Source organism: Triticum aestivum, chromosome 1A (assembly GCF_018294505.1).
Source record: "Triticum aestivum cultivar Chinese Spring chromosome 1A, IWGSC CS RefSeq v2.1, whole genome shotgun sequence".
Taxonomy (NCBI): domain Eukaryota; kingdom Viridiplantae; phylum Streptophyta; class Magnoliopsida; order Poales; family Poaceae; genus Triticum; species Triticum aestivum.
Genome location: NC_057794.1, coordinates 310,475,760 through 310,546,860, shown reverse-complemented (window position 1 = coordinate 310,546,860; position 71,101 = coordinate 310,475,760). Strand labels below are relative to the sequence as shown.

General features: G+C 48.3%; 4 protein-coding genes and 2 long non-coding RNA genes across 7 annotated transcripts in view; 4 read left to right on the top strand and 2 right to left on the bottom strand.

Annotated features, from left to right (window-relative positions):
* Window positions 1-35,844: 35,844 nt before the first annotated feature.
* LOC123047740 (glutamyl-tRNA reductase 1, chloroplastic) lies at window positions 35,845-39,710 on the top strand. The gene is made up of 3 exons (XM_044471242.1): window positions 35,845-36,459; window positions 37,918-38,159; window positions 38,284-39,710. The coding sequence occupies exons 1-3, from the start codon at window positions 36,237-36,239 to the stop codon at window positions 39,415-39,417; spliced, it is 1,599 nt and encodes a 532-aa protein (XP_044327177.1). The 5' UTR covers window positions 35,845-36,236; the 3' UTR covers window positions 39,418-39,710.
* Window positions 39,711-40,775: 1,065 nt separating this feature from the next.
* Window positions 40,776-41,521, top strand: LOC123122320 (CLAVATA3/ESR (CLE)-related protein 14). The gene has a single exon (XM_044542535.1). It carries the CDS (start codon window positions 40,898-40,900, stop codon window positions 41,174-41,176), a length of 279 nt encoding a protein of 92 aa, XP_044398470.1. The 5' UTR covers window positions 40,776-40,897; the 3' UTR covers window positions 41,177-41,521.
* Window positions 41,522-45,755: 4,234 nt separating this feature from the next.
* On the top strand, window positions 45,756-47,426 carry LOC123122248 (cytochrome P450 71A1-like). The gene is made up of 2 exons (XM_044542445.1): window positions 45,756-46,700; window positions 46,812-47,426. Exons 1-2 carry the CDS (start codon window positions 45,756-45,758, stop codon window positions 47,424-47,426), a joined length of 1,560 nt encoding a protein of 519 aa, XP_044398380.1.
* Window positions 47,427-55,772: 8,346 nt separating this feature from the next.
* Window positions 55,773-57,636, bottom strand: LOC123122189 (uncharacterized). The gene is made up of 2 exons (XR_006460104.1): window positions 57,003-57,636; window positions 55,773-56,167 (listed from the first exon to the last, which is right to left on the bottom strand). It is a non-coding gene; the product is annotated as an uncharacterized lncRNA (long non-coding RNA).
* Window positions 57,637-57,833: 197 nt separating this feature from the next.
* Window positions 57,834-60,944, top strand: LOC123047729 (uncharacterized). Its single transcript, XR_006423107.1, has 2 exons — window positions 57,834-58,345; window positions 60,513-60,944. It is a non-coding gene; the product is annotated as an uncharacterized lncRNA (long non-coding RNA).
* Window positions 60,945-64,139: 3,195 nt separating this feature from the next.
* LOC123047703 (uncharacterized) overlaps window positions 64,140-71,101 on the bottom strand; it is a 9,429-nt gene continuing 2,467 nt past the window's right edge. The window contains exon 2 of one of the 2 annotated variants that reach the window (XM_044471241.1): window positions 64,140-64,520. In XM_044471241.1, coding sequence (XP_044327176.1) covers window positions 64,514-64,520 — 7 coding nt within the window. In that variant the 3' untranslated portion in view covers window positions 64,140-64,513. The remainder of the gene's footprint in view (window positions 64,521-71,101) is intronic. The other variant, XM_044471240.1, reaches the window with a different exon arrangement.

Sequence of the window (71,101 nt, the reverse complement as noted above, 5' to 3'; positions counted from 1 at the left end):
GTTGTTGGAGCGCGACCGCCTGGCGGAGGAGCAGCGTATCGCCGATTTGCGCCGCCAGCGGGACATGGAGCAGCAGCGCACCGACGCTCTGAGTCGTGAGCAGAGCGCCCGCAACTGGGCCGACTACGTGGAGGCCGGCGCCCGACAAATAGCCCTGGAGGCTATCGGGCATGCACGTGTTCGCGACGCCGATTTTTACTACCAGCTCGTCAAGTGGGTTTCCCGCTTGGAAGCCGAAGCTTCGGTGGACCACGCCGGCATGGAAAGGGCCAACGCGCGCGAGCAACGCGCCCTATCGCACCTCTGGTAAGTCCAAGGCGAGGCGGAGGACGCCGGTGCCGGCGTTTAGAATGGACAGCAGATGGCAGACGGCATCGTCTAGTTAGCTAAGAGTAAGTTAGTACTTGTACGCTACTAGAGTGTTAGTGGGAGTAGATAGTTAACTTGGCTATGATGGTTGTCAACGTGGAAGTTCAGTACTCTATATGTGGATCAGACCTGTTACTTTGCTCTGAATGTTGAACTTTCTGTTCGAACGTATGGAATGGGCTGTTATTTTTTTAAATGGGTTGTATTTGTCCTCCATGGTTTAGAGGCTGACTTGTGGGCCTAGCAAGTTGACGCATACACAATCAGGAGATGATTGTACGTGGAGAGGATGACAGCAGGGACCCGCGAAGGTCATGGCAGTACACAAGCAAGTGCCTCCTTATTTCAAGCCAATAAAAAAATGGCTCCTCCTAGTGGATTTCTGACATCTGGGTCCCATGCCATTGTCAACATAGTCAATAAATGAGAGAATTGCACAACGAGCGGCTGACACCAGGGACCCAGCAGCTCGCCCAGTTATTTTTGTTTTGGCTTAATTTGATAAATGCCACTCCAAATCTGGTGTATCCGAGAAATGCCACTGCAATTTCCAAACTTTGAAAAATGCCATTTCTAGTGGCATTTTTCGAAGTCTGGAATGGCGTTTTTCAAAGTTTGCCAACTGCAGTGGCGTTTTTCAAAGTTTGCAAAAATTGCAGTGGCATTTTTCAAAGTTTGGAAATTGAAGTGGCATTTTTATGAGTCGCCATAATTGGAGTGGCATTTATCTAATTTGTTTTTGAGACAGAAGCAGGGTGTCAACTGGGTTGTGCGGGACACTCTGGCCTGTGTAGACAGCCTTTTCTTTTATGTTTACCACAGACCAGCCCAGTAATTTTTTTTTCTTTCTGAAAATGGCTAGCCCAGTTCTTTTGTGATTTGTCAAGTAAGTCGCTCTATCAGGCCTGTTGGGCTGCAAATCTTTCAAGACGAGGAGAGCTTCATTCGGCTGGCCGAGAAAATGGCCTATTAGTAATGAGAAATGGGATGTACATTTTTAAAACACATCAAACCAGCAATTATTTTCAAATATCTTTTTTTCATTTCGAGATTTTAAATTGCATTGATTTTAATGCGTGGACAATTTATTGGATTTTATATTGATATACATTTATTTTTAAAATCAGTCTGAATGTGACTCAAAATTTCGGGATTAAAAACAGTTCAGACCGCACCGACATATGCAAAATTTTGTATAATTTTTTAACCGTGGCCACAATATGGGCTGTAATGCTAACATAAAGAATATGGGCTCCAAAAAAACCCGTAAGAATTAGCAAATGGGCTGTAAATTATTTGAAATAATGGCAGATGGGCTGCATGCTGTTTTCCACAGATTTGAGGCTTTCCACAGATGGCCTCTATATTGTTGGATGTCCATCCAACGGCCATCGTGCTTCTTCAATCTCTGCTCTTCCTGCTCCAGCCGCTCAAACAAGCGCCGGCGGGACTGCCTGCTCCCTCCTCCCCGCGGTCGGCTGTGCTGCCGCACAGGCCTCACTGCCCCACCGTACTCTCGTCGCTGGCCTAGCCATCCCTCTACTCACCCACACCTGCTGTTATTCTCCGGCGACGGCAGACGAACCAGTAAACCCTCGTACAGTTGTACTCCCATCTGCGTGGGAAACAAAAACAACGGCTGAGTCTTCCATGCCTCCGTGTTGTTCCCTTCCTAGGCCTCGCCGTCGTCCACCGCCCTGATGCTCTCGGCGTGGCGTGGTCAGCGTGGTCAACAACCGACATGCATCTGAAGTGGACTGTACGTGGAGAGGCTGACAACTGGGTCCACGGCCGCATGCAAGGAAATGTGAAAGGATCGAGAAGATGTGTCTAGAGGGGGTGATTAGACACTAAGTGCTAAAAGTTGCAGTTTTTAATTTCTTTAAGTTGAAGTGGAGTTTAGGCACAAGTTTAACAAACACAATACATATCACGCAAGCATGCAAAGAGTATATGAGCAGTGGAAAGTAAAGCATGCAACTTGCAAGAATGTAAGGGGAAGGGTTTGGAGAATTCAAACGCAGTTGGAGACACAGATGTTTTTTGTCATGGTTTCGATATGTGGTGCTATCGTACATCCACATTGATGGATACTTCAACCCATGGAGGGTAACGGTTGCGCGAGTCCATGGAGGGCTCCACCCACGAAGGGTCCACGAAGAAGCAACCTTGTCTATCCCATCATGGCCATCGCCCACGAAGGACTTGCCTCACTAGCGGTAGATCTTCACGAAGTAGGCGATCTCCTTGCCCTTACAAACTCCTTGGTTCAACTCCACAATCTTTGTCGGAGGCTCCCAAGTGACACCTAGCCAATCTACGAGACACCACTCTCCAAGAAGTAACAAATGGTGTGTTCATGATGAACTCCTTGCTCTTGTGCTTCAAATGATAGTCTCCCCAACACTCAACTCTCTCCACAGGATATGGATTTGGTGGAAAGAAGATTTGAGTGGAAAGCAACTTGGGGAAGGCTAGAGATCAAGATTCATATGGTGGGAATGGAATATCTTGGCCTCAACACATGAGCAGGTGGTTCTCTCTCAGAAAATGTGTATTGGAAGTGTAGGTATGTTCTGATGGCTCTCTCCACGAATGAAGAGTGGGTGGAGGGGTATATATAGCCTCCACACAAAATCTAACCGTTACACACAATTTGCCAATCTCAGTGAGACCGAATTGAGAAACTCGGTCAGACCGATTTAGCAAACCTAGTGACTGTTAGGGTTTTTGGTGGGACCGACTAGATCAACTCGGCGGGACCGATGTTCTAGGGTTAGGGTAAAACCAAAACTCGGTTAGACCGATTACTCAAACTCGGTGGGACCGATTTGGGTAATAAGTGAAACAGAGAGTTGGTCAAGCAAACTCGGTGGGGCCGATTGCATATCTCAGTGGGACCGAAAATATTGCAATAGGTAACAGAGAGTTTGCAAGCCCATCTCGGTGAGACCGAGATCCCATCGGTAAGACCGAACTGATTAGGGTTTCTGGCAATGGCTATGTCAACTGAACTCGGTGGCTTCGGATAGAAAGAATCGGTGGGGCCGAGTTTGACTTTTGGTTTAGGACATATCTGAAAGTGAGAAAGTGGTTGAGGGCTTTGGAGCATATCATTAAGCACTTTGAGCAAGCAAGCCATTAAGCAACACCTCATCCCTTCTTAATAGTATTGGCTTTCCTATAGACTCAATGTGATCTTGGATCACTAAAATAGAAAATGTGGAGTCTTGAGCTTGGAGCTTGAGCCAATCCTTTGTCCTTAGCATTTTGAAGGGGTTCCACATCCTCTAGTCCATGCAACTTCATTGTTGAACTTATCTGAAACATACTAGGTAAAAGTGTTAGTCCAACAAGAGATATGTTGTCATTAATTACCAAAACCACCTAGGGAGCACTTGTGCTTTCAAAATGCCTCCTTATTACGCGCAAAATAATGATTTCCTCCACCTGACATCTGGGACCCACCGAAACAGCCTCTGTATTTCGCGAAAAAAATGTTACCGCCGCTGACAGCTCAGACCCACCAGCTATATCTTCGCACGCAAGGAAGTGCCTCCTTATTACGCACAAAAAAATGAATAATCCCCCTCCTAGCTGGGACCCAGTATAGTGGGCCTACTAAGTTGATGGGGACGAAGGGCTTTGTCAACTTAGTCAATATGCAAGATTCTAGCTCGACTGACCGTATGATGTCCATCCAACGGCCGTAGTGCTTCTTCAACCTCTGGTCTTCTTGCTCCAGCCGCCCAAAGCAGCGCCGGTCGTGCCGCCTGCTCCTGCCTCCCGTGGCCGGCTGTGCTGCCGCGGAGGCCTCACCGCCCCCATACTACTCCCACCGCTCGCCAGGCCATCCCTCCACTCCACTCACCCACACCCCTGTTATTCTGCGGCAACGGCAGCGCAGCCGAACCAGTGAACCCTCGTACTCCTCTCCGTGTGGGCATCCACTGCCGCATCTTCCCTGGCTCCACCTCGTCCCCTTCCTAGGCCTCGCTGTCGTCCACCGCCGTGGTGCTGTCGGCGCGGCGTGGTCAATGTGGTCAACGATCGAATTCCATCGGAAGAATACTGTACATGGAGAGGCTGACAGCTGGGTCCACGGCAGCCACAAGGAAGTGCCTCCTTATTACGCGGAAAATAATTATTCCTCCACCTGACAGCAGGGACCCACCGGACGCCCACCAGTATATCACAAAAAAATGTTTGCCCCTGACTGCTGGGACCCACCCGACGAGCCACCGTATTTCGCGAAAAAAAAACGTTCCCCCTGCTGTCAGCTCGCACCCACCGGAAGTGCCTCCTTATTACGCACAAAAAAATGAATACCCCCTGCTAGCTGGGACTCACCTTGGTGGGAGGCTGACTTGTTGGCCTACTAAGTTGACGGGGACGGAGGGCTTTGTCAACTTAGTCAATATGCACGATTCTAGCTCCAGTGACCGTACGATGTCCATCCAACGGCCGTAGTGCTTCTTCAACCTCTAGTCTTCTTGCTCTAGCCACCCAAACCAGCGCCAGTCATGCCTCGTGCTCCTGCCTCCCGTGGCCGGCTGCGATGCGGCGGAGGCCTCACCGCCCCCTACTACTCCCACTGCTGGCCAGGCCATCCCTCTACTCACCCACACCCCTTGTTATTCTACGGCGACGGCAGCCTCACACCGCAGCGAACCAGTGAACCCTCGTACTCCTCTACGCGTGGGCATCCACTGCCGCGTCTTCCCCGGCTCCACGTCGTCCCCTTCCTAGGCCTCGCCGTCGTCCACCGCCCTGGGGCTCTTGGTGCGGTGTGGTCAACGTGGTCAAGGAACGGCTTCCATCGGACGTGGACTGTACATGGAGAGGCTGACAGCTGGGTCCACGGCCGCAGCAAGGAAGTGCCTCCTTATTACGTGCAAAATAATTATTCCTCCACCTGATAGCGGGGACCCACCGGACGGGCCACTGTATTTCGCAAAAAAAAACATTTTCCCCTGACTGCTGGGACCCGCCAGCTACATCTTCGCACGCAAGGAAGTGCCTGACAGTCAGGACCCACCTAGTCGAAGCGTACGTAACGTTGTCATTCTAGTCGCGAACGTGTACGTACATATATACTGGTGGATGTAGAGGCACGCACGTGTCGTAGTAGAGGCGCGCACGTAACATGTACACATACGTACAATGGCCAGGGTGCAAGAAAGAAAATACGGCCACGTATGTGTACATACGGGCGGGGTCTCGAACGCCTACTCGCGCATACGTACGGCCAGGGCTCGTGTACATGGCTGGGTCGGAACGGAGAAACATCGTCGTTGTCGTGTTCATGGAAAGGCAACGGAATGCATCGTGTTCATCGGGAGGGCTTGGACAGAACAGGCGATGGAAACAAGGCCTGACTTACCACAGAACGGAGGAAACGGCCTTGTGTTCGACCGGCCACGTTCGAAACGGGATCCTGTTGATCTGGAGGGGTCTGGTGTACCGCAAAACGGAGGAAACGGACCTCCTACGGTCGAAACGGGGATCCTACTCATCGGGAGGGGTGTGGCTTACCGCAAAACGGAGGAAACGGACTTGTGTTGGAGCGCTACGGTCGAAACGGGGGTCCTATTCATCGGGAGGGGTGTGGCGTACGCAAAACGGGACTCCATAGGATACTGTTCATCTCCACCGTCGACCCCCTCCAGCCTCCACGAGCTACTGTTCATCCATCATCAACCTCCTCCAGCCTCCACCTGCGACTGTTCATCCACGGGCTCCTGTTCATCCAGCCTCCACCGCGCGCTACTCCACCGGCTACTGTTCAACCAGCCCTCTCCACGGGCTCCTGTTCAACCACCCCTCCACGGGCTACTGTTCATCCTGCCCTCCACCATCTACTGTTCATCCTGCCCTCCACGGGGTCCTGTTCATCCAGCCCCAACCGGCTCGATCGATCGGGGTCCTGTTCATCCAGAGGCAACACCACGGGGTCCTGTACATCCACCCCCACCGGGAACTGTTCATCCAACCCCCCCCCCCCCCCCGCAATGCTCACTGTTCATCCAGAGGCAGCATCGATCGGCTTCAGTTAGCAGCAGTAGCGAAGAAATCGCTCGATCGGGTTCAGTAACGCGTAGCCTGCAGTGCAATCGCTCGCGTTCAGTTAGAGCCAACGCCTCGCACACACGCGCGTACGTGTACGAGAGAAGCGCGCATCGCTCGGCCCCCGACCTCCCACCCTAACCGGGAACTCCCTGAAATTTTCCTCCCCCTCGCTTCTACCACGGTTTTTTCCGTCATGGACAGCCCAAAGAATGTCATGCAGCTACGTCTCCGGCCCGCCCAGGACGAAAAGCCCATTTTCTATCATGATTTTTTGTCATAGAAGTAGGAGCCCACCACATGTTGGAAATATGCCCTAGAGGCAATAATAAAATGGTTATTATTATATTTCCTTATCCATGATAATTGTCTATTGTTCATGCTATAATTGTGTTATCTGGAAATCGTAATACATGTGTGAATATATAGACCACAACATGTCCCTAGTAAGCCTCTAGTTGACTAGCTCGTTGATCAATAGATGGTTACGGTTTCCTGACCATGGACATTGGATGTCATTGATAACGGGATCACATCATTAGGAGAATGATGTGATGGACAAGACCCAATCCTAAGCATAGCACAAGATCGTGTAGTTCGTTTGCTAGAGCTTTTCTAAGTGTCAAGTATCATTTCCTTAGACCATGAGATTGTGCAACTCCCGGATACCGTAGGAGTGCTTTGGGTGTGCCAAACGTCACAACATAACTGGGTGACTATAAAGGTACACTACAGGTATCTCCGAAAGTGTGTTGGGTTGGCATGAATCGAGACTGGGATTTGTCACTCCGTATGACGGAGAGGTATCTCTGGGCCCACTCGGTAATGCATCATCATAATGAGCTCAGTGTGACTAAATAGTTGGTCACGGGGTGATGTGTTACGGAATGAGTAAAGTGACTTGCCGGTAACGAGATTGAACAAGGTATTGGGATACCGACGATCGAATCTCGGGCAAGTAACGTACCGAAAGACAAAGGGAATTGGATACAAGATTGATTGAATCCTTGACATCGTGGTTCATCCAATGAGATCATCGTGGAACATGTGGGAGACAACATGGGTATCCAGATCCCGCTGTTGGTTATTGACCGGAGAGTCATCTCGGTCATGTCTGCATGTCTCCCGAACCCGTAGGGTCTACACACTTAAGGTTCAGTGACGCTAGGGTTGTAGAGATATTAGTATGAGGTAACCCGAAAGTTGTTCAGAGTCCCGAATGAGATCTCGGACGTCACTAGGAGTTCCAGAATGGTCCGGAGGTGAAGATTTATGTATAGGAAGTCCGGTTTCGGCCATCGGGAAGGTTTCGGGGGTAATCGGTATTGTACCGGGACCACCGGAAGGGTCCCGGGGGTCCATCGGGTGGGGCCACCTATCCCGGAGGGCCCCATGGGCTGAAGTGGGAGGGGAACCAGCCCCTGGTGGGCTGGTGCGCCCCCCCCCCCCCCATGGGCCTCCCCCTACGCCTAGGGTTGGAAACCCTAGGGTGGGGGCGCCCCACTTGGCTTGGGGGGCAACTCCCCCTTGGTCGCCGCCCCCCTTGGAGATCCCATCTCCTAGGGCCGGTGCCCCCTCAGGGGCCCTATATATAGTGGGGGTAGGGAGGGAAGCCGCACCAAGTCCCTGGCCCCTCCCTCTCCCCTCGTAACACCTCTCTTTCTCTCGTTGGAGCTTGGCGAAGCCCTGCCGAGATCACCGCTGCTTCCACCACCACGCCGTCATGCTCCTGGATCTCCATCAACCTCTCTTTCCCCTTGCTGGATCAAGAAGGAGGATACGTCTTCCCAACCGTACGTGTGTTGAACGTGGAGGTGTTGTCCGTTCGGCACTTGGTCATCGGTGATTTGGATCATGAGTACGACTCCATCAACCCCGTTCTCTTGAACGCTTCCGCTCGCGATCTACAAGGGTATGTAGATGCCCTCCCCTTTCCCTCGTTGCTAGATGACTCCATAGATTGATCTTGGTGATGCGTAGAAAATTTTAAAATTCTGCTACGTTCCCCAACAGTGGCATCATGAGCTAGGTCTATGCGTAGTTTCTATGCACGAGTAGAACACAAGTTGTTGTGGGCATTGATTTTGTCAATTCACTTGCCGTTACTAGTCTTATCTTGATTCAGCGGCATCGTGGGATGAAGCGGCCCGGACCGACCTTACACGTACGCTTACGTGAGACTGGTTCCACCGACTGACATGCACTAGTTGCATAAGGTGGCTGGTGGGTGTCTATCTCTCCCACTTTAGTCGGATCGGATTCGATAGATGAAAAGGGTCCTTATGAAGGGTAAATAGAAATTGGCATATCACGCTGTGGTTTTGGCATAGGTAAGAAACGTTCTTGCTAGAAACCTATAGCAGCCAGGCAAAAACTTGCAACAACAATTAGAGGACGTCTAACTTGTTTTTGCAGCATGTGCTATGTGATGTGATATGGCCAAAAGGATGTGATGAATGATATATGTGATGTATGAGATTGATCATGTTCTTGTAATAGGAATCACGACTTGCATGTCGATGAGTATGACAACCGGCAGGAGCCATAGGAGTTGTCTTAATTTATTTATGACCTGCGTGTCAACATAAACGTCATGTAATTACTTTACTTTATTGCTAAACCGTTAGACATAGTAGTAGAAGTAATAGATGACGAGACAACTTCATGAAGACACGATGATGGAGATCATGGTGTCATGCCGGTGACGATGATGATCATGGCGCCCCGAAGATGGAGATCAAAAGGAGCAAATGATATTGGCCATATCATGTCACTATTTGATTGCATGTGATGTTTATCATGTTTTTGCTTCTTATTTGCTTAGAACGACGGTAGTAAATAAGATGATCCCTCACAATAATTTCAAGAAAGTGTTCCCCCTAACTGTGCACCGTGCTAAGGTCCGTTGTTCCGAAGCACCACGTGATGATCGGGTGTGATAGGTTCTAACGTTCGCATACAACGGGTGTAAGCCAGATTTACACACGCAATACACTTAGGTTGACTTGACGAGCCTAGCATGTACAGACATGGCCTCGGAACACGGAAGACCGAAAGGTCGAACATGAGTCGTATAGAAGATATGATCAACATGAAGATGTTCACCGATGATGACTAGTCCATCTCACGTGATGATCAGACACGGCCTAGTTGAATCGGATCATGTATCACTTAGATGACTAGAGGGATGTCTATCTGAGTGGGATTTCATTGAATAATTTGATTAGATGAACTTAATTATCATGAACTTAGTCTAAAATCTTTACAATATGTCTTGTAGATCAAATGGCCCACGCTAATGTTGTCCTCAACTTCAACGCGTTCCTAGAGAAAACCAAGCTGAAAGACGATGGTAGCAACTATACGGACTGGGTCCGGAACTTGAGGATCATCCTCATAGCTGCCAAGAAAGCATATGTCCTTGAAGCACTGCTAGGTGAAGCACCACCCCAGCAAACCAAGACGTTATGAACGCTTGGCAGTCCCGTGTTGATGATTACTCCCTGGTTCAGTGCGGCATGCTTTACAGCTTAGAACCAGGGCTCCAGAAGTGTTTTGAGCAACACGGAGCATATGAGATGTTCCAAGAGCTGAAAATGGTTTTCCAAGCTCATGCCCGGGTCGAGAGATATGAAGTCTCCGACAAGTTCTACAGTTGTAAGATGGAGGAGAATAGTTCCGTCAGCGAGCAGATACTCAAAATTTCTGGGTTACACAACCGCTTGTCTCAGCTGGGAGTTAATCTCCCGGATGATGCGGTCGTTGACAGAATCCTTCAGTCGCTCCCACCTAGCTACAAGAGCTTTGTGATGAACTTCAATATGCAGGGGATGGAAAAGACCATTCCTGAGGTATATTCGATGCTGAAATCAGCGGAGGTGGAAATCAAAAAGGAACATCAAGTGTTGATGGTGAATAAAACCACTAAGTGCAAGAAAGGCAAGGGTAAAAAGAACTTCAAGAAGGACGGCAAGGGAGTTTCCGCGCTCGGTAAGAAAGCTGCCGGGAAGAAGCCAAAGAATGGACCCAAGCCCGAGACTGAGTGTTGTTATTGCAAGGGAAGTGGTCACTAGAAGCGGAACTGCCCCAAGTACTTAGCGGACAAGAAGGCCGGCAACACCAAAGGTATATGTGATACACATGTTATTGATGTGTACCTTACCAGTACTCGTAGTAGCTCCTGGGTATTTGATACCGGTGCGGTTGCTCATATTTGTAACTCAAAACAGGAGTTGCGGAATAAGCAGAGACTGGCGAAGGACGAGGTGACGATACGCTTCAGGAATGGTTCCAAGGTCGATGTGATCGCCGTCGGCACGCTACCTCTACATTTACCTACGGGATTAGTTTTAAACCTCAATAATTGTTATTTAGTGCCAGCTTTGAGCATGAACATTGTATCAGGATCTCGTTTAATACGAGATGGATACTCATTTAAATCCGAGAATAATGGTTGTTCTATTTATATGAGAGATATGTTTTATGGTCATGCCCCGCTGGTCAATGGTTTATTCTTATTTAATCTCGAACGTAATGTTACACATATTCATAGTGTGAATACCAAAAGATGTAAGGTTGATAATGATAGTCCCACATACTTGTGGCACTGCCGCCTTGGTCACATTGGTGTCAAACGCATGAAGAAACTCCATGCAGATGGACTTTTGGAGTCTCTTGATTATGAATCATTTGACACGTGCGAACCATGCCTCATGGGCAAAATGACCAAGACTCCGTTCTCCGGAACAATGGAGCGAGCAACCAACTTGTTGGAAATCATACATACTGATGTGTGCGGTCCAATGAGTGTTGAGGCTCGCGGTGGCTATCGTTATGTTCTCACCCTCACTGATGACTTGAGTAGATATGGGTATGTCTACTTAATGAAACACAAGTCTGAGACCTTTGAAAAGTTCAAGGAATTTCAGAGTGAGGTTGAGAATCAACGTGACAGGAAAATCAAGTTCTTGCGATCAGATCGTGGGGGAGAATACTTGAGTCACGAATTTGGCACGCACTTAAGGAAATGTGGAATAGTTTCACAACTCACGCCGCCTGGAACACCTCAGCGTAATGGTGTGTCCGAACGTCGTAATCGCACTCTATTGGATATGGTGCGATCTATGATGTCTCTTACCGATCTACCGCTGTCATTTTGGGGCTATGCTTTAGAGACTGCCGCATTCACTTTAAATAGGGCTCCATCGAAATCCGTTGAGACGACACCGTATGAATTATGGTTTGGGAAGAAACCTAAGCTGTCGTTTCTAAAAGTTTGGGGATGCGATGCTTATGTGAAGAAACTTCAACCTGAAAAGCTCGAACCCAAATCGGAAAAATGCGTCTTCATAGGATACCCTAAAGAAACTATTGGGTATACCTTCTACCTCAGATCCGAAGGCAAGATCTTTGTTGCCAAGAATGGATCCTTTCTAGAGAAAGAGTTTCTCTCGAAAGAAGTAAGTGGGAGGAAAGTAGAACTTGATGAAGTATTGCCTCTTGAACCGGAGAGTGGCGCAGCTCAAGAAAATGTTCCTGAGGTGCCTGCACCGACTAGAGAGGAAGTTAATGATGATGATCATGAAACTTCAGATCAAGTTGCTACTGAACTTCGTAGGTCCACAAGGACACGTTCCGCACCAGAGTGGTACGGCAACCCTGTCCTGGAAATCATGTTGTTAGACAATGGTGAACCTTCGAACTATGAAGAAGCGATGGCGGGCCCAGATTCTGACAAATGGCTGGAAGCCATGAAATCCGAGATAGGATCCATGTATGAAAACGAAGTATGGACTTTGACTGACTTGCCCGATGATCGGCGAGCCATAGAAAATAAATGGATCTTTAAGAAGAAGACAGACGCGGATGGTAATGTGACCATCTATAAAGCTCGGCTTGTCGCTAAGGGTTATCGACAAGTTCAAGGGGTTGACTACGATGAGACTTTCTCACCCGTAGCGAAGCTGAAGTCCGTCCGAATCATGTTAGCAATCGCCGCATTCTATGATTATGAGATATGGCAAATGGACGTCAAAACGGCATTCCTTAATGGTTTCCTTAAGGAAGAATTGTATATGATGCAACCGGAAGGTTTTGTCGATCCTAAGAATGCTGACAAGGTGTGCAAGCTCCAACGCTCGATCTATGGGCTGGTGCAAGCATCTCGGAGTTGGAACATTCGTTTTGATGAGATGATCAAAGCGTTTGGGTTTACGCAGACTTATGGAGAATCCTACGTTTACAAGAAAGTGAGTGGGAGCTCTGTAGCATTTCTCATATTGTATGTGTATGACATACTATTGATGGGAAATGATATAGAATTCTTGGAAAGCATAAAGGCCTACTTGAACAAGTGTTTTTCAATGAAGGATCTTGGAGAAGCTGCTTACATATTAGGCATCAAGATCTATAGAGATAGATCGAGACGCCTCATTGGTCTTTCACAGAGTATGTACCTTGACAAGATAATGAAGAAGTTCAATATGGATCGGCCAAAGAAGGGGTTCTTGCCTGTGTTGCAAGGTACGAGATTGAGCACGGCTCAATGCTCGACCACGGCAGAAGATAGAGAAAAGATGAGTGTCGTCCCCTATGCCTCGGCCATAGGGTCTATCATGTATGCTATGCTGTGTACCAGACCTGATGTAAACCTTGACGTAAGTTCGGTAGGAAGGTACCAAAGTAATCCCGGCATGGAACACTGGACAGCGGTCAAGAATATCCTGAAGTACCTGAAAAGGACTAAGGATATGTTTCTTATTTATGGAGGTGACAAAGAGCTCGTCGTAAAGGGTTATGTCGATGCTAGCTTCGACACAGATCTGGATGACTCCAAATCACAAACCGGATACGTGTATATTTTCAATGGTGGGGCAGTCAGCTGGTGCAGTTGCAAGCAAAGCGTCGTGGCAGGATCTACATGGCAGCCTCGGAGGCAGCACAAGAAGAAATCTGGGTGAAGGAGTTCATTACTGACCTAGGAGTTATTCCAAATGCGTCGGGCCCGATGACTCTCTTCTGTGATAGCACTGGAGCTATTGCCCTTGCCAAGGAGCCTAGGTTTCACAGGAAGACCAGGCATATCAAGCGTCGCTTCAACTCCATTCGTGAAAATGTTCAAAATGGAGACATATATATTTGTAAAGTGCATACGGACCTGAATGTCGCAGATCCGTTGACTAAACCTCTCCCTCGAGCAAAACATGATCAACACCAGAACTCTATGGGTGTTCGATTCACCGCAATGTAACTAGATTATTGACTCTAGTGCAAGTGGGAGACTATTGGAAATATGCCCTAGAGGCAATAATAAAATGGTTATTATTATATTTCCTTGTCCATGATAATTGTCTATTGTTCATGCTATAATTGTGTTATCCGGAAATCGTAATACATGTGTGAATATATAGACCACAGCATGTCCCTAGTAAGGCTCTAGTTGACTAGCTCGTTGATCAATAGATGGTTACGGTTTCCTGACCATGGACATTGGATGTCATTGATAACGGGATCACATCATTAGGAGAATGATGTGATGGACAAGACCCAATCCTAAGCATAGCACAAGATCATGTAGTTCGTTTGCTAGAGCTTTTCTAAGTGTCAAGTACCATTTCCTTAGACCATGATATTGTGCAACTCCCGGATACCGTAGGAGTGCTTTGGGTGTGCCAAACGTCACAACGTAACTAGGTGGCTATAAAGGTACACTACAGGTATCTCCGAAAGTGTTTGTTGGGTTGGCATGAATCGAGACTGGGATTTGTCACTCCGTATGACGGAGAGGTATCTCTGGGCCCACTCGGTAATGCATCATCATAATGAGCTCAGTGTGACTAAATAGTTGGTCATGGGATGATGTGTTATGGAACGAGTAAAGTGACTTGCCGGTAACGAGATTGAACAAGGTATTGGGATACCGAAGATCGAATCTCGGGCAAGTAACGTACCGAATGACAAAGGGAATTGGATACGGGATTGATTGAATCCTTGACATCGTGGTTCATCCGATGAGATCATCGTGGAACATGTGGGAGACAACATGGGTATCCAGATCCTGCTGTTGGTTATTGACCGGAGAGTCGTCTCGGTCATGTCTGCATGTCTCCCGAACCCGTAGGGTCTACACACTTAAGGTTCGGTGATGCTAGGGTTGTAGATATATTAGTATGCGGTAACCCAAAAGTTGTTCGGAGTCCCGGATGAGATCCCGGACATCACGAGGAGTTCCAGAATGGTTCGGAGGTGAAGATTTATATATAGAAAGTCCAGTTTCGGCCATCGGGAAGGTTTCGGAGGTAATCGGTATTGTACCGGGACCACCGAAAGGGTCCCGGGGGTCCACCGGGTGGGGCCACCTATCTCAGAGGGCCCCATGGGCTGAAGTGGGAGGGGAACCAGCCCCTGGTGGGCTGGTGTGCCCCCCCCATGGGCCTCCCCCTGCGCCTAGGGTTGGAAACCCTAGGGGTGGGGGGCGCCCCACTTGGCTTGGGGGGCAAGTTCCCCTTGGCCCCCCCCCCCTTGGAGATCCCATTTCCTAGGGCCGGTGCCCCCCTAGGGGCCCTATATATAGTGGGCGGGAGGGAGGGCAGCCGCACCAAGTCCCTGGCCCCTCCCTCTCCCCTCGTAACACCTCTCTCTCTTTCTCGTTGGAGCTTGGCGAAGCCCTGCCGAGATCACCGCTGCTTCCACCACCACGCCGTCGTGCTACTGGATCTCCATCAACCTCTCCTTCCCCTTGCTGGATCAAGAAGGAGGAGACGTCTTCCCAACCGTACGTGTGTTGAACGTGGAGGTGCCATCCGTTCGGCACTTGGTCATCGGCGATTTGGATCACGACGAGTACGACTCCATCAACCCCGTTCTCTTGAACGCTTGCGCTCGCGATCTACAAGGGTATGTAGATGCACTCCCCTTTCCCTCGTTGCTAGATGACTCCATAGATTGATCTTGGTGATGCGTAGAAAATTTTAAAATTCTGCTACGTTCCCCAACACCACATCTATGATGATACTGAGTTTTGTCACAATTATCGTCATAGAAGTGTCATATGTATGACAGAAAAAAATTTCGTTCGGCCCAAAATGTCACGGATGTGTCTTTTTTTGTAGTGATAGCTAGCTTGTGGTCCATAGTACGGCTCAACTGACATCGGATACACACATACTTTCACTTTTACTTGTTTCCTTTTCAGGTCTCAATCCCACAGGCCCCATGTGATGGTCTGGTCATCGGTCCTCTTTAAGGATAAACACACCAAGACGGCGAGAAACGCGGACATATGGGGGACTTTTTAGGTGATTCCGTTAACGATAACTCCACCTATTTTTCAGGGCCCACATGCAGCTCTCCCTTGGTTTCGGCATGTCAAATAGCATGTTGTTTATCGCACTACCTGTATCAATGCGCCTTGACGTACTAATTGAATTACAATGAGAACAGTTTGCGGCTGGAGCTTTAGGACCCCAGCCTTTTACCTTTGCACCTTTTTTGTTTTCTTTCTCTTTTTTATCTCATCTCCCCTGTGGATAACCTTATCAAATAGCACTTGTACACTTTGGTGCATTTCATGTTCGCCAGGGGCTTCATAGCACCCCACACTATGGCAACAAAAGTCTGAACACTTTTTATAAGTACAGTTCGGCACCCCGAATTTAGCATTATATGCATTGGCTCTGAATCATGTCTTTGGTCAATAGTTGGGTTGCCCGGCTCCTGTGCTTGCTACCTTACGTTCCGCTACATTGGCTAAGGTAGTAAATGGAGAACTACTGCGATTGTGCCTTGGTTTATCCAAAGGAGCACCTCAGTAGAGAAAGCCAAAAACTGACTGTCATGACGCGGCGAGAGCCGGTCAGCTGTTCGGAAGTTACAAATTGTTGGAGATTTCTTCCGCATTACGCGAAGGATTTGTACTTCCCGACACTACAAGGAAAAAGCCAATTAGTAGCACGGGTTAAAAGCTAGTAGTAGCACGGGTGCCTGCGCTACTACTATGGCGCTACAGCTAACTAGTAGTAGTAGCGCGGTGCATCCCGCGCTACTAGTACGTGTGTTAGTAGTAGCGCTGGTTCGACACGCGCTACTACTAAGTATCTGTAGCGCATGTCTGTGACACACGCTACTACTATTAATTTGAAAAACCAAAAAAATTCTTGACCCCCGTGCGTGCTGTCAATCGTGCAGGGAGATCTCGGCCATGACGCATGCCTCGTGGAAGCCATCGAGGGCGGCCGCGGAGGCCAGCCCGGCGTGGGCCGGGAGCTAGAGGACCTGGATCTTGGCATCGTGCATGGGGAGCAGCACCTCGCGGCGGCCGTCGCCGTTGAGTTCGGCGACGAGGGGCGGTGGGAGGCGGTCCACTTCGTGCTTGATCAGGAACCCGTGTCCGACAGGTGGTACCACGCCTCCCAGAATGAGAAGTCGCCCTCGTGCTGCCGAAGGAGGAGGGGGATGGGTCAACTAGGGTTCCAGATCAAATCGGGGAGGGAGGGAGGAGGAGGAGGGCTGACCTGGAGCGAGAAGAAGACAGTGAAGATGATGACCCACAAGTCCTTTCGATAAGTAAGAGTGTCGAACCCAACAAGGAGCAGAAGGAAGTGATAAGCGGTTTCCAGCAAGGTATTCTCTGCAAGCACTGAAATTATAGGTAATAGACAATTTTGTGATAAGATAATTTGTAACGAGCAACAAGTAACAAAAGTAAATAAAGTGCAGCAAGGTGGCCCAATCCTTTTTGTAGCAAAGGACAAGCCTGGACAAACTCTTATATAGAGAAAAGCGCTCCCGAGGACACACGGGAATATCGTCAAGCTAGTTTTCATCACGTTCATATGATTCGCGTTCGGTACCTTGATAATTTGGTATGTGGGTGGACCGGTGCTTGGGTACTGTCCTTACTTGGAAAAGCATTCCACTTATGATTAACCTCTATTGCAAGCATCCGCAACTACAACAAAAGTATTAAGGTAAACCTAACCATAGCATGAAACATATGGATCCAAATCAGCCCCTTACGAAGCAACACATAAACTAGGGTTTAAGCTTCTGTCACTCTAGCAACCCATCATCTACTTATTACTTCCCGATGCCTTCCTCTAGGCCCAAATAATGGTGAAGTGTCATGTAGTCGACATTCACATAACACCACTAGAGGAGAGACAACATACATCTCATCAAAATATCGAACGAATACCAAATTCACATGACTACTAATAGCAAGACTTCTCCCATGTCCTCAGGAACAAACGTAACTACTCACAAAGCATATTCATGTTCATAATCAGAGGGGTATTAATGTGCATATAGGATCTGAACATATGATCTTCCACCAAGTAAACCAACTAGCATCAACTACAAGGCGTAATCAACACTACTAGCAACCCACAGGTACCAATCCCAGACTTAGAGACAAGAATTGGATACAAGAGATGAACTAGGGTTTGAGAGGAGATGGTGCTGGTGAAGATGTTGATGGAGATTGGCCCCCTCCCGATGAGAGGAGCGTTGGTGATGATTTCCCCCTCCCGGAGGGAAGTGTCCCCGGCAGAACAGCTCCGCCGGAGCCCTAGATTGGTTCTGCCAAGGTTCCGCCTCGTGGTGGTGGAGTCTCATACCGAAAGCTTGCTTATGATTTTTTCCTCAATGAAAGACTCCATATAGCAGAAGATGGGCATCAGAGGGCCACCAGGGGCCCCACAAGGCAGGGGGACGCGCCCAAGGGGGTAGGGCGCGCCCCCCACCCTCGTGGCTGGTGAGTGGCCCCCTCTGGTACTTCTTGTGCTCAGTATTTTTTACATATTCTGAAAATAACTTCCGTGAAGTTTCAGGACTTTTGGAGCTATGCAGAATAGGTCTCTAAAATTTGCTCCTTTTCCAGCCCAGAATCCCAGCTGTCGGCATTCTCCCTCTTTATGTAAACCTTGTAAAATAAGAGAGAATAGGCATAAGTATTGTGACATAATGTGTAATAACATCCCATAATGCAATAAATATCGATATAAAAGCATGATGCAAAATGGATGTATCAGAAGGCGGCAAGGAGGAGGATGTCGAGGTCGCGCTTCCGCATCTTGGCGGCGGCGAGGATCTTAGGCGACCGCCCACCGGAGGGATCTCGGAGAGGGAGGGGGAAAGAAACCAGAGTGTACCAGCGGCGGCCACCGCTGGAGTACGAGGGAGAGAGGAGGAAAGTGAGAGAGGGGGAAAGTGAGGGAGAGAGGAGGGATTCGGCCGAGGATATGGGGATTTCACATACCTCGTACTTATTAGTAGCGAGGGGTATACAATCGTGCTACTACTATCAACTTAGTAGTAGCGCGGGTTTGTACCCCTTGCTACTACTATGGCATGTCCCGGGAGGGCACGGTAGAAACCGCTTAATAGTAGCGCGGGTTAAAACCCGCGCTTCTAGTATCAACTTAGTACTAGCAAGGGGTAAAAACCCGCGCTCCTAGTAAGTAGCAGTAGCGAGGGTTATAAACCCTCGCTACTAGTAAGATTCTGCCTATAAGCTTTTCCCTAGTAGTGCGATCAGATGCTTATAGCACTCTAGTTCGGATACTAGGGGCTGCGCCCATGTTTTTATTGTCAAACTCCTATGGCTAAGTGAGGGCGTTACAGCCGCATAGTCTGGTTGCTTGGTTCGTTGCGCTAAACAACTCCTTCAAGGACCATCTAATTGGATCAAGATTGTTTAGATTCCATCCCGAACACCCCCGTACTACCTACGTGGGGGCAGAAGCCGATGACCGGTTAACCCTCAGATTTCATACAACACGGCCGCACAGGAAGTAAAAATTTAAAAACATAACAAGCATTATATAGCACAATCACCTTGTTTTATCATACAAGGTAGAGGGAGCTCGAATACATTCATTCAATAGTGTCTTTCGCACAATGACCCGCAACAATGCGGGACCCCTCCAAGACATCGCCAAAGTATCGCTCTGGTGTGCGGTGCTCCTTGCCCTCCGGTGGCCCCTCGGTCGCTAATTTGACAGCATCCAACTTCGCCCACCAGACCTTGCAATAGGAGAAGGCTAGACGTGCGCCCTCGATGCAGACGGACCGCTTGACGACGTCCAACCGAGGACAAGCACCCACCAGTCGCTTCATGATGCCGAAGTAACTGCCGGTTATAGCTTCGGCTGGCCACAACCAGATTATTAAATCCTTCATGGCCAGTTCAGCCACCCTATGCAGCTCGACCAACTATTTTAGCTGGTCGTTGAAGGGCACCGAATGTTCTAGCACAAGATATTGCGACCAGAACAACTTCTCCGAGGAGCTCCCTTCTTCGGCTCGGAAGAACTCTGTGGTGCAGCCGCACTGCATGGCAGATCGGTAAAAGCCCCTGGAGAACTCCAAAACCGGGTTAGTAAACGATATTTCATCTTCACATTCTTGCTTTGGATATTGAATGCCTTGCCCGCCGCGATCTTCCTGGCCTCCTGGATCTCCTGAAGGGCGCCCTAGGCCTCATTCCGGGCTGCCTCCGCATTCTGACGAGCCTTGGCGAGTTCGGTCTCTTGAACCGACGCATCACGCTCCAAGGCCTCACACTTCTTCATCGCGTCCTCGAGCTCCTGTTGGACCTCGTTGACCCGGGCCTTGAGCTTCTTCCGAGCGGCCTGCTCCTTGATAGCCTTCCATTCGTCTTCGGCCAGGGCCTTTTTCAGGGCCTCGACCTCGATCGTCACCTCTGTACATATCATGGCATTTCGGTCGCTGCATATCATTTTACCTTTTTTGGAATACATAACAGGTTATTACTTACCTTGTTTTTCCTGGAGCTGCCTCTTCACCTGGCCCAGCTCCTCCTCGGCCTCCGCCAGTTTCTACTTCAGTCCGGAGACTTCGGCAGTATGCGAGGCTGCAGCCAACAGCGACGCCTGTGTTTACATTTCAGAAAATTTTAGTTAGTTTCCTGCAATAGGAGATTGATCATCTGGCTTTTTCTTTCCGAACACCGGACAATGTCTCAGGGGCTACTGTCTACATTGGGATTTTCTCTTTTTTGCATCGCTTACCTCAAAACCTGTCAGCGGGCTGCAGCAGGTTTCCGTTAGTCCGCTCTTGGCGGACTGAACCCTTTCAATTACCGTGCCCATAAGGACACGGTGCTCATCCACAATGTAAGCGCCTCGCAGCGCTTCCAGCAGATTGTCCAGTGCCCCTGGTTGGACAGGGGTCACCGGCGGAATAGGCATCCCCCTTCTTTCGAAGAAGGTTGCATGCCAGTTTCCGGAGCCACATCAGTCTCCGGAATTGAGTCCGGCCGAGGGCCGAACTGAATATGGCCCTCCCCACCAGTCTCCATGGGGATTGTTTCCCCCTGGTGTCCATCGATGGGGGTTTCACCCTCTGGCGCCTCCTGAGCCTCTCCGCCACCTGGAACAGTCCTTCAGGACAGCACCTCCGCATTGTCCTTGCCCTTGGGGGAGTGAGCGGCCTGCGGTGAATCACTGGCCATCGCCTTTGAGTCTAGTGAACCTCGTGATGAGCATCGCTGGGAGCTGTCATGAGCTGGACTGTAATAGCATAACTAATTATATCAATACAACAAAGAGGAAAGACTTGGTTTATGGGCGGATATGAGTTTTAGCACTTACGATGCGGCCCGAGGATTAGTGCGGGGGTGTCTCTCCGGACTGCTATCCACGTCCCATGCGGAGTTATCCGCAAGGGAGCTCTTCCCTTTCTTGGACGTCTCCGCCTCCAGATTTGTGGAAGCCACCCTCTTCTTCCTCCCCTCATCAAGGGGAGGGTTGTTCTCCTCCTCCTCCTCATCATCGTCATCTTCGGCGGCGGAGGAGCGGGTCCTGTCTTCGGACGTCACATCCGAAGCGCCCTTGCTGCGGGGTCCACTCTGGACCCCCTTGGCCTTCCCTGTGGCCTTCTTCGCCAGCGCCTTATAGGGCGCCGGCACCAGCATCTTTGCTAAACGCGGGATGACCGGTTCTTCAGGCAGCGGAGCCGAACATTAGATCCGCTTCGCCTTCTCCATCCACTCCTGAAGAAGCCATGATAATAAAAGCTTAGATATCATCCTTAAAACAAGCAAGTAAAGGATGTAGTAAAGATTTACCTTGTCGGCGGAGCGATTAACGTTGTACCCGTGGTCCGAGGTTGTGGCCGGCGGTGTCTCGTTGCCCTTGAAGAGCAACTTCCAGGCATGGGGGCTCCGGAGTTGAATTCGGCAACCGTGGCCTAGGTGGCATCGCGGGGTTCTATAATGTAGAACCATTGTTTCTGCCATTCCTTGACAGACTCCACGAAAGTGCCTTTTAGCTAGGAGACGTTGGCCAGCTTGCTCACCATGCCGCCTCCGCACTCCGCGTGCTGGCCATCCACCACCTTCGGCTTCACATTGAAGATTTTGAGCCACAACCCGAAGTGGGGATGGATGCGAAGGAAAGCTTCACACACGATGATGAACGCCGAGATATTGAGAAAGGAGTTCAGGGATAGGTCATGGAAGTCTATCCCGTAGTAGAACATCAGCCCGCGGACGAAGGGGTGGAGTGGAAACCCTAACCCGCAGAGGAAATGAGGGATGAATACTACCGTCTCGTTGGGCTTCGGCGTGGGAACGATTTGTCCCTGGGCTAGAAGGCGGTGGGCGATTCCCTTCGCCAGATACCCGGTCGCCCGAAGCTCGGCGACGTCCTCCTCCTTGACAGAGGAGGCCATCCAATTGCCTTGACCTCCGGAATCAGACATGGTTGGGTGCTTGCTTGAGTGGGAAACATATGAGAACTTGGGCACTGGAGCTCAAGAGTGGAAGGGCAGAGGAAGAGAGAAGGCGTGGGTGAAGAAAAGGGATTCTTATCTCCGTAGAAAGGTAGTGAATATTGAATGCCTCCCCACTCGCCTTGAAATTCACCTACTCCCAAGGGTTGTATAAACGGCACGGTTGGGTTACCCACGCCCGTATTGATGAGGATCCCGCAATAAGCGGACATGATCTCTGCTTTGACAAGACGTGCCAATGGAAATCGCATCTCGAAACATAGGATGGCAGACAAAATGGTTCGATATAGTGACTGGGCAGACGTGATGTCATGTTGTAAAAAAGTTGTCACCAGATGGGACTCGTGGAATATTATATTCTCTCTACGGTTGTGTGTGGTGTTGTGTTATAGGTCCGGACATGTTCAAATACGTCCGAAGACTATTTTGGAGTTCGGAAGGAGGAACCCGCCTTGCAATGCCGAAGACAGGCCTACGCGCCGGATACCTTGTCATTGAAGCCAGGTTCAGGGGCTAGTCAGGGAGTCCTGGACTAAGGGGTCCTCAGGCGTCCGGCCTGTTAGCCATGGGCCGGACTGATGGGCTGTGAAGATACGAAGACCGAAGACTGCACCCGTGTCCGGATAGGACTCTCCTTGGCGTGGAAGGCAAGCTTGGCGACGGAATATGTAGATTCCTTTCTTTGTAACCGACCTTGTGTAACCCTAGATCCTCCTGGTGTCTATATAAACCGGAGGACTTAGTCCGGAGGAGATACATTATCATAACCATATAAGCTAGGCCTCTAGGGTTTAGCCATTATGACCTCGTGGTAGATCAACTCTTGTAATACTCATATTCATCAAGATCAATCAAGCAGGACGTAGGGCATTACCTCCATAGAGAGGGCCCGAACCTGGCTAAAACATTGTGTCCCCTGTCTCTTGTTACCATCGACCTTAGACGCACAGTTTAGGACCCCCTACCCGAGATCCGCCGGTTTTGACAACGACACCAGGAGCGCCCCGACCGGGCCAACTGGCCATTTGGCCCAAGGCCAGCGCCCAGCGCCAGAAGACACTCCAGGCCGGTCGACCACCCCACACATGTCGTCGCTCGCTTCGAGCCGCCGCCACTGACTGGTAGGCCCCATTCCACCTCATCTCCCCAACCTCCCGCTTGCCCCCCTCGGATGAGCTCGGCGCCGCACTCCCGCAACCGCGCTCAGCTCCCTCGTGGATAAGGCCTATCCACAGCTCCCGTGCCCTCTCCCATCGCCTATAAAAGGCCCTGCACCCCCTCTTCCAACCTCGTTGTCCCGCTTCTTCCCACGCTGCTTCTAGCCACCACGCTGCTCGTTCGCATCTCGCCGGGGCATTTCATCGCTCGTAGACCACTCCGACCCTCGTTTTTCTGTAAATTTTCTTAGCTCGCCGAGGCACATCCGTTTGACACGATTTTTGCCCCTAGGTCCCGTCGAAGCCGCCACACCGTCGACGCCGGAGTCGCGGAGCACCGAGCCCCGTCGTCTTCGCCTCACCCCATCTCGATGCCGCCGACGAACGCCGACACCACCTTCGCGACACCCTCGACGCGCCGCACCTCCCCGTCCTCTTCCCCGTCGACGAGGACCACCGCAGCCGCCGCCCCCTCCGTTACTAACGTCGCGCCGCTGTCTTCATCGTCGTCGGCCACCACCACCACCCGCTGTAAGCCAGTGGCCCACTCCCACCCGTTAGATCGATCACCAACGGCCTAGATTAGATAAGGTTAGTTGTTTTTTTTGGTTGAACGGGTACGCGGTTAACCGCGGGTTTTTATTCTAAAAACCGATCGGTTTTTGTTTAAGTTAGCCGCCGCCGTCATTTTGCTTAAAGTCCGAACGTCCCCTGTATAAGCTACGCAGCAAACACCTTTCGGCCAGTAGGAATCTGCCACGTGCCAGGGACCTGTTTGCGATAGTTTTTCTTCACTGTTTAGTCTCAATTATCACATATTAGTCCCTGTTCTTAGATTAGCCATAACGTTTAAACCGTAGATCCAAACTCGATGAAACCAGCGGCAAATTCTTTGTCATGTTTAGATCTATCCAGTGGTATCATTTTTGCAAACTTTTGTTAGATTCAAATTTGAATTTATTCAGATTCGAATTCAAACTTCAAATGGCCATATCTCCCAAACCGTAGCTCCGATTAAGTTGATTCTTTTTGCACTTTGTCACCATAGCCAAACCCTGTCACCTAGAACTTTGTCACAATAATTTTCACACACTAGAATCTGTCCATTAATATTTTTACTAGTATGCATAGTATGAACTATAGTTCACATCACTTTTTGAACCATAGGCCTATGTTGTTTTGCACTTAGAATATTTTTGTGATAGCTTAGTGTGTTGTATGTTCATTTGATTTTTTCGAGACTTCTTGCTTTGCATGTTCTTCTTGGTTCCCTGAAATGTTTGCTTATGTTTGTTTATCTTCTTTGCGATAGATTGCCCGGAGTGCGAAGTAGAGTATTATCAGTCTTTAGAATTCAACCGCAGTACCAAGGCAAGTTGCATCTTGATCATGTTTCATTACCTATGTTTTTATCATGCACTTAGTTCTTTGTGGTAGGACTGCATGGTAGGAATTGATGTCGTATGACTATGCTTTTCACCTAGTAGTTCATCGAGGTAGGTCTGAACCTTATAACATTGTCGCCATCATTTTACATTATGTTGCTTCGCTAAGTAGGCGAGGATTGGGGAGTGATCACTGTAAAGTACGAGTGACAATGTAGTAAATAGGACCTAAGATAATTAATGAATTACCTAGGTGGAAACTTGTTGGAATGGTGGTGAAGTACAGTGGGGCATGCATGAGAAATCCACGATGGTGCACTACTAGTGGTCCGTCCGCTCGGGCTCAAAGAGATCAATCGTATTCTCATGTCTAGAAGCTTACGTGTGCATCCACAAGCCAATATGGGCTCTGGCTTAGTTGAGTAGTTAGTGTGACCCCTTCCGGGATGGGCTAGCAGATGTAGAATGATGTAGGTGTACTGGCCTATCCGTGGGTTAAGGGGGAACATTTTCGAAAGACTATATCTTGATCTTCTGCTCACGGAGGTGGTCGAGTCTTGTGGGGAAAAGTGCACAACCTCTGTAGAGTGTCAACCTAATCAATTAGTCGTGTCCCCGGTTACAGACATCTTGAGCATGTAGTAGTGGAAATGCTAGGATATCTCCTCACCTTTAATTAATCAGCTGGGTTTTAAATGAAACTTGGGAACGGATGGAGTTGGGTTTGCCAACTCATCCTATGCAAATGTTGAAGGAAATATGCCCTAGAGGCAATAATAAAGTTATTATTTATTTCCTTATATCATGATAAATGTTTATTATTCATGCTAGAATTGTATTAACCGGAAACATAATACATGTGTGAATACATAGACAAACAGAGTGTCACTAGTATGCCTCTACTTGACTAGCTCGTTAATCAAAGATGGTTATGTTTTCTAACCATGGACAAAGAGTTGTTATTTGATTAACGGGATCACATCATTAGGTGAATGATCTGATTGACATGATCCATTCCATTAGCTTAGCACCCGATCGTTTAGTATGTTGCTATTGCTTTCTTCATGACTTATACATGTTCCTATGACTATGAGATTATGCAACTCCCGTTTACCGAAGGAACACTTTGTGTGCTACCAAACGTCACAACGTAACTGGGTGATTATAAAGGAGCTCTACAGGTGTCTCCAAAGGTACATGTTGGGTTGGCGTATTTCGAGATTAGGATTTGTCACTCCGATTGTCGGAGAGGTATCTCTGGGCCCTCTCGGTAATGCACATCACATAAGCCTTGCAAGCATTGCAACTAATGAGTTAGTTGTGAGAGGATGTATTACAGAAAGAGTAAAGAGACTTGCCGGTAACGAGATTGAACTAGGTATTGAGATTCCAACGATCGAATCTCGGGCAAGTAACATACCGATGACAAAGGGAACAACGTATGTTGTTATGCGGTCTGACCGATAAAAGATCTTCGTAGAATATGTAGGAGCCAATATGAGCATCCAGGTTCCGCTATTGGTTATTGACCGGAGACATGTCTCGGTCATGTCTACATTGTTCTCGAACCCGTAGGGTCCGCACGCTTAAGGTTTCGATGACATTTATATTATGAGTTTATGCATTTTGATGTACCGAAGTTTGTTCGGAGTCCCAGATGTGATCACGGACCCGACGAGGAGTCTCGAAATGGTCGAGACATAAAGATTGATATATTGGAAGCCTATATTTGGATATCGGAAGTGTTCCGGGTGAAATCGGGATTTTACCGGAGTACCGGGAGGTTACTGGAACCCCCCGGGAGGTATATGGGCCTTAGTGGGCTTTAGTGGAAGAGAGGAGAGGTGGCCAGGGCTGGGCCGCGCGCCCCTCCCCCTAGTCCGAATAGGACAAGGAGAGGGGGCCGGCGCCCCCCTTCCTTCTCTCTCTCCTCTTTCCCCCCTCCCGAATCTTATTCCAACTAGGAAAGGGGGGAATCCTACTCCGAGAGGGAGTAGGACTCCTCCTGGCGCGCCCTCTCCTAGCCGGCCGCACCCCCCCCCCCCCTTGATCCTTTATATACGGGGGCAGGGGCACCCCATAGACACACAAGTTGATCCACGTGATCATATTCTTAGCCGTGTGCGGTGCCCCTTCCACCATAGTCCTCGATAATATTGTAGCGGTGCTTAGGCGAAGCCCTGCGACGGTAGTACATCAAGATCGTCACCACGCCATCGTGCTGACGGAACACTTCCCCGACACTTTGCTGGATCGGAGTCCGGGGATCGTCATCGAGCTGAACGTGTGCTAGAACTCGGAGGTGCCGTAATTTCGGTGCTTGATCGGTCAGGCCGTGAAGACGTACGACTACATCAACCATGTTGTGCTAACGCTTCCGTTGTCGATCTACAAGGGTACGTAGATCACACTCTCCCCTCTCGTTGCTATGCATCACCATGATCTTGCGTGTGCGTAGGAAAATTTTGAAATTACTACGTTACCCAACAATGGCATCCGAGCCTAGGTTTTATATGTTGATGTTATATGCACGAGTAGAACACAAGTGAGTTGTGGGCGATATAAGTCATACTGCTTACCAGCATGTCATACTTTGGTTCGGCGATATTGTTGGACGAAGCGGCCCGGACCGACATTACGCGTACGCTTACGCGAGACCGGTTCTCCCGACGTGCTTTGCACAAAGGTGGCTAGCGGGTGACAGCTTCTCCAACTTTAGTTGAACCAAGTGTGGCTACACCCGGTCCTTGCAAAGGTTAAAACAGCACCAACTTGACAAACTATTGTTGTGGTTTTGATGCGTAGGTAAGATTGGTTCTTGCTTAAGCCCGTAGCAGCCACGTAAAACATGCAACAACAAAGTAGAGGACGTCTAACTTGTTTTTGCAGGGCATGTTGTGATGTGATATGGTCAAAACATGATGCTAAATTTTATTGTATGAGATGATCATGTTTTGTAACCGAGTTATTGGCAACTGGCAGGAGCCATATGGTTGTCGCTTTATTGTATGCAATGCAATCGCGCTGTAATGCTTTACTTTATCACTAAGCGGTAGCGATAGTCATGGAAGCATAAGATTGGCGAGACGACAACGATGCTACGATGGAGATCAAGGTGTCGCGCCGGTGACAATGGTGATCACGACGGTGCTTCAAAGATGGAGATCACAAGCACAAGATGATGATGGCCATATCATATCACTTATATTGATTGCATGTGATGTTTATATTTTATGCATCTTATCTTGCTTTGATTGACGGTAGCATTATAAGATGATCTCTCACTAATTATCAAGAAGTGTTCTCCCTGAGTATGCACCGTTGTGAAAGTTCTTCGTGCTGAGACACCATGTGATGATCGGGTGTGATAGGCTCTACGTTCAAATACAACGGGTGCAAAACAGTTGCACACGCGGAATACTCAGGTTATACTTGACGAGCCAAGCATATACAGATATGGCCTCGGAACACGGAGACCGAAAGGTCGAGCATGAATCATATAGTAGATATGATCAACATAGTGATGTTCACCAATGAAACTACTCCATCTCACGTGATGATCGGACATGGTTTAGTTGATTTGGATCACGTAATCACTTAGAGGATTAGAGGGATGTCTATCTAAGTGGGAGTTCTTTAAGTAATATGATTAATTGAACCTAAATTTATCATGAACTTAGTACCTGATAGTATCTTGCTTATTTATGTTTGATTGTAGATAGATGGCCCGTGCTGTTGTTCCGTTGAATTTTAATGCGTTCCTTGAGAAAGCTAAGTTGAAAGATGATGGTAGCAATTACACGGACTGGGTCCGTAACTTGAGGATTATCCTCATTGCTGCATAGAAGAATTACGTCCTGGAAGCACCGCTGGGTGCCAGGCCTGCTGCTGGAGCAACACCAGATGTTATGAACGTCTGGCAGAGCAAAGCTGATGACTACTCGATAGTTCAGTGTGCCATGCTTTACGGCTTAGAATCGGGACTTCAACGACGTTTTAAACGTCATGGAGCATATGAGATGTTCCAGGAGTTGAAGTTAATATTTCAAGCAAATGCCCGGATTGAGAGATATGAAGTCTCCAATAAGTTCTATAGCTGCAAGATGGAGGAGAACAGTTCTGTCAGTGAGCATATACTCAAAATGTCTGGGTATAATAACCACTTGATTTAATTGGGAGTTAATCTTCCAGATGATTGCGTCATTGACAGAATTCTCCAATCACTACCACCAAGCTGCAAGAGCTTCGCGATGAACTATAATATGCAAGGGATGAATAAGACTATTCCCGAGCTCTTCGCAATGCTGAAAGCTGCGGAGGTAGAAACCAAGAAGGAGCATCAAGTGTTGATGGTCAACAAGACCACTAGTTTCAAGAAAAAGGGCAAAGGGAAGAAGAAGGGGAACTTCAAAAAGAACAACAAGCAAGTTGCTGCTCAAGATAAGAAACCCAAACCTGGACCTAAGCCTGAAACTGAGTGCTTCTACTGCAAGCAGACTGGTCACTGGAAGCGGAACTGCCTCAAGTATTTGGCGGATAAGAAGGATGGCAAGGTGAACAAAGGTATATGTGATATACATGTTATTGATGTGTACCTTACTAATGCTCGCAGTAGCACCTGGGTATTTGATACTGGTTCTGTTGCTAATATTTGCAACTCGAAACAGGGACTACGGATTAAGCAAAGATTGGCTAAGGACGAGGTGACGATGCACATGGGAAATGGTTCCAAAGTCGATGTGATCGCAGTCGGCACGCTACCTCTACATCTACCTTCGGGATTAATATTAGACCTAAATAATTGTTATTTGGTGCCAGCGTTAAGCATGAACATTATATCTGGATCTTGTTTGATGCGAGACGGTTATTCATTTAAATCAGAGAATAATGGTTGTTCTATTTACATGAGTGATATCTTTTATGGTCATGCACCCTTAAAGATGGTCTATTCTTATTAAATCTCGATAGTAGTGACACACATATTCATAGTGTTGAAACCAAAAGATGCAGAGTTGATAATGATAGTGCAACTTATTTGTGGCACTGCCGTTTAGGTCATATCGGTATAAAGCGCATGAAGAAACTCCATACTAATGGGCTTTTGGAACCACTTGATTATGAATCACTTGGTACTTGCGAACCGTGCCTTATGGGTAAGATGACAAAAACACCGTTCTCCGGTACTATGGAGAGAGTAACAGATTTGTTGGAAATCATACACACAGATGTATGTGGTCCGATGAATGTTGAGGCTCGTGGCGGATATCGTTATTTTCTCACCTTCACAGATGACTTAAGCAGATATGGGTAGATCTACTTAATGAAACACAAGTCTGAGACGTTTGAAAAGTTCAAAGAATTTCAGAGTGAAGTTGAAAATCATCGTAATAAGAAAATAAAATTCCTACGATCTGATCGTGGAGGAGAATATTTGAGTTATGAGTTTGGTGTACATTTGAAACAATGTGGAATAGTTTCGCAACTCACGCCACCCGGAACACCACAGCGTAATGGTGTGTCCGAACGTCGTAATCGTACTTTACTAGATATGGTGCGATCTATGATGTCTCTTACTGATTTACCACTATCGTTTTGGGGATATGCTCTAGAGACGGCCGCATTCACATTAAATAGGGCACCATCAAAATCCGTTGAGATGACGCCTTATGAACTGTGGTTTGGCAAGAAACCAAAGTTGTCGTTTCTGAAAGTTTGGGGCTGCGATGCTTATGTGAAAAAGCTTCAACCTGATAAGCTCGAACCCAAATCGGAAAAATGTATCTTCATAGGATATCCAAAGGAAACTATTGGATACACCTTCTATCACAGATCCGAAGGCAAGACTTTTGTTGCTAAATTCTGAAACTTTCTGGAGAAGGAGTTTCTCTCGAAAGAAGTGAGTGGGAGGAAAGTAGAACTTGACGAGGTAACTATACCTACTCCCTTATTGGAAAGTAATACATCACAGAAACCTGTTTCTGTGACACCTACACCAATTAGTGAGGAAGCTAATGATAATGATCATGAAACTTCAGAACAAGATACTACTAAACCTCGTAGATCAACCAGAATGAGATCCGCGCCAGAGTGGTACGGTAATCGTGTTCTAGAAGTCATGCTATTAGATCATGATGAACCTACGAACTATGAAGAAGCGATGGTGAGCCCAGATTCCGCAAAATGGCTTGAAGCCATGAAATCTGAGATGGGATCCATGTATGAGAACAAAGTATGGACTTTGGTTGACTTGCCCAATGATCGGCAATCAATTGAGAATAAATGGATCTTCAAGAAGAAGACTGACGCTGACGGTAATATAACTGTCTACAAAGCTCGACTTGTCGCAAAAGGTTTTCAGCAAGTTCAAGGGATTGACTATGATGAGACCTTCTCACCCGTAGCGATGCTTAAGTCTGTCCGAATCATGTTAGCAATTGCCGCATTTTATGATTATGAAATTTGGCAGATGGATGTCAAAACCGCATTCCTGAATGGATTTCTGGAAGAAGAGTTGTATATGATACAACCAGAAGGTTTTGTCGATCCAAAGGGAGCTAACAAAGTGTGCAAGCTCCAGCGATCCATTTATGGACTGGTGCAAGCCTCTCGGAGTTGGAATAAACGCTTTGATAGTGTGATCAAAGCATTTGGTTTTATATAGACTTTTGGAGAAGCCTGTATTTACAAGAAAGTGAGTGGGAGCTCTGTAGCATTTCTGATATTATATGTGGATGACATATTACTAATTGGAAATGATATAGAATTTCTGGATAGCATAAAGGGATACTTGAATAAGAGTTTTTCAATGAAAGACCTCGGTGAAGCTGCTTACATATTAGGCATTAAGATCTATAGAGATAGATCAAGACGCTTAATTGGACTTTCACAAAGCACATACCTTGACAAAGTTTTGAAGAAGTTCAAAATGGATCAAGCAAAGAAAGGGTTCTTGCCTGTGTTACAAGGTGTGAAGTTGAGTCAGACTCAATGCCCGACCACTGCAGAAGATGGAGAGAAAATGAAAGATGTTCCCTATGCTTCAGCGATAGGCTCTATCATGTATGCAATGCTGTGTACCAGACCTGATGTGTGCCTTGCTATAAGTCTAGCAGGGAGGTACCAAAGTAATCCAGGAGTGGATCACTGGACAGCGGTCAAGAACATCCTGAAATACCTGAAAAGGACTAAGGATATGTTTCTCGTTTATGGAGGTGACAAAGAGCTAATCGTAAATGGTTACGTTGATGCAAGCTTTGACACTGATCCGAACGATTCTAAATCGCAAACCGGATACGTGTTTACATTAAATGGTGGAGATGTCAGTTGGTGCAGTTCTAAACAAAGCGTCGTGGCAGGATCTACATGTGAAGCTGAATACATAGCTGCTTCGGAAGCAGCAAATGAAGGAGTCTGGATGAAGGAGTTCATATCCGATCTAGGTGTCATACCTAGTGCATCGGGTCCAATGAAAATCTTTTGTGACAATACTGGTGCAATTGCCTTGGCAAAGGAATCTAGATTTCACAAGAGAACCAAGCACATCAAGAGACGCTTCAATTCCATCCGGGATCTAGTCCAGGTGGGAGACATAGAGATTTGCAAGATACATACGGATCTGAATGTAGCAGACCCGTTGACTAAGCCTCTTCCACGAGCAAAACATGATCAGCACCAAAGCTCCATGGGTGTTAGAATCATTACAGTGTAATCTAAATTATTGACTCTAGTGCAAGTGGGAGACTGAAGGAAATATGCCCTAGAGGCAATAATAAAGTTATTATTTATTTCCTTATATCATGATAAATGTTTATTATTCATGCTAGAATTGTATTAACCGGAAACATAATACATGTGTGAATACATAGACAAACAGAGTGTCACTAGTATGCCTCTACTTGACTAGCTTGTTAATCAAAGATGGTTATGTTTCCTAACCATGGACAAAGAGTTGTTATTTGATTAACAGGGTCACATCATTAGGTGAATGATCTGATTGACATGACCCATTCCATTAGCTTAGCACCCGATCGTTTAGTATGTTGCTATTGCTTTCTTCATGACTTATACATGTTCCTATGACTATGAGATTATGCAACTCCCGTTTACCGGAGGAACACTTTGTGTGCTACCAAACGTCACAACGTAACTGGGTGATTATAAAGGAGCTCTACAGGTGTCTCCAAAGGTACATGTTGGGTTGGCGTATTTCGAGATTAGGATTTGTCACTCCGATTGTCGGAGAGGTATCTCTGGGCCCTCTCGGTAATGCACATCACATAAGCATTGCAAGCATTGCAACTAATGAGTTAGTTGTGAGATGATGTATTACGGAACGAGTAAAGAGACTTGCCCGTAACGAGATTGAACTAGGTATTGAGATACCGACGATCGAATCTCGGGTAAGTAACATACCGATGACAAAGGGAACAACGTATGTTGTTATGCGGTCTGACCGATAAAAGATCTTCGTAGAATATGTAGGAGCCAATATGAGCATCCAGGTTCCGCTATTGGTTATTGACCGGAGACATGTCTCGGTCATGTCTACATTGTTCTCGAACCCGTAGGGTCCGCACGCTTAAGGTTTCGATGACAGTTATATTATGAGTTTATGCAGTTTGATGTACCGAAGTTTGTTCAGAGTCCCGGATGTGATCACGGACCCGACGAGGAGTCTCGAAATGGTCGAGACATAAAGATTGATATATTGGAAGCCTATATTTGGATATCGGAAGTGTTCCGGGTGAAATCGGGATTTTACCGGAGTACCGGGAGGTTACCGGAACCCCCCGGGAGGTATATGGGCCTTAGTGGGCTTTAGTGGAAGAGAGGAGAGGTGGCCAAGGCTGGGCCGCGCGCCCCTCCCCCCCCATAGTCCGAATAGGACAAGGAGAGGGGGCCGGCGCCCCCCTTCCTTCTCTCTCTCCTCTTCCCCCCTCCCGAATCCTATTCTCCTCCTGGCGCGCCCTCTCCTGGCCGGCCGCACCCCCCCTTGATCCTTTATATACGGGGGCAGGGGCACCCCATAGACACACAAGTTGATCCACGTGATCATATTCTTAGCCGTGTGCGGTGCCCCCTTCCACCATAGTCCTCGATAATATTGTAGCGGTGCTTAGGCGAAGCCCTGCGACGGTAGTATATCAAGATCGTCACCACGCCATCATGCTGACGAAACTCTTCCCCGACACTTTGCTGGATCGGAGGCCGGGGATCGTCATCGAGCTGAACGTGTGCTAGAACTCGTAGGTGCCGTAATTTCGGTGCTTGATCGGTCGGGCCGTGAAGACGTACGACTACATCAACCACGTTGTGCTAACGCTTCCGTTGTCGATCTACAAGGGTACGTAGATCACACTTTCCCCTCTCATTGCTATGCATCACCATAATCTTGCGTGTGCGTAGGAAAATTTTGAAATTACTACGTTACCCAACAAATGTGTAGTAGTAGAATAACATCTTTTTTAATAGGGAAAAACTAGTTTTATGCAAAAACTAAACTTAGAGCTATCCATCAGCCAAATTGCATGTACAAATAGGTTCATTACACTTATGATGTGAACTGCCAGTACATTCAATGTACTGACCTATATGGATGCAACTTATCACGTTGCAGATATATCCGACGAGGATTAAGGCGCGATAGGTCGATGTTTTACACTCAACCTTGCTCGTTGAGTTGGACTCATTTACTACTTCGCCTCCGCAGTATTTGCTTATTGGCTATATGCCCTATTTTGTAATAAATGTATTACTCCTGGACTATCGATGTCATAAAGAGATGTGTGTTATTTCTGTTATTTCATCGAGTACTGTGTGTGCTAGCAAGTCGATCTAGGTCTAGCACGGTAAGCACAGAGACTTCGACTCTTACCGAGTCGGGTCACTATAGTACCGCCCTTGCCCAAGCTGTTCATCAAAAGGATCGCCGGCCATCGGCTAAGGCGATCGACAACACAACGACGACGACAATGAGGATAAAGAAGACTGCAGCCACCCGGGCGCTTCCCCCTCGACATATTGCAGTGTTGGGGAGTACTACGCGGTCTCCTGTAGCCGCACCGCCACCCTTTCACCTCCGGCGCCCCCCCTCGACATATTGCAGTGTTGGGGAGTACTACACGGTCTCCTGTAGCCGCACCGCCATCCTTTCACCTCCGGCGGTCGAAGACGAGGTGGATTCGGCTGACACCACGAGCACACACTTGGGCTTGATGACATTGCGATGCCAATGCCATATACTCAAACGAGAGAACCCGAGGTGGTGAACTAAGGTCGACGAGGTTGAGGAGAGTCAAGTAATCAAGAAGAAGAGTGGGATGGAGAACCACAAGACCGAGGAGGACAAAGCTTCGTGTGGAGCTTGGGTCAACGTCTTTCTTGATGTTACACATTTAAATTGTGTATGTCTGTATTGAAATGTGATCAACTCGTTACGATTGTGCAAGCAATCGTTTTTAAAGATTGGCAAAATAAAGCCTTTAGGTGAGGGGATCTGCTAGACAAGCATCAATGATTTTCTTTTAAAAGAAACGGAATAATAAGAGGATTATTTAAGACTTTTAGGATAGAGGATCTGCCAGAGACGCTTTGATGGGCTCCCATTGGCTGCAATTGATGTCGTGACAACAGCATGATCAGTTTCGGTCACCGGGAGCTCTCAATTCACACACCACAAAACGAGCAGGGGTAGACGACACAGCCGCATGCACGTCCATACGGAGGGACCCGACGAGGCGAGGCGCCGAATATGCCGCATGGGATCGTGACCGCCGGGGCTGCGGACGATGGACGGAGTGTGGCCAGCACGTCGACACGCTCGGCCATCACCCCGCAGGTGCGGGCGTGAGGCGGCCATGCGAACCCGTGTGTGTGCCCACCACGACCACCACCCCGTCAGGAATCCGCCGTGTCCCCACTGATGAGAGAACGGAGCCCTCCATCGCCAGCAATCCGCTGGGGCGTCAAAGGATGCGGGCAGCGATAAGGGGAGCGGATAGTGCCGCAGCCAATCAGCGGGCGGAGGCCAGCACACATCCCCTCCCGGATTCCCGTCCACGACGCATGTGGCTTACGGCTTAACCCAACCCAACCTCCACCCACACCGAACCCAAACCCAACACGCGCGCGCATTAGAAAATTCGCCCCGACCCCGAGGCCTCGCCCGGCCCGCTCCGACTGCTCGCGGGCCCCGCACGCCACCTCCCTCCTTAACCTCCGGTGCGGCAGCTGCCAGACCCCTTCTTCCTCGCAGACCCGGCGGCTCATCCTCCCTCGGAGAAGGCGCGCACCGGCCGGTGGTGGAGAGAGGGGGAGGGTGGGAGAAGCGGCCGTATAAGGATCTCTCCGCGCTCTCTCGTCTCTCTCTCTCCGGTTTTACCTATCTGTATATCTTTTTTTTTTGAGGGAAACCTATCTGTATATCTATTTATTTACGTACGTACGGTTCGTGGGCCGGGCTGAGGAGGGGGAAAGCCCGCTGCTGCTCTTGTTGTTGGTCTGCTCGATGATGGCGGGAGCGACGTCAGCCACGGCCGCCGCGGGCGCATTCGCCGCCGCCGCTGCCGGCGCCAAGGCGCGGGGGACCGCCACCGCGTGCCCCTGGGTCGTTGCCGCCGGCGGCCGGAGGCGGTCCGGCGTCGTGCGCTGCGACGCCGGCGGGGATGCCCAGGCGGCGTCCAAGTTGGCCAGCATCACCGCGCTCGAGCAGTTCAAGATCTCCGCCGACCGTGAGTCCCTTCCTCCTCCTCCAATTTTGCCGCCCTTAATGCGCAGTTTTGTTTTGTTGGTGGTGCGCGAATTAGGGGATCTCTGTGTGGTTTTAGCGGAAGTTGGCGCAAGTTTTGGTGCATATGTGCCGATTTGTGGGCAGTACTTGGAGAGTTGGACAAGTGAAAAAGAGAAACGTAGGGGAACTTGCATTGTTCTCCCCCAGTTTTGCTTTGATTGTTGTGAGCACATGCAGTATTTTGGCAGGTTATTGGTCTATCATTACTAATTCATTGTGTTCACAGCCTATCTGTTCAGGATTACATAGTAAGAGTTCCCGCAAAAAAAAAAGGTTAACATAGTAAGAGACAATTGGACTTAGAGACTGTGTGATATCTTGAGGAAAACCTCGATTAGTTTTCTTTTTCTGCACCGAGTGCCGAAAGGCTCGCAAGTTGTAGAGGTAACTGATCTTGGAGACACGCGTTTCACAGATTAGCAGACCATTAGCACTACGGTATGGTATAGGAGCTTAACTAAATGTGTTAATTAGTGTTGCAGCCTAAATAAAGGAGCCAATCCGGCTAAAATTAAGCACTACGTATGTTCGTCGGTGATGAATAAACCGTTATATTTCTTAGCAGGGCTCGACATGTACAGGTGCTTAACAAAATGTGTTAAGTAGTGCTGCAGCCTAAATAAAGGAGCATACCTGAATAAAATTGCCAAGTACTAAGATCACACAAGATAAGAAGGTAAGAATGGACAGTAGTCGTTGCATGCTTGAGGTATCGGATATTGACCAATTACAGGAAAAAGTGGGTTCATGTTCTCTTTGTTGTTTTGTTCTGTAACCTGAGTTTCCTGCTGCTAAAACTTCAAGATTCGAAATATGTAATTCCTTGATTCAGAATATATATGTGTGACTCCACTAGTGTAAGCACGAAATATACCCCTTATAATTACAACATATCAAGAAACCTTTTATGTAGTGAAAGTAGCTGTGGAAGGAGCGGAACGGCACATCTTTAATCATGATCAGCTCCATCTAGTCGACGTGGCGACCCTCGCTCATGAGGACTTTGCCCTGTGTAGCTTGGCTTTGCTTGACAGTAGTCCGATAGCCTGTAGAAAGTTGCTTGTTTTTTTGGCTTAGGAGGGTGTTTAAGCGGTAGTTTATCCTACTCGAGTGATTTGATTTTTCTGCTTCTTTGTGCTTGCTGTGGCACAAACTTCTTTGTGGAGATTTGTGCCAACGAACTTCTTTTCCACATTTAACAAACTTCTTTCCTCTTTTCCTTCTCCGTGCTTGCTTGCTGTGGCAAGCTGTGTAACGAACTTCTTTTCCTCCTTTAATGAAGGCATCCTTGCTAAGAAAACGTTATGGTGATTTTGCCGTCAATTTTAGTATCGTTCTTTCATTTTTTTAAAGTATGTCTACTTGCAGTATTTGACAATGTTTTAATTTTCACTACCAGGGTACATGAAGGAAAAGAGTAGCATCGCTGTAATAGGCCTCAGTGTACACACAGCACCAGTGGACATGCGTGAAAAACTTGCTGTTGCAGAGGAACTATGGCCCCGTGCTATTTCAGAACTCACCAGCCTGAATCATATTGAAGAGGCTGCTGTTCTTAGTACCTGCAACAGAATGGAAATATATGTGGTGGCTTTATCGTGGAACCGTGGTATTAGAGAAGTAGTGGACTGGATGTCAAAGGTAAGAGTTTAAATGCTCGTTTGCCCTGTCCATACTCTTTTGCCCTGCTTATCCCTTTTTGGTTGCTCAAGTGTGCAGTATTATCAGTGAAGCTCTAACGCCCATGCTATTTTTTTGTGTGCAGAAAAGTGGAATCCCTGCTTCCGAGCTAAGGGAGCATCTCTTTATGTTGCGTGACAGTGATGCTACACGCCATCTGTTTGAGGTATCCGCTGGGCTAGACTCTTTGGTTCTTGGAGAAGGACAAATCCTTGCTCAAGTTAAACAAGTTGTCAGAAATGGGCAAAACAGCGGAGGCTTGGGAAAGAACATTGATAGGATGTTCAAGGATGCAATCACAGCTGGAAAGCGCGTCCGCTGTGAGACCAATATATCAGCTGGTGCTGTGTCTGTCAGTTCGGCTGCAGTTGAACTGGCCATGATGAAGCTTCCAAAGTCTGAATGCTTGTCAGCTAGGATGCTTTTGATTGGTGCTGGCAAAATGGGAAAATTAGTGGTCAAACATTTGATTGCCAAAGGATGCAAGAAGGTTGTTGTGGTGAACCGTTCTGTGGAAAGGGTGGATGCCATTCGCGAAGAGATGAAAGATATTGAGATTGTGTACAGGCCACTTACAGAGATGTATGAAGCAGCTGCTGAAGCTGATGTCGTGTTCACAAGCACCGCATCTGAATCCTTATTATTCACGAAGGAGCATGCAGAGGCGCTTCCTCCTATTTCTCTTGCTGTGGGTGGTGTTCGGCTTTTCGTCGACATATCTGTCCCGAGGAATGTCGGTGCCTGTGTATCTGAGGTGGAGCATGCACGGGTATACAATGTTGATGACTTGAAAGAGGTGGTGGAAGCCAATAAGGAAGACCGTGTCAGGAAAGCAATGGAGGCCCAAACAATCATTACCCAAGAACTGAAACGGTTCGAAGCATGGAGGGATTCGCTGGAGACGGTTCCGACTATCAAAAAGCTGAGGTCGTACGCCGACAGGATCAGGGCATCGGAGCTCGAGAAGTGCCTGCAGAAGATCGGGGAAGACAATCTCAACAAGAAGATGAGAAGGTCCATCGAGGAGCTGAGCACGGGCATAGTGAACAAGCTCCTTCACGGCCCACTGCAGCACCTGAGATGCGACGGCAGCGACAGCCGCACCCTGGACGAAACGCTTGAGAACATGCACGCCCTCAACAGAATGTTCAACCTCGACACGGAGAAGGCGGTCCTTGAGCAGAAGATCAAGGCCAAGGTAGAGAAGACCCAAAGCTGAGACCAGGAGATACTTGTCCGTCTGTATATCTACTTATACTGCTCCCAGAATGTCGCTACATTCCAATCCCAGTATTTTTTTTCTGATCCTCCACTTACTGCTGAGTTCTTCTTGCGCCGTGAATTAGCCATGGCAGCCTCCAAATGTGTTGTAGAGAGGAGCGGCGAAGCATGTTTGCTCCAAAACTGCCTGTGTACATTATTTACCGTGGCTGCTGTGGTTAGAGCCCAATTTTCAAGCTGTACTATAATACTCTATTGGATGAAATAAACAGGAATATATCAGTGTGTTAATCGATGCATTTGTTTTATTCTTGTGTAAGCTTGTGATGCATCTCTATATGTACATTGCATCAGTTCCTGCATTTGAAATGTTGAGCATTAATAAGATTTCCGAACTCTGAAGGTGCTCGGTCTGCTTATAGGGTTCAGTCGACTCCTTTCTTCAGTGTTGTCTGGAGCTTTCATCTGTTCTCTCCCTATGAGGCCAAAGTTGCTGGACACATCAATAACCAGTTCGCCGATTATCTTTCTGTTGGACCAACACATGGCCGCCTAACAATTTTGGCCGTTCTTGGAATTTGGCAAGGTTGTATGGTGGCGAGTTTGCATCTTAGGTCTTGTTCTCTGTGCGGCGACGAAGACATCTTGGTACCTTGTGATGATTGATGAGCGAGGTGCATCTCTTCCCTTGCACGATTGCTGCTGCCTGGTGCTAGCTTTACTAATGCTGATTGAGAGTCTGAGACGGAATCAAGAGTGCAGCGAAGCCAGTTCATCTCTCCTTTCTCCCCTGCGTCACCGTCTCCCTCTCCCTGTCCAGGGCGCAGGAGACGGGAACCGGGCGGCGGCCGAGGCTGCCGGCCACAGTGGTGTGGCGTCAAGTGTGAAGACTGAAGACTCTTAACCTGTCACACATCACGAGCGATTCAGGGAGGAAGATCGGGGTTCGGGTAGTCGGCCGGACTTTATACCGCTGCGGAGTTAGGTAGGGGCTGGGGTTAGAGATTTTCTTCTTCTTTGAAGCTTGTACTAGCATGTTTCATGCCACGGAATTTCCCCGTCCTCGTCATCCTTGTCACCACGATTCAAACTCTGAAGCCTAACCACGTGATCCTTTGACACGATCGATCAGTCGGAATGACATGCTAAACAGAGGCAATGCGTGTCACCTAGCTCAGTGTACACACCAGCTGGCTGCTCCAATATATAAGTACAATTAGATTAGGTCAATCCGTCACGCTACTGGCTGTTAATGACGAGTCCAAGTCGGTGCGCAGCTGGAGTCTCAAGAGTTCCTAGGCCGTAAGAAAGGTAGTTGGCCATCGGTGTCTCCCCGCTATAAAAAGTAGCAAAGCAGCGCATCTGTGTTCAAACCTCTTGAGGACGTCCCAGTCCTTCAACTCCCCTCCCCACCTTCTCCCTCCGCCTCGCCTTCTCTCGACGGTCGACGCTATAGCTTTTCCCAAAGTGCACGCGCCATGGCGAGATCACGAGACACCAGGCTCAGGCTCAGGCTCACGCTCCTCCTCGTCACCCTTCTTCTGCTAGTAGACATGGCAAGCGTCAGCCATGGCCGACGGACACCGGACGTGGATGCCATGGCCCTCGTCGGCGGCGGTCCACCACCGGCGAAGGCCTACTCCTCCGAGCAGTCGTCTTCGTCGACTTCAAGGGAGCATACGGCTCGTGTTTATCGGCGCATGCACAGGGTGTCCAAGAGGTTGGTGCCCCAGGGGCCGAACCCACTGCACAACTGAGACTTTCTTCTACCCTGCAAGAGGAAAACTAGATATGCAGTTTGTGCTTTCAGTCACCTTCATCGAGTGATGTGAATTATATATAGAACACCTAGGAGTATAGAAGTACCGTATGTAATATCTGGCACTTCAACATGTAAAATGGGGCACCCTGACTCTCCGGGTGTCCATGGTAAAAAATGCACTGAAATGTATGCAGATGTGTAATGTGTTTATTAGAGTGATGCATGGTGCTAGTCAAAGTCTTCAGCGTGTACAGCTGGGCTCTTGTCCATTTGCAGACTAGAATATGATCAGATTCGTGATGTGTATGATAAGAATAGTGCAATGATGATCGATGAGTTAGGCAGTACAATCCAAGCAGGTACATGGATGGACTTCAAAATTGTGGATCCCAAAGGCCACATGACAACAGCAAGCAGTTTAAATATCCCGTTCTTCATACATCGTCCAAATGCATATGATTGTTTATTCTGTTAGGTGGTAGCTGATGGATTAAAGAGACTAAACGAAAACAAAGATAATTTTTCAGCCCCTCCTAGTCAACCAGAGAGATCACAAGCATATTAAGGTGCCGTGATGCTGAGTGGGATAGCTCTATCAATTTCAGGACACAGAACTGATGGAAAGATTGCCATGTCATTCAAGTACATGATGTTGGATTGTGGATAATATTTCCAGCATATGACAATCGAATCAGAGAATCACCTGTGTGGTAGGACCTTCAGAATCACAAGCTCCATGAAAGTGTGAAGTGCAAATAACATTACATGAGGCCTGGGCAAGCGATACTTCAAGTAGACTGCTGGTAAAGAAAATTGAACTGCGAAAACTAAAGGTAAACATCAAAGGACAAACACTGCTTAGTTGCAGTATAATTTGGTAATCATACCATACCTAGAGTTGTTGCCTTGCGACCATTATTCAGCTAGAAAGGAGGTTAGGTGCTGTAAATCTGAAACGTTGATTAGGAGCACACATCCTTAAATAACACTTTTGCTTTGGTACATCCCCTAAACATAATCTACGGAGGAGATCTCTACATACCCTTTCATAATAAAGGGTAAATGGTCTTTTTAGAAAATATGTTACCCGCGCTCTTGAATTTGAAAATGAGGAAAATGAATTAATTAAAAAAGAGAAAAAAAAACACTTAGGCCTTAGCCCAACTAGGCGACGACATTGGTCCCGTCGGGCGCCCGTTGGGCCAGCCCAAGCGCTCGCGAATTTGAAACAAGTTCATCAATTTTGAAAAAGTGTTCACGGATTTGATTTTTTGCATGTTTTTTAAAAGTTCACTAAAAAAGTTGCAAAAAAGTGTTTTGGTCACCTCAGCCCCAGCTGGGTTTTGGAATTTTTTTTATCGATTTTAAACAAAAGTTCATCGAATTTGAAAAAAAATCACGGATTAAAAGAAAAGTTAACGGATTTGAGACAAAATTAATGTGCTTTTTAGAGAAATGACGAAATTAGGAAAAAAAGTTCACGGATTTTAGAAAAAGATGGATTTAGAAAAGTTCACGAATTTGAAGAAAAGTTCATGGAATTTAGAAAAAAAATGGATTTAGAAAAGTTAACGAATTTGAAGAAAAGTTCACGGATTTGTTTTTTCGTGAATTTATTCACAATATTTAAAAATCATGAATTTTAAAAAATAAAAATAGGATGAAAAAAGAAATATAAAAAGAAGAAACTGAAGAAAAACTGACTGAAAAAACTAAAACCAAAATAGGAAAACCACTGGTTTGTTTTTATAAGGGAAATGTCATACCTATAGTTGTGCATAATTTTTGAATTTTGACAGAAGACAAAAAATGTCTGTTTGAACACCCACCAATGAACGGCATATACGTACCGCGAACAACCCATCATACATACGAAAGTGTGTATGATTTGTGAAAGGTCTATATTGCCCTTTATACGAGGTAGTACTGTATTACCTAGATGCATCATGCATGGGGACAAAATGGAAACGAAGGACCTCCATATACCCGATGTTCGTGTATAGTCATCTTACCCTTTTTTTTGCCGGTTGTGGCAACTTTTGTATGAGATTCGTTGTTTTGTTTGAGACCTTATTTTGAACCTGAACCTTTATTAATAATATGGCTGTGTGCATTAGGAGATGTAGAGGTTGGGGGTATTTCTCCTTTTCAAAAAAAGGGGATGCCGCTCTAGAGACTGGTTTAGATGGACAATTTCGTGTTGTCCGTGGAATGACGAGGGAGGGGATTTGTTGCATGTCACTTGAGATGCCCTAAGCAGAACATAACTGCCTAAGCCTAGTTTCACACAACGCCAATCCAAGGGTCGGGTGTCAATATTGGAAAGCCATAGGCAGAGTGGGGGATGAATTTATTGAACATGTTAAATTTATGGTTGGCAGTGGAGTCACGTACTATCATAGTTAAGATTCTAGTCGGATTTGTGGCACGAGGAGAATCCCCTTAAGCTTTTCTTCATGGCCCTTTTCTTCTACTGGTCCAGTTCAGAGATCTCCATTATGAAGCTCTATACTAATAACTGGTCTTTGACTATCATCTGTGGTTGTCCCTCTAGAGTTGGTTAATTGGCAAGAGCTTCTTGCTCTTTTCTCTACGCTGTCGTCGACAAATGACCATATGTTCTGGCCCCACTCTGCTTTTAGAAAGTTTTCGGTCAAATCTCTGTATTCCATTCCAGACTTGTGCATGGGCGTCGTTTGAACAAGTTTGTGGGTATGTATTCCTCTCACAATTAAGGTTTTCATCTGGCAGGTCATTCGTTAGCATCTTCCAGTGAATGATCATAACTTTAAGCATAATAATGGCACGATTAATACGACATGTTCTATGTGGAAAGAACAAAGATACACGACATATCTTTTTCTTCTAAAATACGCACAAGCATGCGTGTCATATAATAAAAAAAGGGGGCAAGATGCCCAACCAGTTCTACATAACTAGGCCCAAGGCGCTGGCTGACAGAGTTACAGAAACCACTCCCTAAAACCCCGTGTACTCAATCTCTGGAGGGAACTTTGCAAATCTCTGCGAAAAAGATTCTCCGATTACCAGGCCTTCCCCTCCTCCAGGATGCGACGGATGATAAGTAAAACCAAGGGTGAAACACATCTTATTTAACTGTGTTTTGGCTATGCTTTTCTTGAGTTGTGTTTGGTTTTGTTACAAATCTTTTCGACTAGTTTCTCCGTACTTTCTGCATTGCTTTCGCTGCTCAGTGCTGGTCTCTGCGGACGACCCACAACAAGTTTATTATTGAACATTTTTTTCTTAATTGTTCTTTCAGGCCGAAGGTGTTGATGTGCTGATTAACAAGATTAGCGCCGCCACCTCCAGCTTGTTCTCTCCACCCATGTCTTAGTCTTAGTCCTTGCCCTTTGTTGTCTTAGTGTTTACCTGTTGCTCTTCCTATGGGCGGGCCTTCTGGGCCTAGTTTGAGTCATTTTGCTCTTGACCGGTGATTGTTTGAGCTATTTTGTAGTACCTCCTCTAGATGCTTCCGTTCGAGCATCAACTAATTCCAGATGAAGGGAGTATTAACTAGCGTACTTAGTTGTTATTTGACATTGCCAGTTATGGCTTTATTTATAAAGTTTGACATGGTGGCTTGCCTCTAAAATATTTCATGCAACATTGTTGTTCGAATACACTGTTGTTCAATCAGGCTCATGCTAAGCAAAAGGAGTAAAAAATTATTGATCTAGTACGCCGTAGGTCGAGTGTAGTTATCATCGCTCACATCAGCGGCTTATGGATCAGCGCCCCGCAACTAGATCATACACACACTTTTACATCTTGGTGGCACAAAGTACGCAAGGTCATTCCGACTAGGCATAGGCGCGGCTTCGATTCATTCATCATACTTGCTGCTTGGTCGCTATGGAAACAAAGAAATGCTAGGGTGTCTGGACGCACGGAACAACAAACTCAACAACTCACTTCTCAGATCATGGAAGAGTTGCGAGAGTGGCACACCGCATGAGTTGGACGTTTACATCATTTTATGAGAGATTAGTTTAGTGCGTGTGTTGGTGCTGGAGTGGCTAACGGGATGTTCGCATCCTTGTTCACCTTCTTATAAATATTTTATTCTCTTCTATAAAAATATGGTACGCCATTGACGTACTCTTGAAAAGAAAAACATCAACAGCTTATGCGATGCTATATTAACTATCTTGACCTCCTAGAAAATTCAGGAGCTTTTTGTCGCTCCACACTTTCTTTTTTGTCGCTCCACACTTGCTGGTGAGGCAATTATCCAAGTGCCCTGGACTGCAGTTGATGGCGCGCATAGCCGTCCGTTCTGAAACTTAAGGGTTCTGATCAAATAGGCAGCGACCCCCACAGGCAAGTGTTCTGATCAAATGTGTACGTGTCAAGCGATGAGTTGGGCCACGGCCGGCGTCTTGTCGCCATGCAAACATGGAATCCTCGGATGAGACGACGAGAGCATCGCTGCATTCCTTCCCGCGCGTCGTCTTCCAGTTCGCCGCTTGTTTAAATCTTCTCGCGGAGCCACCATTTGCTTCACACTCACTCACTGGTGTCGAAAGGTGGCGATCGTCAAGCCAGCATCCATGGCGGTGTCGCTTGCCGCGGTCCTCATACTCATCCCCACCTTGGTCGTATCTCTCCTATACCTCCTCTCTGGCAAGAAGCCCAGCAACAATGGGAAGCGCAGATTGCCGCCGTCGCCGCCAGGCCTCCCGTTCCTCGGCCACCTCCACTTCCTCGGCTCCTTGCCGCACCGGGGCCTCGGGTCCCTGGCCGCGAAGCACGGACCGGTTCTGCTGATCCGGCTCGGCCGCGTGCCCACCGTGCTCGTCTCCTCCGCCGTCGCCGCCGAGGAGGTGATGAAATCCCGCGACCTCGCCTTCGCGAGCCGCCCCAGGGTTGTCATGGCCGAGCGGCTCCTCTATGGGCGCGACGTCGCGTTCGCGCCCTACGGTGACTACTGGCGGCAGACACGCCGCATCTGCGCGGTCCACCTCCTCAGCCCGCGCCGCATCCTGTCCTTCCGCCGGGTCCGGGAGGAGGAGGCCGCCGCGCTGGTCGAGCGTGTCCGTACCGGCGCCGGCGCTGGCGCTGTCGTTGACCTGAGCGAGCTCCTCATCGCCTATGCCAACTACGTCGTCTCCCGCGCCGCGTTCGGCGACGATAGCGCGCGGGGGCTGTACGAAGGCGACGACAGAGGACGCGAGCTGAGGAAGGTGTTCGCCGAATTCGACGTGCTGCTCGGGACGACGCCGTTGGGGGAGCTCCTGCCGGGGATGGGCTGGGTGGACTCTGTGCGGGGATTGGAAGGGAAGGCGAGGCGGACGTTCGAGGCCCTGGACGGGATGGTCGAGAAGGTCATTGAGGACCACCGCAGACGGCGGCGTCAAGCAGGCGGGCGGCAGATGCGAGACGACGCCGACGGCAATGATCACCGCGACTTCGTGGACGTGCTGCTCGATGTAAACGAGACGGACAAGGACGCCGGCGTTCGTCTCGGAACTGTCGAAATTAAGGCCATTATCTTGGTACGTAGACGTTCTGCTCGTATCGCACGAATTGATATAGTACTATATCGTGGGCGTGCGCGTGATATAGTTTGTTGATCGGCGCTGCTAAAAATCAGTCGACTCGAGTAGGACATGTTCGCGGGCGGCACCTCCACCACGACCACGGCGATGGAATGGACCATGGCGGAGCTCATCACCCACCCGCGCGCGATGCGCAAGCTCCAGGACGAGATCCGAGCGGCCGTGGGCGGCGCCGACCACGTCACCGAGGACCACGTCGACAAGGTAGGCTACCTGAAGGCCGTGGTCAAGGAGACTCTCCGGCTGCACCCGCCGGTCCCGCTCCTCGTGCCCCGGGAGCCACCCGCGGACGCCGAGATACTCGGCCACCACGTCCCGGCGCGGACGCAGGTCGTGATCAACTCGTGGGCCATCGGCCGGGACCCGGCGACGTGGGAGCGCCCCGATGAGTTCTGGCCGGAGAGGTTCTTGGACAGCAGCGTGGACTTCAGGGGCCAGGACTTCGAGCTGGTGCCGTTCGGTGCCGGGAGGAGAGGGTGCCCGGGGATCGGGTTCGCCATGGCGACTCTCGAAATGGCGATCGCGAGCTTGCTGCATCGCTTTGATTGGGAGCCCGCCGGCGGGAACATGCCAGGGACGCTGCTGGACATGAGCGAGGTGAACGGCATCGCTGTGCGGATCAAGGGCGGCCTGCCGCTTGTCGCCAAAGCGTGGTTTCCATAGACATGAAGAGCGTCCCAAAATAAATGTTGACCTTCATATATGGCTCACGGATCACAATTATTTAAAAGCAAAACTGCCCTACCTACATAGTTGCTGCTAGAATTATATTTCTTCATATAACATCCATGAGAAGAGAAGATGCAAACATTGACATGACGCCTTCACCTGACCTGGCTCGCTCGCTCCCTAGTTTCGCTACTACTCTTTGGCGCATTCTCACAAGGTTGAGTACATAATTTATTTTGAACTAGCTACATTTTGACTCTTAAAAGTACTAGCATGTTCATGTTTCTTAATTAGATCTACATTAGCCATTGTATCTTCGGGCGTGGGGGTGAAGGTTTTGAAATGAGCGGACCGTTGGGCGCTTCCCAAGGCGACGGACTGGGCTCCCCGCCTCGGTCGCCTCCGGCCTCGGCCTCAGGGGGCTGGGAGGTGGTCAGGCGCGGCGCATGGCCCTCTCCGGCGGGGACGGGGCAGACCGTGAGGGCTGGCGCGGTGCTGGCTCCGGTGGGCGGTCGGTTTTGGGCGCTGGCTGCGGACGAGTCGGAGGTCGAGGAGGACTTGGATCCGGCGTCTAGGGAGGGGTTCCTGGCGCCGACGAGGCCGTCACTCGGCGACTTTGTGGCCTGTGCGCTAACGTCGGGGCCTAGAGTCGTGGGAGCGCGTCGCCGCTTCGCTCCGGGAGGCCGGGGTTCGCGCGCGGTCGAGGTCAGAGCTTGGCGACCCTCCACGCGGCGGGCAGGGGCTCGCCGTCCTCTGGGGGTGCCGCGAGGGACATCCGTGCTAGGACGGCGGCGACGCTTCTCGCTCCGGTGGACTCGGAGGTGGAGTGGCCGTGCCTTACGTCGTCGGCGGGGGCCGGACGGGCGGCGGAGGAGGAGGCGGCGGCGCCGCAGGCTGCGGAGGGTGGCGCGGCGTCTCCGAGGCCTAGGGTTGGCAGCGTCGGGCCCGGGGCCGAGGTGGGCCAGCGGGGTCGCGGGCCGGCCCAGGAATCAGGTTCGGCAGGCGGTGAAGGGCCGCGCTCTGGAGGAGACAGCGAGTCCCGGGGGAAGGGAGGCCTGGCGATCAGTGGGCCGGTGGGTTCCGTCCAGCCCATGGCGGGCCTGCCTCGGCCTTGGCCCAACCCCGGCTCCTATTTATGGGTGCGCCGCGGCTGCCTTGACCCCTCGCTAGGGTTTCCTGCATCTAGATCGGAGGTGCGGCGCTGGGCTCGCCGTGCCAGATCCATCCAACTCATTTCCCCACCCCCCCTCTCTCCATTTCTTTTGCGGCGGTGGTGATGAATGGGCGGCGCGCGGAGAAGAGGCCTATGGAGCCCCCGATCTCAGATGGGGAGCGGCGCCGGGAGCGCGAGCTGCGGGAAAAGGCGAAGAAGGAGCAGCGAGCTAGGAATGGTGGCAGATCTGAGAGGAGCTATGAGCCGGAGGGGCGCGAGGGGGAGTGGGGTCCCCCTCCCCCATGGTGGATCCAGCAGCAGGAAAGAAGGAAGAAGAAGAAGGAGATGGCTCGGCGTCGGGAGCTGGAACGCAAGCCCGCGGATCTCCCCAGATATGGTGGTGGCCACGGAGATCCGCTGGCCAAGAAGGCCCGGGCGTCGTCCGATCCCTTGGCTGTGTCCCTCCCCCCGGGCGCGAAGGGCACCGTGGGCGAGCCCATTCCGGTGGAGGACGGGTCGGAGGTTATGGAAGTGGAATGTTTCAAGTGCGGGAGGCTTGGTCATTTCCAGTCCAAATGCAAATTCCAGCCTTTGTGTGTGCTCTGCAAGGAGGAGGGACATGCTTCCGCTCATTGCCCGACGAGGGGTCGGCAGCCTAGCCTACAGATTATGGGCAGTGCAATTTCAGGGGAGGGCTTTTTCTGCTTGCAGTTTGAAGAGGAGGAAGAGCTGGAGGGCCCTCGGCTCCCCTCGGTTGGAAACGCGGCAATCCTTTCCGCGGAGCCAGGCAGCCTCAACCTGCGGGTTCTCATTCAGGAGCTCAAACACATGGTCACGGGGGACTGGGACTGGCAAGTCACGCAAGTAGGCGAAGACGATTTCATGGTGGTGTTTCCCTCCGCGGACCTTCTTCACATGGCCCGGACCAGTGGCAAACTCTTCCTCTCCATTAACGACATCACTGCTAGGGTGCGGGATGTGGTCCATGAGGTGCTTCCACCAATGGTGATGCCAGAAGCTTGGGTGCGGCTCCATGGGATTCCTGAGAAGCATCGCAAGATTGAGCGCATCAAGGAGGCCTTTAAGATGCTGGGCCGACCTATTCTGGTTGATGAACTTTCCCTCATTAAGTTGGGTCCGGTGAGGATGAAATTGGCTTGCAAGTCGCCGGCAAAGCTGAATGGCACGGTGGAGGTCTGGTTTAATCACGAAGGATATCAGATCAAGGTGGAGCTAGAACGGATGCCCAGAAGGTTGGGTGAGGGCGGTGGAGCCTCGGGGGCGGGCCCATCCGCTCCCCCGCCAGACAGCCAGCAGGGAAAGGGCGACCCTAGCAAGCAAGGGCCTTCCGCGGGCAAAGCCCCCAAGGCAGCTGCCATTGGGGCGCCCATACCTGGGACGGGGGCGTCTCAGAAGGAGGCAGCCGGCTCCGGCGCGAAGGTGGGGGGCCAAGATGTGGTGATGGGCGAGATGGCGGACGACCCCGAAGACAGCATCCAAGACACTTCTATCGACACCGAGACATGGGAAAAACTGGGTGTGATCGCGACTCAAGACACGGCTGTCAGCCTTCCCCCCCTCGCCCGCTCTCTGGATCCGTCTTTCGAGGTCCTGGGCTCCAGCCTGACAGCTCCATGTGCGCCTCTCCCTCTGGTGGCAAGGGGGTACGGGGCCATGCCGGGCTCCCCACCCCGAGGGGGGGGAGGGCTCGGGGCTGGAATGCGTCCTCATGGACTCGGACCCAACTCCGGCCTCTGACAGGCGCCTGTCGAGTGGCTCTGGCCGACAGGCCAAGAAGACTGCGGGGAGGAAGGCGGGGAGCAAGACGGTGGTCTCGGAGGTTGCGGGGTCGGTTTCGGCGCTGGGAGGCGATTTGGGCGCGGCTCTGGTGGCGTCAGGGCCGGCAGTCAAGGCCAAGCGTACTAGGGCAACTCCGGTGTCGTCTCGGGCTCCTAGCGCTCGCGCCAAGGCCAAGCTCGGAGACATGACCTCTCTGGAAAGTGCAAAGCTTCGTGCTGCTGACAAGAACATGGACACGACAGGTAACCTCCTCCCCTCCTTTAAGATTTTGAATGCTTTCTCTGATGAGCATCTCGCCGAGATTCTGCATGATAGTGGCGTAGCGCTAGACTCCTCGTCTCTGGATTTGATTTCTTTATTGCGTGCGCGCGAAGAGGCCCAGGCTGCCCTCGCGGAAGCAGCTGCCAGGTGTGCGGCTGCTCAGGCGGTCGAAGCCACGGACGCAGCATCAGTAGGGGCTGATGTTGTCGACATGCCCATGGAGGGAGCTGAGGCCGAGGCGGCCTCGGTCTTGCCTTCTTCCAGTCGAAAGCCGGCTAGGAAGCGTGTGGCCAAGGCGGTCTCCTCCCGTGGAGTCCGCTTGCGTAACAGGATTATCTAATGCGTTATTTCTTCTGGAATATCCGCGGATGCGGGCACGTGGGGCGTCGCACGCAGCTCCGCGAGTACATGTCCAAAGAACTCATTGATTTTGTGGCGCTCCAGGAGACTATTAAAGCCGATTTCTCCTTTAGAGACCTTTTGGCGTATGATCCGCTCCAGCGTTTTGATTGGTTCTGGATTCCGTCTGTCGGCCTCTCTGGGGGTCAACTGATGGGTTGCAACAAGGATGTGTGTGAGGTTATATCGTGGGAGGGCGGCACGTTCTATATAGCTGCCACTATCCGTCACCGGGTCTCCCAAGCTTCTTGGGTGATCGCGAGTGTTTATGGGCCGGCGGATCACGCGAGGTCCGCTATTTTCTTAGATGAAATCACAGCTATGGTGGGGGCCAAACAATCGTCCAACCTACCAGTGGTGGTAGGAGGTGATTTCAACTTGATCCGCTCGGGGGCGGACAAAAGCAACAACAATATTGACTGGGCTAGGGTGTCCATGTTCAATAATGCCATTGCGTACGCTGCCCTTCGGGAGATCGCGCGTACTGGGGCCAGATACACTTGGACTAACAAGCAACGTGAGCCAATCAGATGTGTCCTGGACCGTGTCTTTTGCACTAGTGACTGGGAGGCGCTGTTTCCTCTCTGTACTTTAGTGGCGGAAACGCGCATAGGATCCGATCACGTCCCGCTGATTTTGTCCTCAGGGGAGGACAACGTGCGCCGTAGCCATAGATTCTTCTTTGAGACAGCTTGGTTCGAACATGAGGGTTTCAGCCAGCTAGTCACAAATCGCTGGTCCCAGATCGGCAACCAGTTGGGGCGTCAACGAGGACCAGTTGAGTTCTGGTCCTCAGCGGCTGCGGCTTTGCGTGCTTTCCTTAGGGGCTGGGGAGCTAACCATGGTAGCGAGTCCAAAAGGGAGAGGGAGCGCATTACGGCAGATATAGCCCTCCTCGACTCGCAGGCCGATATTAGAACCTTCTCTGGTGACGAATGGGAGCTTAGATACTCTCTTGAACATCAGGTCCTGGCTATTCTCAGGGCGGAGGAGGAATACTGGCGCCGTAGGGGTGGTGTCAAGTGGGTAGTGAAAGGCGATGCAAACACAGGATACTTTCACGCTTACGCTAACGGTCGCAAACGGAAGAGCACTATCCTTAGGCTCCAATCAGAACGTGGGACGCTGATATCTCAGAACGATATAGCGAAGTACATCTATAGCTTCTTCGTTGAGCTGTTGGGAACAGCTGAGGTGAAAAACCTAAGTCTTAGGGCAGACTTTTGGGGCATGCACGAACGAGTCTCGCAGCAGGAAAACGACGCCCTTATGGTGTCCTTTTCGGCCCAGGAGATTGATTGCGCGCTTGCGGGTATGAAGAACGACACGGCCCCAGGGCCTGACGGCTGGCCGGTGGAGTTTTTCAAGCGCTTCTGGCCGCTGCTTAGGGACTTATTCCAAGCGATCATAAACGGCTTCGCCCTAGGTACGGTTGACCTGTCTCGTCTGAATTACGGGGCCATCTGCCTAATCCCCAAGGTCAAAGGGGCAGAAGCTATTACACAGTTTCGGCCGATTACGCTCATCAATGTTCCCTTTAAATTGTGCGCCAAAGCTTATGCTTCTAGGCTAGCGACGGTCGCCCAACAAGTCATTAGTTCGAGCCAAACTGCTTTCCTGAAGGGTAGGAACATCCTGGAAGGGCCCATTGCTCTTACGGAGATTGTCCACGAGTTAAAACGAACACAGGAGCAGGGTGTCATCATTAAGTTAGATTTCGAAAAAGCTTATGACCGCGTAAATTGGGAGTTTATTCGCGAGGTCTTCCTCAAAAAGGGTTTTGAGGCAGGGTTTGTTCACCGGATCATGAGCCTGATCTCGAGTGGCAACACCTCGGTCATTGTTAATGGCGAGATGGGGAAATATTTCCGTAACAGGAAAGGGCTTAGACAGGGCGATCCCATATCCCCACTTGTCTTTAATTTTGTGGCAGATGCAATGGCAGCCATGTTGACCAAGGCCAGGGAGGCCGGTCACATCAAGGGGTTAGTCTCACACCTCATCCCGGGTGGAGTGACTCACTTACAATACGCAGACGACACCCTGCTGTTGTTTAAGCCAGATGATCACAGTATCGCTTCGATTAAACTTTTGCTACTAGCCTTCGAGCTCCTCTCCGGACTCAAAATCAACTTTACAAAGAGCGAGGTCATAACCATGGGGATGGACGACCAGCAAAGCTTACGTACCGCAAACCTCCTTAATTGCAAGCTAGGGAGCTTTCCAATTAAGTACCTAGGGCTTCCAATCTCCAACCGCAAACTTTCGATACTAGAATGGGAGCCCCTGTACGGGAAAGTGGCCAATAGGGTAAGCCCGTGGCGAGGGCGCTTCATGTCCTCCGCTGCAAGGCTCATTCTCACAAACTCGAGCCTCTCTTCCCTTCCCCTCTTCACTATGGGGATGTTTTTGCTTGCCGATGGGGTACATGCCAAGCTAGACACGCCTAGATCCAGGTTCTTCTGGGAAGGAACTGGCATCAAAAGGAAGTACCACCTCGTCAAGTGGGCGGCGGTTTGTAGGCCTAAGAAATTTGGGGGATTGGGAATCCTAAATTCCAAACTTATGAATGTTGCCCTTCTAGCCAAATGGTGGTGGCGGTTGACCCAAGATGAGTCGGGGCTCTGGGCAAAGCTGCTTAAAGCCAAGTACTTCCCGCATGGGAACCCATTCACAGCCTCGGCCAACGGATCCGTGTTTTGGAGAGGGATTCAAGCGGTGCGGCCTGCTTTCGATTTAGGGGCCAATTTCCAGACCAACAACGGACTATCCACTAGGTTTTGGCTTGATCACTGGCTGGGCGATTCCCCCCTTTGGCAAAGCCATCCCTCCTTATTCAGGATCGCCACAGATACTAACATCCTAGTTGGGGAGGTGTTACATGTAGACCCGCCGGCGATCCACTTTATGAGGGCCCTAACAAACGAAGAGCGCATCTCTTGGGACGGGCTGTCCCAGCAATTAGGCGCCCATCGCCTTCGGGCGGGGGCTGACACTGTCAAGTGGAGTTTGACAGCATCCGGGAAATTTACAGTGAAGTCCTTATATAACAAGCTAACTGGAGGGCCAGTGCTTGACATAGCAAAGGGTCTGTGGAAGGCAGGCCTGCCCCTGAAGATCAAGATCTTTATGTGGCAAATGCTCAGGAATAGGCTGCCTACTTCGGACAACATAGCCAAACGGAACGGTCCGACCGACGGCACATGCGTGATCTGTGGGCAAGGGGAAGACGCGAATCATGTTTTCTTCCGGTGCCACCTGGCCAGGTTTATGTGGAGTGCAGTTCGGGAGGCCTTCCACATAGACTGGAACCCCGTTTCGGGGACACAATTGGTATCGATTCTAAAATCCACTAAGGGGACCTCTAGCAGAATCGCCTGGCGTTGCGTAGGGGCGTTACTATGGGCACTTTGGACGACGCGAAACAAAATTACGATTGAAAAGAAATTTCCTAACCACCCTGCAGACATGATCTTCAAATGCCACCTATTTTTGCAGATGTGGACACCGCTGGGGAAGGAGCGCGATGCTGAGCGCATGACAGAAGCCATGGAGCGTATCAAGTCAATTCAGACGAGGGCAAGACAAAACATGACGAGTTGATGATGCTTTTGGAACCTCCTGCGGTGTTTAGTAGTTTAGGTCATTGCTCTTGCTGATCCGTCATGGTGATTATGTAGCGATGAACCTTGCTTTTGCTGCCCTGAGGGGTGTGTTGCTGAACCTGTTATTGTGTAACCGTTAAACCTGGATGCCTTTCGGGCTTTATTAATTTAAAGTCGGACGCTTCTAGCGTCTTCGTTCTAAAAAAAAAAAATCTTCGGGCGTGGAGTATTTGCTAGCTCAAACGCTCCCTCATGAACAGTAAAAATAAAAATCAACCAATTCTGAATTTTATTTATGGTAAAATTTGACAAATGTTTTATATACTTGCAAAATTTCAGCACGAAATGACGTTCGTGGAAGTCGTGGCAAAAGGAAAAACATCGATGCTCCAAAAATGTTGGTTTTGAAAATATTTTTGGATTGTTGATTTTTTTCGCCATGACTTCCACAAATGTCATTTCATACTAAATTTTGGTATGCATGCAAAAAAGTTGTCACCGTTTGCCATAAAAAAATCGTAATTTTGTTTTTTTACTATTTTTTTGATTTTTACTGTTCATGAGGGAACATTTGAGCTTCAGAGCTGAATAGGGCTTTCGCTATATATATTAACTAGCAAAAGAGCCCGTGCGTTGCAACGGGAGAACAAAAAATCATAATCTCCAATGACCTTAACATTTTGCTATATCACCTATAACATTTTGTCGAACATTTTGTTCTTAATCCTAAAACTGCTTGATCATCAACAGCCGCTTTAAGCCGTGCTTTCGCTACTCCTTTTATTTCCTTATTATGCAATGTGACCACCAACGCAAAACCGGTGCAGCCGCCTCTCTTATATACGATAGGTACTTGAAGTGCACCATGACGCGCCCCATGGGTAGCATCAATTGTCTAACCGTGGACATGTTGGAGTCTGCGACGCCTCGGTGGTTTACATATCTGCATAATTTGATCCATGTCAAGTGGTATATTTATTTCTCAATCTGTCATTTTTTCCATCTACTCCTCAGTGAAATCACTGGTAATGGTGATTATCCTGTATTGTGCAATGGTAAGTTAAATTAGTAGCAACATTCAGTTTTTCTTGCACTGCAAGTACGATTGAACTCATTGTAACATAGTAGTAACAATAGAAAAGCTTGAAAAAAACTGATAAGAATATGTCAATATTACACAATCAGTGTAAAAGTCAACCTGCTCAATTTTATTAGATACAAATTTATACATTCACAAAATAATATTTTGGAAGTCTTGCTTTAAAAAACGAAGCCGGCACCTAGTTGTTGATAAACGGGTGACCTTTGTCCACCACATACTCTTATCTTCTCCTTTTTTTAGTTTCCAAACCAATGCATATGCTTCCAATCTTTTCCCATTCGGTTTGCTTTCTTGCTTATCCATCCAATCTAGCACCGAAGCAGTACCTTCATCCGAAGGCAGCCAAGAGCAGCAGGAGCAGTTAGATGAATCAGCGGCAAGTTCAGAGAGCTTTTTTGGTTGCAGAGTTGCGGAGCTTCAGAAAATTCACAAGAACGTCAAAGAGCAGATAAATATTCGTACAAATTTCTTCCATCGTTAACTTGGAGAAAAAATAGCACCAAAATATGTTCCATCGTTAAATAATATTCAAGCATGGTCGGCCAAGTGCAAGAATAGAAAGTATACATCTGAACCTAAAAAGGATGTCTGACCATCTTAAATAATCAAGAGTTGTACTGCTTCTAGATAAAAAAATATTGTACATTTGTTTTTGGTGCAAGTCACATGTTTGTATTTAACTGAATACTTAGCTAAATATGCACAGAAAATATGGTCCACCATGAAGAACCATTTTACATAGGTGATGAAGTGCACAATATAATTGTTGGTCACCTTCCTAGCCTACTTTGAGCATGCTCGGACCTGCATAACCATTTGACACCAAAAGGTTCTATGTTTCTAAAAAAAGGTTATATGTTTACTAATCCATCTATGAACTCTGGATATAAACAAACTGGGTCTATGAACCAATTAGATACAGAAAAAATGGCTTTGTTCCGGTAGGACAGGTGATGGAAGGCAAGGATGGACATTCTTTAGTGTAGACTACAGGCAGAAGAAAATCATATATCAGGTCCATTTCTATTTCTGAGTTGATTTTTACTTCTGAACAGAAACAAAAGGAATGCAATTTTGTATCACTTCTAAAAGGCCGAACTACCTACATCATTGCAGGCTCTCTTTATGCGCGTGCAACAGCTCACTGAAGTTCCTTGGTTTGCTCAGCCAAACACAGCCACAATGGCATGGACGAGCATAGCACCAATGAGTCCCTGTCATTCGTGACACATGCAGGTCAAAAGACTTACTGCTTCGTCGTGGAAACCTCCATCAAAGTCTATGGTCGCCCAAGTGATGCCATCCTTGATGGGAATTCCGTCAAACACCCTGTGGGCGGCCACCGTAGCTCGTCTAGGAGAGCAGCAGCCCATTGGCTAGCAGTAGGGGAGGGCAAGATGTGGCGCATCCAGCGGTGACGTCGGTGACCTCGTGGTGTCGATAGAAGCCCTGGGGACGGAGATGTAGACGTCCTCGCCGGGATCGACGTGGAGCACGTCCACAAGGCGAAGAACGTCGCCGGCGCCCGCACATAGGACGCTGCTGGGCCCGTCCACAATTCATCGTAGCTATCCTGCTTGTTGTCGGTGAGGTCGTCCACGGGATCAAGAACACATGGCTGGCGACGGCGGTTGGATCGACCCAGCTCGGGCCGACCCGCCTCGAACGCCACCACCACGGGGCGCATCGACCTTGAGCGAGCTCCGCGCCGCACTTGCGTGTTACCACGATCTCAGCAAATCAGGTGGCTCGCGCGAGGAGGAGGTTCTTATAGGAGGAGGGCGGAGGAGTTGCCATCGCCGAAGAGGATTCCTCGAGACCGAAGGACGAATTGAAGAAGAGTCCTTTTTTGAAGGAAGGTGGAGAAGAGTCCTGGATCAGACTTTTTCTCCTCAGCTGCGGTTGGGTTGTTCGGCCCATATATAAGAGACTAATAGCCACTTTAAAAAAGTAGTGCGGGTTCAATATCAAAAACTACGGGATGTCTTTTGCAAAAACGCTGCGACGGTGAACCTGAAGACCCAATCCGTGCTTTATTATTAGGGAGAGATAACCAAATAAGTAATTCCTCACCCGAATCGATCGACCTAGCCAGAAGTTCTCGCACCCCCACCGTTCACTTTTTTTTACGGGATCCACCGCTCACCCCTTCGCACTCGTAAACTTTTCTCCGCCTCGATGTAATTTCTGGTTTAGCATGTGCGCGGACGGTTATTATTTTTAGTCGTGGGTTTAAGAGCTGGAACCCGGCCTCTGAAAGGGTCCATGGAGGGCGGAAGCGGTGGCAGATCTCGGCGGTGAGCGGCCGGAAGTTCTGGGTGGCTCGCAGCGCAGAGGCGAGCGGATGGTAGCGTCGCGTAGCCTCTGGGCTTTGTGCGGTGTGGTGAGGACGAGCCCTTGTGTCCGTGCGGCGGGCGACCTCGTGCCCTCGTCGGCCGACAGCATCCAGCGATGGTATGCTCGCCCCCTCCTCCATGTAGTCCAGCCATGAGGAACGACTCCCCGTCTCCACCTGCTCCACAAGGCCACAAGTCTACGACTATCCTCCTAACCTTGTTCAATCATCAAACGTAGAAGCCACACGGCCACACGGGTACAAAAAAAATCTCACAAGGGATCTTTCCATTCCAGATTAGCAATATTTGAGGACGTCTTTGATTATGTTTTCCTCTTTATTCTGGGAACCGCTTTTTGCTCAATTTGCTAGCTGATCTCCGCCATATACTCTGTTTTTGTTAGAAAGTTTGATGAGCAGATTCATGGTTAATTAATCTCAAGTAGGCTTATTCACCGCATTTACTTTTATTTGGTTTGAGCTAATCAGGCCTCTACCTAACCTTCTGTTGGCATCTTGAATTTTTTTATGCACACCTTCAACAATTTATGACATGCCAATGTCGAGTTAGCTCCAACAGTCCCCTCACAGATTGTTGGATAAACTAGCAATTGTATGAAACAAATTAAAAACAACAGAAAAATCAGTGCACTTCTTTTCGGTCAATCAATAGTAGCTGGTAATAGCTGAATCTGAGAACATGGGGGTAAGTCTGTCAGGTAGTGTTCTTAATTAACCTACTTTTCCCTTTTGTCATGTCACTAGACACTGTTTACAACAAGCTAGCTATCTATATAAGAAAATCCGGCTACATATTTGTATAATAAAATTTAGCAGGTCTGCATAAATCTTTTAACAATACTAAGAGATGGTAGACATTTCACATGTTTTGAGGCTGGCCATTGATTTGGACTTGCTGAAGTCTCCCCCTGATACTGTCAGCGTACTGCAGAACTTCGAGGGTGTGTAGGGATAGGGACTGCCCTTTGGTAATTAATACTCCCTCCGTAACATAATATAAGACATTTTTGACACATGATACGGAGGGAGTAATATGTAAGGTATAACAATAGAGTCATCAAATCCTTTCTATGGATCGCAATAGGTTCCACCCTTTCATAGGTAGAAAATTTTCTTGGAAAGATCACCATACTTAATTCATGTACAAATTAATACCTCCGTTCCAAAAGAAGTGTCTCAACCTTAGTACAACTTTAGTAAAAAGTTGAGACACTCATTTTGGACGGAGGGATGAAGTTATGATTTTTGTGGTCCCTTTGCCCTATCACCTTAGTTGGTGAGAAAAAGCAAGCAGGATATATTGACTGTAAAAGCAAGCTTGAAGCTGGATACTACCATCACCATTTTAGTATTGGAAATAGTATGATGAGAATTTCTGAATTCCGCTTGCGTATATAACAAGTTCTGTAGTATTTGTAATGTCGATCATCTCTTCTGTATAATTAGTCACGGTATTTGGTTTATGATGCACTGAAATGGAGTTGGACTTACGAGATCTACTCTATGTGTTCAAAAACTCATATGTAGTCAACTTATTGAACATGGTATTAAGAAATAGAAGCAACCATAGATAAAACACAAAGCATGTAGCATGGTTAGAGTGTTTTTTTGGTAATGCAGCATGTTTGGAGTTGATACTGCTAGTTATAGTACCATTGGAAAAGTTGCACCTCTCATCCTATCGTATTTTGTAATTTGCTCTTTTAAAATTATCTGGATCGTCAGAGAATGTTCCATTATATATCATCTGATTGGGTTGCACTATATGAGATATTATTGTGCTAGATCATTAAGATTTTCTGTTTTGTCTCTCACACTAAATTTATCTTAAATGAGTGTTTTGTTTCTTGTAACCAAAGATCCATAATAGATGATTGATAGTGATAAAGCTAGGGCTGATTCAAATAAGAAAAGTACAAAGACACAAGGCATGTTTTGCTGTTGGTCCTGCAATTACTATTGTTTGCATGTTTAAGAGATCCAAAATGACACCTGCTATGAATCTATGGAGTACTAGGACATGTCAGCTTTTGAGGTGCTCTGATCTAAACTTTAATTAGCTGCAATATTTGATTCTTGCAATTTGCGATATATAACTTTATCTTCCATATATGAATGCAACCAACTATTATATATTGAACTGAATGCATACTTAAAAACATATTTATTTGTCTGTGGTGCCTTAAATATACATTCCATACATGTTTTGTCTCCTTTTGAAAATGATTAAACTGTCGCAACTTTTTAGAGCAATCTTTGGGCTCCCCTTTACTTTCAAAATATTGTAAAATATATGTGATTTTTAGTCTCTTTTACAGTACCTTCTATTGTGACCCTTTGTATTTATCGAAGTAAATAATTTATCCTCTCTCTCTCTCTCTGCCTTTTCTTTTTTGCTTTTCAGAGTGATGAACATTACGGAACTACTTCCAGTATGGTCAACAATATGCATATACGAGGGAGTCCAGGTTCTACAAGAGATACAATGCTCTTCATTCAAATTGATGGAGAACAACAGCACAAAAGCATCTCACCCTTCCAGGCGGAAGCGCGCTAGCTCTTCAGGTAGCCGCTCGAATCGCCACCACCATTACAAGTGGCCAGATCATTCTTCCTGACATATAACCAGACTCTAGCACATGCAATAGCTTCCAATGATCTTCGCCATATTCCTGGACAATGGGAAATAAGGAGTCATTTTTAAGATTTCCTTTCTGCGACGAGCCATACTCAAACATAGGTTATTTACATTCCTAGAAAGTTCAATGTCAGGGAACATAATTGCCCAGGACAGCCTCATCTCTCAGATTCTAATGATAGCTCAAAGTTGGCTCGTTGTAATGTAGCTCACTCAAGTGCTTAGTGCCCTATGCTTTTGTGGATATACTGCAGTTTGACCCAAGGCAGCTTCTTGCCTTTCCGTGGTGGCCACGCTGCAACTGAGTAGTGTTTTAAGGAGAAGTGTTCTTTTACAGGGACAAAGAGAAGTGTTTTAAATAGTCCTAGAGATCACTTGATGCTTGAAGTTCTCGTTCTCCTTGGGCTGAGCAGGAATCTGACCTGGTGCTGGAGCATCATCTCATTTAAGAGCAGCACGATGAGGATCCCTACTAGACAGGATGAACAAGAAAAGTAGCAGTACTAAGCAAGAAACGGAGTCATGGTTAGCTACAGTCAGGAGAGAGAAAATCTTGACTTCTGAACAAAAGATAAACGTAGGGCCACTGATTGTTTCAGCCCGTTTCATCGATCTATTAAAATATGTTTACTTACATTTTGCTAATATATAAAAATTGTTAATGCCAGAATGCAGCCTTATCTCAATAGAAAAAAAAGAAACACATCCACCATTTGTTGCCATAATTTTAAGTTGCAATCACCTTGTTTCTTAGGGTGGTGGTTTCGGTGTGCCTACCTTGCTTCCATGACGTAACTTTACAGGGCACAAGTGTGGTAATCTTGCGTTGCTAGACTGTCTTACAGAACACTTCTACTCTGATGTAACCTTACAACGACTAAGATATGCTACACAGGTCGGCTGGGGTGAGGAAGTCCTCACCCAGGGTGACGAATATATATATATATATATATATATATATATATATATATATATATATATATATGTTCTCAAAGGTATAACGGAAACAAGGGTGTGAGGTAAAGTAGAAAAAGAACTAAGAGCATCTCCAATATGCTTTTTTACATCTTAAAAAAATTCCAACTCCAACAGATGATGTATATTTGATGATGTAAAACTTCTACTCTAACAGATGATGTATTTGAAGATGTAAACTAGTTCAACTACTACAACATTTCAAACATAATTTAAACATAGCAAGTTCATTTGAAGCAAACATCATTCTAATTCAGACATAATTAAACATAGTTCAAACTACTACATCCATCGAACTACTACTACTACTCCTAGTCTACTCGTCGTCGCTCTTGAACTACTCCCAGAACTCGTCCTTGTTGGCATTGTCGTACCCGTCGGTCTTGCTCTTTGAGATTTTCTTCAGCGGTAGCGGCCGAGCTTCGAGAGGAGTGCTGGTGGCCGAGAGGCGAGAGCCGAGAGGTCGAATGCAGTGGCAGGAGCTCGAATGGCCGGTAGCATGGCTGTGAATCGGGCGGCGGATTGGCAGCGGCTGTGCGGCGTGAGAAGCTCGAGTTTGGTGGTGGAAAAGCGGCGGCGGGTGCGCGGCTCGAATCTGGCGGCGGTGGGGCATTGGGGGAGCTCAAATCGGGCGGCGGCGATTCGACGATGGAACAACGGCCAATTTGGAGGCGTCCGGCGGCAGGAGCGGTGGAACTGGCGGTGGGGCGGTGGAGAGGCCAGATCTGGCGGCGGGGCGATGCGGCGTGGTGTGGTGGGCGGGTGTCATGGCGGCGGCTGGGCAGCAGGCGACAAGTAGAGAGGACGCGGTCGCATGGTGGGTAGGAAGGAAATGAAGTTAAGGTTGCCCCGTGCGACTGCCATTTTACATCACCAGGGAGGTAGAGATGCAAATTTGCATGCATCTTCAAGTGTTGTGTTATACATCACCTGAAGAAGGTGATACAATTTATTTTTTTGCATCTACATCATCTGTTGAAGCAACGTTTTTAGGCCTCTGCGATGTAAAAATTAGTTATTTTATCTACACCATCTCTATTCTTATAAAAAAAATCGAGTTGGTGATGATGGTGTGCCTGTCATCTTGTAATATAGACCGTCCGATTTACATCTGACGGATAGAAAGCAAACTATGACAATTTTACAAAAAAAAAACCGCACCTCTCTCCACATTTATAGATAAGGTCTTGCTTCATTCATCCTTATCTCCCACAACCTCATTGCTGAGCAATTAAAAAAGGGAATCTCTGAAACAATCTGGCATGGTGGCCGCTGTTGGCGTCGTCCATCCCCATGCCTCCGCCCAGTCCGACCACCAGTCACCACCATGCCCCACTCTTCACCTTATCTCTCATCTTTCTCGAGATATTATTTTTCCGATGAAATTCTCGAGATACCATTTTTCCGATAAAATTCTTGAGGTATCATTAGTTTTTACACATGAGATTACTCTTGCATGGGTCAATCACAACAGGTGTTTTATAAAAAAATGCATCTTGATGTTCTGTGTAATGCACGGGCATCTTGCTAGTCTATTGAAAAGATGCTTTAATAGAAGAGGAAGGTGTAACCGTTAGGTCAAAGGTTGCGCTTCTTGGCCTGCTCAATAGCGTTCTCCACGAAGATTGTATTTTAGATATATATACCCTAGAGCTCCTCTTGAGTAAAGTATTCTCCACTGCCAATATCTCGACCTTTGTATCCACCACAATGTTCGGTCTCCATCACTTTATCAATTTCATCAAATCCATCATCGTCAACTCCTTGTGACATGTTCATAGATTCATTATTTTCTTCTATCAGTCTTCTCTTAAATCTCCTCCCCAGCTGATGCTGCCCTCTGCCCGATGCACACAAGGTGTTCGAGAAAATGCTAGAGAGAGGAGGAGGAAGAAGGTAGATGCTGACATATGGGTCCCACCTATATAACGGTAAATATAACAATTAAAATAAATGGAGTTGACTTTCTTGCCACATCAGCCCTGACAAGTGGGCCCCGTTTGTCATGGACACATTTAAATAGTTTAAACAGGCCATTATCCAAAAGTGGTAATTTTTAGCAAAAATAATAATAAATAGATTCAAGTCGTTGATCTTTGTTGGCAGTTTTAAAGTGGTATTTCTGTCGGATCGAGACCCCAATAATGTTAGTTTTTTTTGTCAAATACTCTATTTTCTCAGATGATTACTCCGTCTTGATAATCCTAACTTCGGTTCTCTTGCATTCTCTCTAAAACAAATCAGTTCTCTTACATGAGCTGCGACAAACTAAGTAAGACGCTCCGGAAACAGATTCAACCTCTAGATCAAAAGGACTGCCTTTTGACCTGAATGCACTATTAAGAACTGTTTTTTTTACATGACATGACAACTACAATTTTCGCAAGAAAGGGCAAGTAAAATAGAATTGGAGGATACTTCAGTAACAGTAAATCTCTTCATTGAAACAAATTCACAGTATCATTGTATACGTTTCTTTGAAACAAACGGAAGGCCTCTTCTCATTCTGTAATCAAAATACTATTCAGGTCCGGAAATCACCGAGTAGATGAAGCGAAATTAGAAAGAAGAAAAGAACGGACATCCAAGGCATATGGCCTAATTCGACCACAGCACATAGCACGCAGTAGCTAGTTACATTCATTTTTTTCTCCACAGATCTTCCTTCCCAATCAAAGTTAGTCGTCAATCGTCAAAATTCGATGACCGTGCCTTCTGCTTAACCGAGCACCTCACTCGCCACCTGCCATAATATGCTCTCAATCATCACAACTTCTCCTGTGCTAGTGCCATCATGTTCTGCATAATGCAACACAACTCAAAATCCCATTGCAAACATAAAAATCACGCTCCGAACTAATTTGATAATTTGAAACAAGTTGCACGGTTGTCCAACAACCGATTTTGAATATTTCACAAGATTTAGCAAGCCGAATAAACTACTTACCAAATGATGAAAATCAAAAGGTGCTGCACAAAACCTATAGTTGCAACGGTTTACAGACGCTATATATAGTTGCAAATTTACCAAATGTAAGGTTGAAAAAAGAAGTAGACAATTGCAGCCTTGCAGATTGGGGAATAAAGGGAATAAACTTGAGATACGGAAACAACTACCAGGGCCAATTTTCTCTCCAAACATCTGAAACGAATTATTCGTGCAGAAACATAATCTGAAACTAATAAGATTCGGGCTCCAGCTAAGTGTTAGAACTATCAGAAACATGGTGCTGCATGTCCAAATTACATGTGCATTAGCTCCACTCCTTTGGAAAAAGAATGCCAGAAATATGTAAAACAGGATTAATATGACCGTCTTGGAATCAAATTAATAGAAGATTCGTGAATAGATGGTACAAAATTGAAAGATTAATCGGCCGTTCGAATCACACATGAAGAATGCAGGGCTATATTTCTTGAACACCTCACACGACGACACAATCAGATCATGGCGCGGCTGAATGAATCACAAAACAACACACACAAAAATTCTAATCAATAAACAGGTCAAAGAAATAGCAATATGATCCCAATACGGGCCAGGACCTGTTCACATCTTGGCGAAGGAGGCGGAGGACCCGGATCGGTCGTAGTAGTACTCGGGGAGGGCCTGGGGGCGGGAGAGCATGAGGGGGCGATCCTTGGCCTCCTCAGGGTCGTAGTCATCCTCGTCGTCCATGGTGTGGATGTGAATGCAGGAGAACCGTTCCATGGAGATGAAGAATGCCACGACCACGCTCGCGCCCATCCAGATCCTGTACCCCTCCAGGATCCCGCCGCCGCCGTTGTCGTTGCCGTCGTTGCCGCTGTCCATGGTTGCCGTCCGACGAAGACCCGAAGGAAAGAGGGGAATGGGGTGGAATCAGCGGCTAGTTCTTGCGTTGTCTTTGAATTTTTCTGGGATTGTTTTGGCTGTGTGCCAAAATTGGGAGGGGCGGGATGGAGGGAGTCTAGGAGAAGACGAACCGTCCTGATCAAACGTTCTTATAGCAACAGATTGCCATGTCACCGCATGCATGCATGTAGAAATCCTTTTAGGTTTCCAGTTTTTAAAATGTTTTATCTCTTAAATAAAAATTTTGTTTGAAAATTCGTTTTCACCATTAAATCCGTCACGACAAGATCTTCGAAACTAGATCTCATATCGATATGTTTTGACGACTTTTTTTTGTAAAAGTTGCCATGTGCATTGCACATAAATTGCCATGGTGTTTACACTGAACTTGCCATGATATGTTTCAATTACCTTTTCTACTACGTTTAAATTAAATTTTGACATTATAAAAAAGGGAATTAATAAACTAAACTTGCCATGGTGAATTACTAAAATTTGCCATGATCCATGAAATAATTTTGACATGGTTCATAATTAAAAATAAATCCGTCGTCAATTACTTCAAAAATGCATGATCAATGACTCAAATTTGCCATGAACCATAAAATGAAATGGCCATGGTGAAGTACTTAAATTTGACGTGATACATGCACTAAAATTTGCCATGGTCCATACAAAAAATAATTTTCATGGTCAAAATACTAAAATTGACATGATGTATAAACTAAATTTGCCATGATGAATTACCAAAATTTGCTATGATCCATGAATTAAATTTGCCGTGGTTATGGCAACTTAAGTGTAAACATCATGACAACTTTTTGCCCTCCCCCCCAAAAAAAGTCGTCGAAACATATCAATATGGGATCTAGTTTCGAAGATCCCACTGAGAAGGATTTAATGATGAAAATGGATTTTTAATTCAAAAAACCAAAACGATTCTGCTGATGTCATCTGTTTGATGTGGCAAGATGGATGGTTATGGAGGCGTTTGGACCATGTTGATTCGTGCCACACGTGTGGCACTTATCATTTGGGTAGTTTTTGGACGCCGATATTCACCACATGTGTGGCAGGAGGACCACCCTACCGAACGATTCGTTCGGTGGAACCATCGATCCACCGAACGATTCTGTTCGGTAGGTTAGGTCGACAGCCTGCACACTCACCACGTCAGCCAGGCCCTTCCTAGGCCAGGAGGCTTGACACAATTTCCTTTTGCACAGAGTTTTTTAGAAAAATAAAAAACTGTCTAAAACTACTATATGTACAAAAACAAAACATTAACAAAATGACATAGAAAAAGCATAGTATAGGTAGACATCACAAATTGACAATTAACATGGCATGATGTTCCCCCATGGCTATGAAATAGGAATTTGCCATGGGAAAAACATTTGCGCGAAATTGCCATGGGGGGACTTTCCTTGTGCTAACTAAATAAATTACAGATTTGCCATGGCATACATTTTGAACAATTTTCCATGGGAAAAAAAGTTTGCCAAGGATGAAAACTTTTCCTGCTAAAAAGTTAATTTTCCATTAGCTAACTTGCCGTCATGAGCTAACTTTAGTATGTTGCCATGAGTCTTGATTCATTTTTCACATGGCAAAAACATTTGAGCAAATTGCCATGTGGAAAATTTTCTTATACTACCTTGAGCTAGAGCGTTTGCCATGAGAAAAAAAAGTTACACATTTGCCATGGCAAAAAAAATTAACGTATTTGCCATGAGTTAACTTGAGTGTTGGTCATGGATGAAAATAACACATTTTTAAGACATAATTTTGAACAATTTACCATGGGTGAATTTTGAAAATTTTGTCATGGGAAAATGTTGAACAAATTTTCCATGGACAAAAAATAGCACAAAGAAAATATGGAAAATATTGCCATGGCAATGCACATTCGAATTTGCCATGTTACTTTTATAAAAATGCCAAACTTTCTCTGTAGTTAAATTACTAGGGATGTCAAACAACACAAAAAAAAACTAAAATTGCCATGGCAAATGCATATGCAAAATTGCGGTGGAAACTGTACAGAAGGGCATTTGTATAAGCACACCTAACGGACGAGGGGAAAATTTGAGCACATGATTTTTTAGGGGTAGATCTGAGTTGGGTTCGAGTTAGGGGCTGAAATGCAAATGCCCCTATAAAAATGATCAGAAATTACATGGCAACACAAGCCTTTTTTAGTTCCCTGGCAACACATCATGGCAAATCTAAAAATTTGAGTTTCCATGGCAACTAAATCTAAATTTTGAGTTTCAACATCTGTTGGATGCCATGATAAATCAGTCCATATTCCTATGGCAATTCTAGGAATCTATAGTGTTTTAGGGAAAGAGATCGAACACGCCGATTCCATTCATCTGAGGGGTTACATATACAGAGGAGCAGCGGGCACTTCACGATGGAGATTGTGGAGTGGCCATGCTCGAGAGGTGGAGGGACGTGTGTGCGTAAGGGAAAACTGCACACACGTACGCTATACTAGCCTGATGTAGAGACTACATACAATACTCACACACCACATATACATGTAGCTTAACACCCCCCCCCCCCCCCCGCAGTCGTGACGGCGCGAGGAGCGACGCAGAGACTGGAACGGAAGTCGTGGAAGACGTCAACGGGCAATCCTTTGGTCATCACATCGGCGAGTTGCTGGCGCGTGGGAATGTGAAGGACGCGAAACTCGCCCAGGGCCACGCGCTCGCAGACGAAGTGAATGTTGAGTTCGACATGCTTGGTGCGCCGGTGATGGACTGGATTGATGGACAGGTACACCGAAGAGATGTTGTCGCAGTACACGAGCGTCACCGTCTTGACAGAGCAGCGGAGTTCGCCCAGAAGTTGTCGGAGCCAGACGCACTCAGCCACCGCATTGGCAACACTGCGATACTCAGCTTCAGCACTCGATCTGGAGACGGTCGGCTGGCGTTTGGACGACCAGGAGACAAGAGTGTCGCCAAGATAGACGCAGTACCCCGAGGTGGAGCGCCGCGTATCCGGGCAGCCAGCCCAGTCGGCGTCGGTGTAGGCGCGGAGATCAAGTGTCGAGGACGCGCGCAGATGTAATCCGAGGGATGCAGTGCCGCGGATGTACCGGAGAGCGCGCTTGATCAGCGCACGATGGCACTCGCGCGGATCATGCATGTGCAAACATATTTGCTGGACGGCGTAGGCGAGCTCCGGGCGTGTGACGGTGAGGTACTGCAGGGCACCGGCGAGGCTGCGGTACTCAGTGGAGTCAGCCACTCGGGGGCCTGTCGCCGCGGGCAGCTTGGCCTTGGTGTCCACCGGTGTAGGCGCGGGCTTGCAGTTGTCCATGGCGGCACGCTCCAGCACGTCCTCGGCGTACTGCTCTTGCGAGAGGAAGAAGCCAGCATTGGAGCGCGTGACGCGGATGCCCAAGAAGTAGTGCAGGGCGCCAAGATCTTTCATGGCGAACTCGGCGGTGAGCGCGGCGATGATGCGACGAAGAAAGGCATCGGAGGAGGCCATGAGGACGATATCGTCCACGTAGAGCAGCAGGTACGCGGCGTCAGCTCCGCGCGCGAGCGTGAACAGCGAACTGTTGGAGCGGGTCGCCGTGAACCCAAGGGTGGTGATGAAGCCGGTGAAGCGAAGAAACCACGCGCGCGGCGCCTGCTTCAAGCCACACAGAGGCTTGGAAAGACGGCACACGTGATCTGGCTTGTCAGTGTCGATGAAGCCCGCAGGTTGAAGACAGTAAACCTCTTCCTGGAGTGTGCCATGCAAGAAAGCATTCTTCACATCGAGTTGATGGACTGGCCACCGACGCGACGCGGCGAGAGTGAGGACGGTGCGGATGGTCGCTGGTTTAACTACAGGAGAGAACGTCTCCCCGTAGTCGCCACCAGCGCGTTGGTTGAAGCCACGCACAACCCACCTCGCTTTGTATCGTTCAAGAGTGCCGTCCGCGCGCAGTTTGTGACGGAAAACCCATTTTCCCGTGATGATATTAGCGCGGGAAGGTTTAGGCACAAGCTCCCAGGTACGGTTTTCAGTGAGAGCGGCAAACTCCTCTCGCATGGCGGCGACCCAGTTGGGATCACGAAGAGCAACGCGCACAGAGCGCGGGAGTGGAGAGATCGTCGGGGAAGCGGCGACAGAGGCAATGCAAACGTAGTCCGTGGCGTACTTCTGGTTTGGCCGGAACACGCCGGCGCGTGCACGAGTGACGACCCCTGGCGCGGGAGGAGGTGGAGCAACGGAGCGGCCTGAGCCATCGGATGAAGATCCGACGGATGTATAGGAGCCGGACGTGCATGGGCTGGAGGAGGGAGTGGACGACGCGGGGGAAGTGGGTGAGGGAGGGTTTGAATGTGGGCCGCAGGATGGGGATCCGACGACACTGTTCAAATTAGGTGTGTGCGCGCGTTCGGGAGAGCGGCAAGGCGTGGGCTGACTGAGGTGCGTGGTCAGGGAAGGACGGGTGGGCACTGGCACGAGGCGTGGGTGAGAGATCGTGGGAGCGGGTGGTAGCTGCGGCGTGGCAAAGGGAAAGGTGAGTTCGTCAAAACGAACATGGCGAGAAGTGAGCACGCGACGAGTGGTTGGGTCGTAGCAGCGATAACCGCGATGATCTGGGGGATAGCCCAAGAAAACACATGCCACAGAGTGAGCATCAAGCTTGTGACGCGCGGTCGAGGTGGTGTTGGGATAACATAGGCAGCTGAAAACGCGCAAAGCGGAGTAGTCGGGAGCTACGCCAAGGAGTTCATGCGGGGTACGCGGCGAAGTAGACGCGCAGGGCTTGTAATTGTGAAGGAGCGTGGCGGTGGCGAGCGCTTCAGCCCAGAAGCGAGGCGGGAGTGAGGCATGGAAGAGAAGCGCGCGCACGCCCTCGTTCAGAGTGCGGAGAGCACGCTCGACAACCCCGTTTTGTTGGCTCGTGTAGGGGCATGACAAGCGAAGGACTGTGCCGTGTCGAGAGAGAAGGGAGCAGACGGCGAGGTTGTCAAACTCGCGGCCATTATCGGTTTGCAAAGTCAGGATAGGACGCTCAAATTGAGCGTGAACATAGGCATAAAAAGCAGTGAGCACACAAATCACATCAGACTTGTTTCAAAGAGGAAATGTCCATACATAGTGCGTACAGCTATCAATGATAACTAGGTAGTATTCGAAACCAGAAATGCTAACGACTGAACGGAGCACCTCCTTGCAGGGATGTCCAAGACGGCTATGCCACAACTCAGTAGACGCGATACCGGCGAAGTAGCTAGCGTGCGGGACAGCAGGGTTGCAGCACACCGGGTACAGGTCGCCGATTGAGTCACACCGAAGGATCACCAGGCGGGTGCGGATATCCTTGACAGAAAACCCAAAGGTGTCAAATTCCATGGACACAGGATTATCGCGAGTAAGACGACGTACAGAAAGAAGATTGGTGGTGATGGAGGGAGAGAGGAGCACATTGTGGAGCTCGAGAGAGGAGTTGTTAGCGATGAGCGAGCCGCGGCCAGTGTGTGTAATGGGCATGCGGCCGCCATTGCCAACAATAATATCACGA

Excerpts from the sequence above, each read along its gene's own strand:
- LOC123047740 (XM_044471242.1), top strand. The coding sequence starts at position 36,237 with ATGATGGCGGGAGCGACGTCAGCCACGGCCGCCGCGGGCGCATTCGCC. Across the intron at positions 36,460-37,917 it reads GTTCAAGATCTCCGCCGACC|GGTACATGAAGGAAAAGAGT; the intron begins GTGAGTCCCTTC and ends TTTCACTACCAG. Across the intron at positions 38,160-38,283 it reads TAGTGGACTGGATGTCAAAG|AAAAGTGGAATCCCTGCTTC; the intron begins GTAAGAGTTTAA and ends TTTTGTGTGCAG.
- LOC123122320 (XM_044542535.1), top strand. The coding sequence starts at position 40,898 with ATGGCGAGATCACGAGACACCAGGCTCAGGCTCAGGCTCACGCTCCTC.
- LOC123122248 (XM_044542445.1), top strand. The coding sequence starts at position 45,756 with ATGGCGGTGTCGCTTGCCGCGGTCCTCATACTCATCCCCACCTTGGTC. Across the intron at positions 46,701-46,811 it reads AAATTAAGGCCATTATCTTG|GACATGTTCGCGGGCGGCAC; the intron begins GTACGTAGACGT and ends CGACTCGAGTAG.